At 43.5% G+C, this 72,089-nt stretch overlaps 2 protein-coding genes across 2 annotated transcripts; both read right to left on the bottom strand.

Annotated features, from left to right (window-relative positions):
* Positions 1–16,061: 16,061 nt before the first annotated feature.
* SLC25A46 (solute carrier family 25 member 46) lies at positions 16,062–31,527 on the bottom strand. Its single transcript, XM_068422849.1, has 8 exons — positions 31,180–31,527; positions 29,234–29,276; positions 26,642–26,699; positions 26,058–26,135; positions 25,240–25,340; positions 21,984–22,040; positions 21,442–21,499; positions 16,062–18,318 (listed from the first exon to the last, which is right to left on the bottom strand). The coding sequence occupies exons 1-8, from the start codon at positions 31,430–31,432 to the stop codon at positions 17,740–17,742; spliced, it is 1,227 nt and encodes a 408-aa protein (XP_068278950.1). The 5' UTR covers positions 31,433–31,527; the 3' UTR covers positions 16,062–17,739.
* Positions 31,528–34,731: 3,204 nt separating this feature from the next.
* Positions 34,732–59,306, bottom strand: LOC137676252 (heat shock factor protein 5-like). The gene is made up of 9 exons (XM_068422949.1): positions 59,135–59,306; positions 58,486–59,040; positions 51,673–51,767; positions 46,880–46,945; positions 46,533–46,658; positions 39,769–39,919; positions 39,267–39,280; positions 35,631–35,801; positions 34,732–34,737 (listed from the first exon to the last, which is right to left on the bottom strand). Exons 1-9 carry the CDS (start codon positions 59,304–59,306, stop codon positions 34,732–34,734), a joined length of 1,356 nt encoding a protein of 451 aa, XP_068279050.1.
* Between the last annotated feature and the right edge of the window lie 12,783 nt (positions 59,307–72,089).

Below are 72,089 nucleotides of genomic sequence, written 5' to 3'. Positions count from 1 at the left end.
CCAGTCCTGACATGCAGGAGAAGTCCAATTGTGCATAAGGGACCAAAAAGGAGGGACATGAGACGCAGTTTGAGCTGACAGGTAGATCTGAGTAATGTCCTTATAAATCAGCTGAGTACCCAGTTCATCAGTGGCCATTTTGAAGAGTATGAATACTGAAATACATCCTTCTCAGTATATTATTGAGGGGCAATGCAAAAGGATTAACCAGAAAAACCTTCAATGGACTTACTCACTTCACACCTCATAGCCTATGGTCTCAACTCACTCTTTTATCTGTTAAAGAAAGCTCAAGGTAGCAGCATCAACAACAGCACCATCTCTAGGAATCAAACAGAGATCATAAGAGTAGACCACAATTTCCTAATGCTGTCAGGATTTCCCCAGAAAAAGTTTTTTCTTCTCTCAATCTGAGTCACTGTCAGATAGCTCTCACCTCAATTTCAGCATGTCTGGCAGGAAATGTGGGACCTGGTTCAAGTGGCAGCTTTTAAAGTGCCCTGTGGAGTACCATGCATGGACACATCAGCTGACTCTAAAATTGATCACCAAATATAGTTTGCATTTGCAAAGAAATTTTGGGCATAACCCTGGGTACAGGTAAGAACTCATATGAGAACACTGCCTCCTAGACATTGTGGTGAAAACCATGGTGACACAAGTTGTTCCTTTGGAGCCCATGGAGGACAACACTGGAGCATATATCCACAATGCAGCCTGTGGAGGACCACACACTGGAGTGGATGGAGATACTGTGAAGGAAGCTGTGACTCTGAGAAGAGTCCACACTGGAGCAGGCTCCTGGTAGGAGCTGTGGCCTGTGGAGAGGAGCCCATGCAGGAGTAGATTTTCTGGCAGGATCTGTGACCTCATGGGGGACCCACGCTGGAGCAGTCCATTCCTGAAGGACTGCCCACTGTGGAAAGGTCCCATGCTGGAGGAGCTGTTGAAGAACTGCAGCCCATGGGAAGGACCTACGTTGCAGTAGTTCATGAAGGACTGTCTCACACGAGAAGGACCCCATGCTAGAGCAGAGTAAAAGAGTGAGGAGGAAGAAGTGGCAGAGACAACATGTGATGAACTGACCACAACCCCCATTCCCCACTCCCTGTGCTGCTTGGGAGGGAGAAGGTAGAGAAATTGGGAGTGAAGTTGAGCCTGGGAAGAAGGCAGGTGTGGAGGGAAGGTGTTTTCAGATTTCTTTATTTCTCATTATTCTGCTCTGTTTAACTAGCAATAAATTAATTTCCCCAAGTTGAGTCTGTTTTGCCTGTGACAGTAATTGGTGAGCGATCTCCCTGTCCTTATCTTGACCCATGAGCTTTTTGTTGCATTTTTCTCCCTCCATCCTGCTGAGAATGGGAAACAATAGAGCAGCTGGGTAGGCATCTGGCAGCCAGCCAAGGTCAACCCACCACAGAATGCTATGCTATCATACACACTTACAAGTTTTCCAGGCTTTTCTATTAAATCTGAAGTCTAAACAAGTCTTGCCAGATCTTGATATAATGGTTTAGCTACTTCGTTATGAAACACAGAGGCTCACAAGAGTAACAAATACTATTTCCAAATCTTCATGACATGCACATACGCACCATTCTTCAGTGGCGATCTTTTTTCTTTTTTCAATGTGACCATTCTAGTTCTGGGGATTTCCCAAAATCCACTAATTCTTTGAGATATGAAAAGAACAGTAGAATGCCTGGCTTCCATTTAGATTTTTAGCAATCTGCCCCCACCTCCAAAAGAAAGCAAGCCCTTATTGGGATTCTGCATATAAATAAGTCTGGAGAGGACACATGACTTGAAATAGGTTTTCACTTGCACAAACACACACACACCAACCTTTGATGTTTCCTGAGCTTCAAGATGCATGCTCAAAGACAATAAAGACCTTTATTGTAAAAAAACCCTATTCTTTTCAGCATTGATAATTTGTTATGTAATCAATCACCAGGGCTACATTACTTTTAAATCTAATTACTACCAGCCATTTAATAATTAACTAGAAACAGGGTTGCCCCAGAATTATCAGTGTAGCAGCATTATGATATTGCTCTGCTTGGACTGGTTAGTGGACTTAATCTTACTATTATAGCCCTTCTGGTAAATCTCCAGCAGTGATTAAGCCTGAACAAAATGCTTCGTTAATGGTGAGATATTGCTTCTGGTACTTGAAGAGCAGCCAGCTGCAAGGTGCTAAGCTAGAACTCCAGAGGACAGAAAACACTGCCTCAGCAAAGCCAAGAACACAAGCCACCTGTGACCACACCACAAGCAGCAGTAAGCCAAAAGAGACTGTGCTAAATACAGTCATTAACAAAGATGCCCCTGCAAAAAAGTTACACAGACCTCAAAAAGCAACTGGGGATCAAAAAAATACTTAGTGTTCTAGCTCCTCTCAACCACATGCTTGTTTTTCACAGGTGCAGTCACACAAAAAGTAACTGTTCATCCTTCTGTTATCTTAAGAGTAAAATCTAAGTGCAACAACTTCTGGCAAACAATAACTTTTGTTTTCATCACTGAGGGCACAGCAAATATTTCTACACCACAGCCAGATTTTTATAATCTCAGGCGGGAATCTGTTTCTATGATGGCTATATGCCAGTTCTTGGAACACTAATTCCCTTCCTAATGAGCTGTTCTTTTGCTTCAGCTATTAAAGAAAAATCATTGCAGACAAACATTGTAAATACAGGAAGTTAGGCACCTTTGAGAAAATTGCCTCAAGAACTACAAAGAATGAGAAACAAACTTTTTACTTTTCAACATCTACACACCTGTCCCTACGCAGTTACTGTATTTCTACTTATTTTCTATTATAGTTCTAGCATATTGTCACGGTTTAAAGCTGGGCTGGCTATTAACCAGGTGGCAGATGCTCTCTGTTACCCCCCACCCCCCCCCCCCCCTCCCAAGGGAAAGGGAAAAGGGAGAGAGACTTATGGGTTGGAAAGTTAAAACAGTTTTAATAAACTATAATAATGAAAAAGAGTATAATAACAATAATAATAGGAATAATCAAATATATACAAATATATACAAATATATACAAAGCCAAGACTGAGAGCTTGGAAATCCTCCTCAGGCATAGTTGCTCCCCCCAGCACGGGCAGAGGGGAAAATGCAATAGCTCCCCCTGCCATCACACCTGCAGGCTTTTAACTGGAAAATTGGCAAAGCTGGTACCAATCAGTGGGAGACAGGAGGGCCCCTCCCTCCTGGGCCCCACCTCCAGGAGGCAGTGGGTTAGTGATAAATAAGAAAGTGAGAATGACATGTATGGGATGGAATACCTCGTTGGTCAATCTTGGGTCACCTGCCCTGTCTGCTCTCCCCTGCAGCTGCGACCCCCCTTTGGCTCTTCACTCGTAAGCAGTGAGGAATTTAGCAGTGACCTTGGTTTCTCTAAGACTAATTGGCCTGGTTTGGGCCAAACCAGGACATTCCACCCCTTATTCCATACCATTCACGTCATACTCAGATCACCACTACCTTTTCATTTTCAATTATATATACACATATCACTAGTTTATGATTCATCTCTATACAAAAAGTTCATTAAGTTCATTTGGTTCAGGATTGTGGGTTTCCATCTGGCTAGCAGTCTCTCAGCAGTCTCTCTGGCTAGCAGTCTCTCTTTTGTCATGGTTCGTGCCCATGGGTTGCAGGTTAAAGATGTCAGACTCGAGGAGGTTACTGGACGCCACTTGAAGAAGCTAGCTCCGGTCTCATCAACACTGCCTTAACCTGAAAGACACTTATGCAGCAACAACATACAGTTCAGACTTAAGTAGTCTCACCCAGAATCAGATCACCTTCAGGGACACATTGGACTTCACCATCTTGCAACATCACCCACCAAGTACATCCAGGTCCTTGAGCAAAAGCAATCCCACGAATGGGTTTACCTTTGCCCGTTACAGGAAGAATCCAGACAGTTTTTCCCAATAGATTCCTTTCATGCACCACAGGGACTTTATCTCCTTCTACTGTATGTAGAAGGTCTGACTGAGCAGGGCCAGCTCGATTGATAGATCCCCTGGTGTTAACTAACCAGGTAGCTTGTGCCAGATGTTTATCCCAGTTTTTAAAGGTTCCACCCCCCATTGCTTTCAAGGTAGTTTTTAACAGCCCATTATACCATTCAATTTTCCCAGAGGCTGGTGCATGATAGGGGATGTGATATACCCATTCGATGCCATGCTCTTTGGCCCAGTTGTCTATGAGACTGTTTTTGAAATGAGTCCCATTGTCCGACTCAGTTCTCTCTGGTGTGCCGTGTCGCCACAAGATTTGCTTTTCAAGGCCCAGAATAGTGTTCCGGGCAGTGGCATGGGGCACAGAGTACGTTTCCAACCATCCAGTGGTCGCCTCCACCATGGTAAGCACATAGCGTTTACCCTGGCGGGTTTGAGGGAGTGTGATATAGTCAATTTGCCAGGCCTCCCCATATTTATATTTCAACCACCGCCCCCCATACCACAAAGGTTTTAACCGTTTGGCTTGCTTAATTGCGGCGCATGCTTCACAATCATGGATAACCTGTGCAATAGAGTCCATGGTTAAGTCCACCCCTCGGTCACGAGCCCATCTGTATGTTGCATCTCTTCCTTGATGACCTGAAGTGTCATGAGCCCACCGAGCTAAAAATAGTTCACCTTTGTGTTCCCAGTCCAAATCTATTTGGAACACTTTAGCAGCTTGATCCGCTTGTTGGTTGTTTCGATGTTCCTCAGTTGCCCGACTTTTAGGTACGTGAGCATCTACATGACGTACCTTCACAACTAGTTTCTCTAGCCGAGCAGCAATATCTTGCCACAATTTAGCAGCCCAAATAGGTTTACCTTTGCGCTGCCAGTTGCTTCGCTTCCACTGCTTTAACCACCCCCACAAGGCATTTGCTACCATCCATGAGTCAGTATAAAGATACAGCCTTGGCCACTTTTCTCGTTCAGCAATGTCTAAAGCCAGCTGGATGGCTTTTACTCTGCGAATTGACTTGATTCACCTTGTCCTTCTGTGGCTTCTGTGACTCGTCGTATAGGACTCCATACAGCAGCTTTCCACTTCCGATGCTTTCCTACAAGACGGCAGGATCCATCGGTGAACAGGGCATACTGCTTCTCATCCTCTGGTAGTTCATTATATGGTGGGGCTTCTTCAGCACGTGTCACCTCCTTTTCTGGTGGCATTCCGAAGTCTTTGCCTTCTGGCCAGTCCATGATCACTTCTAAGATTCCTGGGCGATTAGGGTTTCCTATTCGAGCCCTCTGTGTAATTAATGCAATCCATTTACTCCATGTAGCATCAGTTGCATGATGGGTAGTGGGAACCTTACCCTTGAACATCCAGCCTAGTACTGGTAATCGAGGTGCCAGGAGAAGTTGTGCTTCAGTACCAATTACCTCTGAAGCAGCTCTAACTCCTTCATATGCTGCCAGTATCTCTTTTTCAGTTGGAGTGTAATTGGCCTCGGAGCCCTTGTATCCTCGACTCCAAAATCCTAGGGGTCGACCTCGAGTCTCCCCTGGTACTTTCTGCCAGAGGCTCCAGGTAGGACCATTGTCCCCAGCTGAGGTGTAGAGCACATTTTTAACATCTTGTCCCGTACGGACTGGTCCAAGGGCTACTGCATGCACAATCTCTTGTTTAATCTGTTCAAAAGCCTGTCGTTGTTCAGGGCCCCACTGAAAATCATTCTTCTTTCTGGTCACTTGATAAAGAGGGCGTACAATCTGGCTGTAATCTGGAATATGCATTCTCCAGAAACCCACAACACCTAAGAAGGCTTGTGTTTCCTTTTTGTTAGTTGGTGGGGACATAGCTGTTATTTTCTTGATCTCCTCTATCGGGATCTGGCGACGCCCATCTTGCCATTTAATCCCTAAAAACTGGATCTCCCGGGCAGGTCCCTTGACCTTGCCTCTTTTTATGGCAAAACCAGCTTTCAGAAGAATTTGGATGATTTTCTCCCCTTTGTCAAAAACTTCTGCTGCTGTATCACCCCACACAATGATGTCATCAATGTATTGCAAATGTTCTGGAGCTCCACCCTTTTCTAGTGCAGTCTGGATCAGCCCATGGCAAATAGTAGGACTGTGTTTCCACCCCTGGGGCAGTCGATTCCAGGTGTACTGGATACCTCTCCAGGTAAAAGCAAACTGTGGCCTGCACTTTGGTGACAAAGGAATAGAGAAAAATGCATTAGCAATGTCTATGGTGGCGTACCACTTGGCTGCCTTTGACTCCAGTTCGTATTGAAGTTCTAGCATGTCTGGCACAGCAGCACTCAGCGGTGGTGTAACTTCATTTAGGCCACGATAGTCCACAGTTAATCTCCATTCTCCATCAGACTTTCGCACTGGCCATATAGGACTATTAAAGGGTGAGCGAGTCTTGCCAATCACTCCTTGATTTTCTAATTGTCTAATCAGTTTATGAATGGGGATCAGGGAGTCTCGATTGGTGCGATATTGTCATCGGTGCACCGTGGTAGTAGCAATTGGTACCTGTTGTTCTTCAACTTTCAGCAACCCCACAACAGAAGGATCTTCTGAGAGGCCAGGCAAGGTAGACAGCTGTTTAATATCCTCAGTCTCTACAGCTGCTATACCAAAGGCCCATCTATACCCTTTTGGGTCCTTGAAATACCCGCTTTTGAGGTAGTCTATGCCAAGGATGCACGGAGCATCTGGGCCAATCACAATGGGGTGCTTTTTCCATTCATTTTTAGTTAGGCTCACTTCAGCCTCCAATACAGATACTCTAGATATCTGTATACAGACACTTGAGATCCTCCTGTTACTCCTGAAATGCTGATAGATTCTACCCCTTTATGATCCGATGGCATTAGGGTGCACTGTGCACCAGTGTCTACCAGGGCTCGATACCTTTGTGGTTTTAATGTGCCAGGCCATCGAATCCACACAGTCCAATAAACTCGGTTGTCCCTCTCCTCCACCTGGCTGGAGGCAGGGCCCCCCTAATTAAGAAATGGATTCGTGCTGCTCACAGGGACTGGACCTTCATTTCTCCTATTCACACTTGGGAAAAAGTGATTTGAGGCCCATCTCCCCTGACTGGGGTCCTGCTCACTGGTAACTGGAGCAGCCATCCTCCTAGAAAAATTCTCTCTGGTATTTCTTTTAGCTTGCAACTCACGTACTCGTGCCTGTAGGGTACTGGTAGGTTGTCCATGCCATCTGCTCATGTCCTCCCCATAACCACGCAGGGCAAACCACAGGATACCTCGTGATGTGTTCCGTTTCCTTTGAGCTGGTCCTGTAGGAGAGCGTTTTCTCTTAACAGCTGCAACACGCGCCTGTGTAGGTAGAGAGTCAAGTTTATTCTCGATCCTGGACAGTTTGTCTGACAGTTGTTTAAATGAGTCCTTGTTCTCCTTAGTCAGTTTTTCCACAGCCGAGATGCGTGCCTGCAGTGGGGAAGAAATACTATCTTCATACTGTCGCATACAGTTAGCCATTTCGCCCACAGTAGAACGTGCCATATCATCTTCTCCCCATACTAATATTGACAATGTATGGGTATATGTCAGTGGAGCATTCTTCACAACCTTCCGGAACATGGATTGGTTGCATTCCACTTCATCAGGATCTACAGGATCTACAACTTCCCGTGGGTGTCTATAAATGATCTCTTGCACAGCTAGTTCTCTAAGGTAGTTAATACCTTTTTCTATAGTGGTCCATTTGCTTAGGTGACTCATAACATCATCTTTATAGGGATACCTGCTCTTTACAGCTGACAAGAGTCGCCTCCAGAGACTGACAGTGTTTGACTTTCTTGCGAGCGCCTTATCAATACCACCATCTCTGGACAGGGATCCCAACTGTCTGGCTTCTCTGCCATCCAATTGCATGCTGTCTGCCCCATTATCCCAGCATCGGAGCAGCCAGGTAATAATAGGTTCACCGTCATAACGGCTGAAGTCTTTCCTTATATTTCTCAGGTCCTTCAGGGATAAGGAGTGGTAGGTTATCTCTACGTCCGAGTCCTCTTGTGATAGTTCTGCTTTAGAAGGACCTTTCTTCTGTGATGGGTCTGCTTTAAAAGGACGATTGAGGAAACCCCCATCTGTGTCAGGCCCTAACTCTGCCTGAGAAGGGCCCTCACCTGGGTCATATGATGGCTCTGCCTTAGAAAGCTCCGAGTCATCATCTTTCTCTTCACGAGCTGATTTCTTTTGGTATTTCTTCCTGGTTACAGGAGCAATTGGTACAGATTCGATAGATGCTGGGGTCTGAGTAGATGCAGTGGCTGTCGTGGGAGTGCTGAGAGTCTGAGTAGCTGCAGTGGCCATCTTGGGGGGTGTAGCAGCTGTGGTGCAGGCTGCCGAGGCTTCAGTGGGTTTAGTGGCTGTAGTGGCAGTACACACTGTAGGATCTGAGGCTGTAGCGGCAGTACACACTGTAGGATCTGAGGTGGCTGCATAACACCTACAACTGTCCCTGCACCGATATTTAATCTTATCCCACATCAGAAACACATTCAGGACAACCAAAAATGAAAACATGCCACCTAGACAGCACCATCCTAATTTCGCAAAATCTAGTGGAATCAGCTTGGCAGAAAAGGAGAAGGTACTATTTCCCAAAGTAAAACTGGAAGTGTAATCATTAACAGAATCAGCTAAAGGACGCCCGGAGCGTGCAAATGAAGTCGCTGCTACTGATTCGCGATTAAAGCTGCCCATCATTGTGTCATAGAGATAAGAGATCGGAATATTAACTGCCCAGTTTATCACAGCATAAATCAGTATCAAACCCAATACCAAAACAATACATTTCGACCAGCGCCCACTGCTAAACTGCATGTAAACATTCATAAGAAGCAAACAATAACACAGTGCCCACGGCAGGTAAGGCATCATTGCAATACTCAATTGTGAAAGAAACTCCATAAAAAGATGAGATAACACAGCATTCAAAAATGACATCACCATCTTCACTATCTGTTTTAACTTTCCAACCCCTCGTAAATCTCAAAGGAAGAAATCTGATATTCTCTCAGCTGAGCTCTCCGGGTCTCCTCCCACCAGAGCCAGGATTCAACTTATCAGAGTAACCTGTTGGAGCTTCTCTCGAGCCCCACGTTGGGCACCAATAAATCTGTCATGGTTTAAAGCTGGGCTGGCTATTAACCAGGTGGCAGATGCTCTCTGTTACCCCCCCCCCCTCCACCCCCTAAGGGAAAGGGAAAGGGAAAAGGGAGAGAGACTTATGGGTTGGAAAGTTAAAACAGTTTTAATAAACTATAATAATGAAAAAGAGTATAATAACAATAATAATAGAAATAATCAAATATATACAAATATATACAAATATATACAAAGCCAAGACTGAGAGCTTGGAAATCCTCCTCAGGCAGAGTTGCTCCCCCCAGCACGGGCAGAGGGGAAAATGCAGTAGCTCCCCCCAGCACGGGCAGAGGGCAAAATGCAATAGCTCTCCCTGCCATCACACCTGCAGGCTTTTAACTGGAAAATTGGCAAAGCTGGTACCAATCAGTGGGAGACAGGAGGGCCCCTCCCTCCTGGGCCCCACCTCCAGGAGGCAGTGGGTTAGTGATAAATAGGAAAGTGAGAATGACATGTATGGGATGGAATACCTCGTTGGTCAATCTTGGGTCACCTGCCCTGTCTGCTCTCCCCTGCAGCTGCGACCCCCCTTTGGCTCTTCACTCGTAAGCAGTGAGGAATTTAGCAGTGACCTTGGTTTCTCTAAGACTAATTGGCCTGGTTTGGGCCAAACCAGGACACATATGTATAAAAGTATGTAAAAATATAACAAGAACTGCCAACAGAACAACACTCCAGACTGACTGAGCTACAGGACTTTCAATCTCATCCATCTATCTGAAGTGTTAAGGGAAGATTCACCAACCTGTGAATTCACCAATGCAGAGTATAAATTACAGTCTCAATGTAAAGTTCAATCTGTATCCTCTGATGACAAATTTTGGCAAATACTCTATAAAATGCAATGGGCAGCACTACGTACAGTGCTGAGTACCCAGAGTGACCTTCAGATAAGGAAACACAGAAGAGAAGATAACAGGGGCTGGGAACTTCACTGGAGACACATAAGCAACAAAGACAGAAAAGGCAGATATAAAAAACATGGAGAAAGAAAAGACAGACGAGAAGAAGGCGGAACAACTAAAGAGAGGGCAGTCAAGCTATTATGTAAAAAGCCACAGAAATGGTCTATAAAGCCAGGCAGAACATAAAGGAGCAACCCTAGAAAAAAGTGGAGAAACTCTACTTTGTGGAAAGTGTCTCGTGTCAAGTAGAAAATACTCCCTTTAAAAGAAGAAAGACTTGAAGTCAGGAGTAGTTGGATAAATCTGAGGCTTACTATACAGACATTTTCCTGGGATCTTAATTATAAGGATCAAAACTTAAGCTTCAATTTTTTCCCTAAAAATTCAAGCTGTCGACAACATACTATACCAAGCCATGGCACACAGAAGCCCCATACCAAGCCATCCTGTACACATCCATGAAGAAAGGAAACAAAGGTGACTCCCGTGGAAAAGAACAGGTATCACATCACTAATGGTGAATGACTGCGTCCGTGCCGTATGGAGAACACAGGCCCAAAATACCTGGTTATGGAGAGTGTGCAGCAGGGACAAGGGACAAAACGTAGGGTTTGTACAAACTCTAGCAAAGGTATATTCTCATTCCTTTAGTAGTTCTGCCTCACTGGGAGACTAGTGTTAGCGCATCCCACCTCATCCTCCACATCACGTTGCTCTGCAAGATTACCAGGAAATCATGCCCAACGTCATTCTCCTGATGATTATTAAACCTGGAATAATCCTGACCTGATAACCCTCTGCACAGTTTGAAGATTTGAGAAGTAGTTATTGGCATTTTATTTGATAGAGGGGGAAAAAAAACCTGATGAATGACTGAAAACTTGTGGCTACAGAGAAGACAGAGGAAGGCATGTGTCATTGCCTCCAGGTATGAGAGGATTGCAATGCTTATGGCTGTCCTACTGTGGAAGCAGAAGCATTAGTTTCTCGAGCAGTGCCAGTTACAGAGCTCCCCAGTAAGCCTCTAAGTATGATTCCAGCTTTTTATATTGCACTCTGTAAGGTTTTCCTACTACCGTATTTATTAATAGAACAAGCTCACACAGATTGTTTTAGGAAGTTCAAAAATTTTTGACTTATTACATGTCAGCAGTATGTTTCCTTTGTGACCTCAAATATCTGTTCAGCATTTCCATTGAGAAAAAATGTTGAAACCCTATTTAAATACACAATTGTTTTCCCTTTTATGGAGCAATTTGAACCATTTTTCAACAGCAGTCTGTTTATCAAGATTGAATGGCATTATGCTGAGGAAACACCATTACTAGAGAGCACTTGTCAGACACAAAAGTATTGGAGGGAAAAACACACAAGTTAGTCTCTACAGGATACATTATGTTGGCAAATCAGTGAAATTAAATGGCCAAAGAGGACAGGACACATTCATTTTCTCGGTAAAAGCAAACTTTATAAAGGTGATAAGTAGCTGCTTTTTATTAAAAAAAAAAAATGTATTAGCCAAACTGAACGTAATTCAGTACATTTCAAAGCATGTAAGAATGGTTATGTAAGTTACTTGCATCACAGCAGCTTTTTGCCAGTTTTTTTTGCTTGTAATGGAAAGAAAAAAAAAACCCTTCCCTTGAAAGAAAACACTGTAGGCTTTTTTGAGATCCTGAAACACACGTAGCTACATGAGAAGTTATCTCCTTCCCTCCATGGTGCTCATATAGCTGTTGAAGTGACACGTACCTTCTTGTCAGGGTGCTCACATTGGTGAGCATGCACTTAAGTTTCAAGAATACTCTTTCCCATTGCTTTCATTTATTTTTTTCTTCTGCCTCATTTTGCATACATAAAGTTAGGCTATGGGTAGGAATCTCTCAAAATCCTGCCTGTGCTTGTGTTTTTCAACAGGTTTAGACAGATACCTGTACCTGTAGAGACCATAAAACACACCAGTGATCTGTATGGACATCAAAGGTGTCACACCCATTCCGAATACTTACTGAACTGATACCAGCCAGGAGCTGGGAATCATGGCAGCTGTGCATATTGGTGCTTCTTCCTACACAACGAGCTTGAAGGCTCATATATTACATACATAAGTTCAAGATGCCATTTCAGGGATCAAAAACTTCAGTGAGTTACACTCACTGTCACAATAAAAGCAAATCTGCTGTTTTTCTTTTCTGGAGGTTCCCTAAAACCAAGAATCAGGAACACCAATTTATAAGCCTGTTGGCTCTATAAATTCAGTTTAGGCAAAGACATGAATCACCTATACAGAACATAGTCAAGTCCTGTCCAACAAGACTTTTTGTTCTGGAGTTGTCATAGTGCGAAGCTTAAGGCTGTGAAATAAGAGCAAGACTCAGAATTTCAGCAACAGCTAAACCATCCCTTCTGATTTTACTACTTTGGTGGGTGCAAGTCACGTTCTGTCCCTACACTTTGAAAACAAGAGCGATAAAATATCTCACCCAGATCAAGTTGCCACAGGCAATGTATACTGCAGCTGTCATTAGCAGGTTGAACAATAATAAAAAAATAATCTATAACTGCAGTATTAGACTGCTGTATGATGGTACTTACGTATATTGAAAGGGTGCCTTGGTTTAAAGGGAAGATGTAGATGGCTTTTTTTTTCCTATTGAAAAAGCTGAAAGCATAACTGCCTTTTTAGTTGAGTTCGTTTCCAAGTATCAGGTGAAAAAAAGGGTATGTTGTGCTTAAAACGTTTTGTGATTTTAACGTATCTTTACAAACACCTTTTGAAAGACAAACTGCCAAATAAAACCCTCCATAAATACTAACATTTGGAGATTTCTAATTTATTAAACTGTTGCAATTGAGAACATTAATTGTCAACTTTTGTTTATCTGCATTTTTTGGCAATTTCCACATTCCATTTTCAATATTGCTTCTTTCCCACCCTCAAATTTTGTTCATAATTTGCCAAACTGTTTATGGAGAGGCTCAAGCAAATTACCTTTATTCCATCAACAAAAATTTGAAAATACAGTTTTATCCAACTCCTTAAAATCAGATTTGCTTTTAAACCACAGATGCCACCAGTTCTTGACTAAATCACAGAATCACAGAATGTTAGGGATTGGAAGGGACCTCGAAAGATCATCTAGTCCAATCCCCCTGCCGGAGCAGGATTACCTAGATCATGTCACACAGGAACGTGTCCAGGCGGGTTTTGAAAGTCTCCAGAGAAGGAGACTCCACAACCTCTCTGGGCAGCCTGTTCCAGTGTTCAGTCACCCTCACCGTAAAGAAGTTTTTCCTCATATTTATGTGGAACCTCCTGTGTTCCAGCTTGCACCCGTTGCCCCTTGTCCTGTCAAGGGATGTCACTGAGAAGAGCCTGGCTCCATCCTCATGACACTTGCCCTTTACATATTTATAAACATTAATGAGGTCACCCCTCAGTCTCCTCCAAGCTAAAGAGACCCAGCTCCCTCAGCCTCTCCTCATAAGGGAGATGTTCCACTCCCTTAATCATCTTCGTGGCTCTGCGCTGGACTCTCTCTAGCAGTTCCCTGTCCTTCTTGAACTGAGGGGCCCAGAACTGGACACAATATTCCAGATGCGGCCTCACCAGGGCAGAGTAGAGGGGGAGGAGAACCTTTCTTGACCTGCTAACCACACCCCTTCTAATACACCCCAGGATACCATTGGCCTTCTTGGCCACAAGGGCACATTGCTGGCTCATAGTCATCCTGCTGTCCACTAGGACCCCCAGGTCCCTTTCCCCTGCGCTGCTCTCCAACAGGTCTGTCCCCAACTTGTACTCATACATGGGGTTGTTCTTGCCCAGATGCAGGACTCTACACTTGCCCTTGTTGTATTTCATTAAATTTCTCCCCACCCAACTCTCCAGCCTGTCTAGGTCTCTCTGAATGGCAGCACAGCCTTCTGGGGCATCAGCCACTCCTCCCAGTTTGGTGTCATCAGCGAACTTGCTGACAGTGTACTCTATTCCCTCATCCAAGTCATTAATGAATATATTGAATAGTACTGGTCCCAGTACCGACCCCTGAGGGAAAAATCAAGATCTTACCTTCTTCTGCCTCTGCTGGAGATAGGTATTATGTCTTTTAAAACAAAACTAGACAAATGATTTACTCACATTTTGCTACCACCTCTCTTCCAATACAGGTGAGGGAACGCTGCCATTATATGCTGCTCTCAAATCTCTTAGCACCAGCCACTTAGCCAAAAAATTTAGTGTGTGACCTCTTCTCCTCGGATATCATTGAAAGCGTAAATGGTTTGAAAGTGACCACTGCTAGCCTTGAATTATACCAACAAAAATCTTAGAGCACAGTAAGAACTTGTATATTAATGCAGAGAGAGGCCTCATTTACATCATGTGCACTGATTATGTTTGTAGTTAAAGGCGTGCATCCAGATGAATGACCTTCTCAGATGGAACAAGCAGCAAGAAGGACACTAGCTTACATACTTGCTTTGAACTTGCTGCTAAATTCAGAAGAGCTAAGAAAAGCATATAATTTGACATTGAGTCTTACAAATCCTGCATAAATCTGTAAAACATACTACACATCTCAAGTATTACAGACAGGACCTAGGGCTAGATCAGCTCATGCATGCCCCTAAGTAGATCTGCTAAAAAGAATGAACATAGCTGGAAGCTTTTTGGAGAATGCAGCACTCGCACCTACACTAGATCTGGAAGCTCTATTCTAACACAACCAAGAATGAAGTCTGATCTGTAAGGCAGTCTGTGAAACAACGCAGATAATTGCAATGGTTTCCAGCAGGCCTCGTGCCTCAAAGTTTTCTGCCTGGTCTATTGTCAGTTATCGCACATCAAGGCTTGCCTTTTAAGAGGCATGGGTAAGAAGCCAAGTAATTCGTCACTGGGTGGGAACACTACACTGAGTCTGTCTTTCTTCAGTAACATTTATCTTCTTGAAATCAAGTCTCTTCTTTAAAAATGAAAAAAAAAAAAGTCAGAAAAACAATATACAAAAAAGTAACTAAGTTTATATCAGGAAGAATAAAGTGCATAAGAATTTTTCACATTCCAGAAAATTAAAAACTAACTTTCTACAGCAATTCAGTATTTTGTAGCTTTCAGTGGTGCTTCCTGCTAAAGCCACCTATTGATCTCTTACTTGAGCTAAAAATTGCATACCTAAAGATCCAAACGAAAAACAGAAATACATTAACAGTATACTTATGATTAAAAAGGTTAAAAAAAGATATTTTTCACCCCACATTCACTTACATTTTTGCATGTGCAAAAACCACAACTCTGGACAAAGCAGAGTATTACTTCTTTTGAAAGGTAAAGCAAGTACAGATGAAGAATCAAAACATGTTTGTTCTAACTGATGGGAAGAGGACCAAAAAAGAATAGCCCAAAGCAATTGGCTTTTGTACCACAGAACAGTTGCTGTAAGTTGACAGCATTCTTTCTCACCCTGCTTAATACAGATCTGAGACTCTGGCATAGACTAGAGCTGTAAAACTCTCAGCAACAAAGGCAAGAGTGTTTGACACAAGCTAATACTCTAGCACAGTATCTAGTGCTGTTCTGAGAACTCACTGTCTTCCCTCTTGCAGAATATATAAAGGCATGTCCTTTGTTTCATATGACAAAATGCCTCCTCTAAAACTTTATTCCTAGAAAAATATTATTGCTCAATTTCACCGATACATCTGCAAGTGTTGGTCTCCAACATGCACTTGGTTACTGTTTCAAGGCAACTGTGATTAAACAGTTGGCTTCCATTGATTTAAACATCTTTGAAAAAGCCAGTTTTCTGTATTAAAAGTTGGAATTAAAAACTTGACTGGACAAGGGCCTGCGTAATCTGGTCTGAAGTCAATGTTGTCCTTGCTTAGAGCAGGAATTTGGCCTAGATGACCTGCCAAGATCCTTTCCAATCTGGATGATTCTCTGATATGGCTCTCTTCGTACCCATAGAAACTTTAAAAATATAAACCAGGAATAGAGTATTTTACCCAAGTTCTTGGGCGTAGTTTAATTTGACATGGTCTTGCACTTAGGAAAGCTGAGGAACTTGAAAAAGCCACTCTGAATTCTATACAATAAAATATAGCACACAAATCTGGATTCCTTTACATGCCTCTTCAGTAAATTACTTCAAAATACTTACAGTGAATTCTTATTTTATTTCATTGCTTCCATTCTATACACTAAATTTGCAATTAACAATATTTCAAAATAAGACCAGTTCCAAAGTTCACTATACTTTCCAACACTTACATATTTAAAATACATTAAAGTTAGATTAATAATAGCAAAGTAGACCTGCAAATGATTTAAAGTCAGAACTTATGAACAGCAACCTTTTCATTATTTTGCCATGACTACTTTCTGTAAGTGATAACTACTGTACAACGATCAATGATTAAAATGCACATCAATTTACAGTATTCACAAAGATAGACTTGCCACATGAAAAAGTGCGAAAAAGGCAGCAGCCTCTCATATAATTTAAGTGACTCTTCTCATGCTTGTTTTATTTGCTAAAAACCATCCCCCCGCTTTCACATTTACTGATGAAACCAAGAAGGACTAAGTTACTTAGAATGATCAGAACTCATTTTCAGACTGAAAGTCTTAATTTAGTAGGGGAAGAGGGCAAAAATGGTACATTTCAGTAGTTTGTTTGCACACAGACTTAATTCTGCTCCACAAAATATCTAATCCAGCAGAGACTTTAAATGAAGGACATCAGTGCTAAACAGTAAGTAGGTAAGTGTGTACATACCTCACTGATCTAACAAAAGAGAAACTCTAGAAATAGCCAACTAATTTTTTACACTTATTATACTCTTTGAACACTGATACTACATATATTTGTAAGATTATTTTACTCTTATACGAAGTAGCAGAGTAAAAATAAACATGAGTGGAAAGTAGACTAAAAATGGCACTTACACATGCACACATCAGTTTCTAATCTGCTTTATTCACACACTTCGGTTACTGTAAGCCTTGCAAACAAACTGCAAGACAGCCAAATTTGCATTCTGTGCAACTTTGCCCAAACCTAAGTTTCTGTCATTTCGTACAAAGCAAAAGATTCCTCATCATCGTCTTCTGTCATGCTGCAGCAAAGTAAGAAGTCTTCTATGTACCTGTAAATTATGACATTTATGTCTACTTAAGTTACTTTTACAGTTTCTATTTTGCTCACAGCTCCATTAACAGTGAAGTTGAAAAGATTTTTAAAAGATCAGTAAACCCATCGTCTCCCACTTACAAGTTCTTACAACATAAATTGCTTTGAACTGGCTAGCAGTCCAAGCTAAATATCAGATGTGATGTTTATAAAGCTGATATTAAGAATTCATATCCATTCCTTACATCAGTTAACTGGTAAGAGGAAGGTAAACCCTCACTCCAACTACACTTGAAATGTGATCCCATTCTGTATGACTGCACATTATATATTCAGTGTGTCTATAATTTTAATTTTAAACAGTACTTTTTTAATTACACTTATAAATCTATATCCCCATTTTTAAAACAAGTTCTTTTACAGTGTAAGGAGAATCCACAGAGTGGATTCTTCAAGCTTCATTGTCTAAGCCATTTTAAACAATAATTAGGTTAGTAAGTCAATCATGTCCACTGTGCTAAATCCACACCTGCACAGATTAAGAGACATTTTGAAGCAGTGTTGAGTAAATAATTTTGGTAAGCTGTAAAACTGCCACATGCAAGGTGTACTGTACTACAACAGCTCCAAATCCTTTATAAAAACCTAGCATTCCTTCTTCCCTTTTTATAGTATTTATGCAGTCTCTCATTCCTTCATACTGAGTATTGATCGGAAGCACTTCGTAGCCAAGGTCTGTATTGTCAATTATTGTGCGTGTCCCTTGAACATGAAGGCGGTGTAAAACTGTCTCCAGTGGGTAAAGCATGACATCAGCACAAAGGCTAGCAGCAAAGCTAGCAATAAGCTCTGGAAAATATGCATCCAGCATGCTCTGCACAGAAGTAGAGCTCTCAGTTGGAAGGTTGTGGGAATTATGCCTTTTCAGAACAAACATAACAAGCTTCTGGATGATGGAACTGATGACGTAGTGAAGAACTCCATGTAGAGCAGTTGGAAAAGTCAAGACCATCAGAGGAAGCAGACGCTTGCTATGAGGTACTCCCATGCCTACAACTCTGCCAATTCCTTCTTTCACGCAGTCCAGGATGCCAGGATTATCTCGAATTATTTCGCTCTACAAGCACAAAGGAATAGTTACAACCTGTGCTGCTTATTTCATAACCATGCTGACATCCATTTCAACACTTTATCACTGCTGAACTTTATAAGAGTTAAACATTTGCATGCTATCGTATCTACACAGCTATATTGATATAAATTCTTTGCTCTAACACTCTTGATAGCATGCAAATAAACTTGCTTTTAAAAAATGAATCCCTCTTAAAGAGTCTTTAATGTACAATCCAGTTATTTGTGTTATTACCTAAGAAATTCAACTTTCAGCCTACTGCTGAAAGTATCAGTTTGCAAAACAGTCATGTACTGAAAATGCCTACTTCTGGAGCAAATGCCAGCAAGTATGTATCTACTTTAAAAGTCCTTTTCTTTAAGGAATATAACTCTATAGCCTTTGAACTTGAATGTGCATAATAAAGGCTTCATAACTAAAGCTGAGTTGAAAGATCATTTTTAATTTGATTTAATAGGTTCAGCTCTGAACGTTTCCATTCCATTATTTGCATGTAAAATAGCACTCTACCCATGCTGCCTCTTAGAAAAGAGATAATTATTTTGTTCATGTAGTGAAAATAAAGAATTAACTTAGTAATTACTTACTCTCTTATATTCCACCTATGACTGCAGGATTAAGCTAAAGACACTGTTTGCCCTTCTAACGCTTACACAAACTCAGCGTTTTATCATCTCTGTTACATCCCAAATTCATGATTTGGGAGCTCTCCTCAATGCCCAAGTTTCTGAGTCTATGCTGGTTGTGTCCTGACCTCATGCCAGGATAAACCACCAGAACATTCCTCAGTACTATGAGGAAAGACTAACAGCCTGCAAAGCCTTCATGGTCAGTCTATGCAGAAGAGAAACTAGTTCAAATATTTGAGAATAACCCCTACTGAATCCTCTTCTTTCCCATATCATTATAGTCACTGGACTTCAAAACTGCTTGTTTTTGTCAAACATGCCACCATGTGGTTTGAAATGTTAAAGACAAAAAGAGTAATGTGACAGCTACAGACTCCTACCATTTACAATTATTTTAATGAAAAATATTTACTTGGAGAAGTGTGTCAAACTAATACTGCTGAACAGTATGCTTTATCAGAATTAAGACAATCAAAGGTAATATAAAACTGTTAGTAACAAATCCCACAATCTTTAACTTTTATAGTTTATTATTGGTTATTGTCCTCTTGCAGCACAGGAACATAATGTAAACCTGATAAGCTAAGTTGCCTCCATGCACTGATTAATACAGCATAAATAAAATCTTCACAAATGCTATGATTACCTCTATTGTGTTTCTAATAAGAAAGGTCATGATGATGTTCCCAGGAGCTGAAGAATACATTTCATACAGCATATATACACCTATTCAGCAAAATACTTGCAGACAGCTGAACCTACTAAGCCTAAAACCCTCAGATCTCAGTGGAATTATTTTCATAAGCAATGCTTTCAAGAGATGATCACCTGTCTAAAAGGCTGGGGGAGATGTTGTTTTCTTTTTTTGACTGTTTTCCTATTAAGCTGCTTTCTAGCAAAGAAACTTTATTACTTATTTTGCAAACAGAAGACAGGCTCTAAATAATTTCCTCTTTTATCATTTATTGTTAAATATGTTCCCATATCCAACAACACAGATAACATCCTTTCAGACAAAAATACAAGCAGTAAGATGTCTGAATAAAACATTCCATTCTGTTGCCTGCTATGAAAGCAAGACATATGAACAGCGCTCTACCACTGTTTCTAGTTCCAGGATTACAGCATGCTCTGGGTAAAGCCATTCCCCAGGACATAAAAGAATTCCCTAAGTCAGCTTCCCAGAATGAGACCAGTTAAACATTCCTAAGGCTTCCACAAACTCAAAGAGATTCACTCAGGTTGGATTTATGGAACATTATTTTCAAAATAATTCAACAGGAGAAAGGAAGAGGGTTTCTTAAATACAGAGTAACCATAGAGAATATGAGTTTGCTCCTGGTAGTCGATCTACACATCCCCATGCATAGACGTTTAATCTCACCTGTCCTGTTAGTCCATAATACAGCCAGCTCAGACAGAACAGCCCTCCTACTGCCTTCTGTCTCCTTTAAGTTTGGATCCTCTGCAGAGAGCAGAATCCTGTCCCTTAAGAGTACCTGCCTCTAAAGTATATCCTGAAACTAAGAAACTGCAGAAGTCAGCCTTGTTTGCCTCTTCTCCAGAGAAAAAGCACCATTTTGTAGACATGTACCAGCAGTTGAACTCTAGGTTTAAACAGCTGGATCTAAATCAGTCTTGACAGTACTTATAACTTGTCTATGCTATCAATTAAAATTTTTATTTTTATGATTGAATGACATGAGTGACTACCCTGCACCACCCTCCACACAAGAGCTCACTTTACAGTAAGCGTTCCATTAGTTGCACAGATAACTGTCATGTTAATTAAGAGCAACTCAGTATATAGAGACAGCTAGAAGAATTGCCCTGGACCACTTCCGCATAGCTAAACTGTCTCTTTCTCTAGAAAGAGATGCAACAACTCACTGAAAGACAATCTGCAATACAGTGCTATGGGTTACTCTGTACAGTTATAGAACAAGTTAAGCTGTACCCTAAGTGACAGGTCCAGATATTTATTTTCATGGCTAATGAAGAACTAGATGAAAATTTAAAAGCAAAAAGCTGACTGAAAGTAGTCCTGAAATAGCAGAGACCAGTATTTTAGCAAAACAAAGCTGAATTACATAAAAGCTTTATAGTTGTTATAGGGGAAGTGGTCACTGCAACAACTTGCCTAGCAAGCCTCTTAAAACTTTTACACAAGAAAAACTTATTATGGTTTATCTGCTAGAACATATAGATGTAACTTGTCCTTATTTCATAGGCAATATATTCCAACTATCTATATTAAATGTCCTTTCTAATTCTAGATTTAGACTTAAGATAGTACAATACACCCATCACAGTAAATACTTTTTATCTCAGTTAACAAGTCATACAGCCTCAAGCAAAACAAATGCAACTACTGCAACACAAACCTGAATCCAAAGCCAAAGATTCACTTATCCACATAATCTAATCTATAAAGAGAATAACAGTATCTTTTCAAATGTTGTAAATACATGTAAGTTACCTGTACAGTTTCAATCAGGCTTGCAGAATAAAAAGGCATTGCTATCACATGTGTTAAACTGTAGAAATTAACAAGATAAGAATTAAGGTCATGACAGTACTATAACTTTAGCCAAATAATGCACCTGAAAGTTGATAGTTATCTACTAAGTCATGCCTGAGAGAAATTTAACAAACCACAACTCAATTATTAAAATGCACATCAACAAGTTCAGATAATCTTCAGTCTGAAGTTCTGTTAAATTCTATTTCCATGTGACCCGACTGATTCAGGTCTCCCAGATACCATAATTTAATTACTAAAAGAATCTAGTCTTTTTAAATTAGTCAGGTTCCATACAGACACAGGGATCTAGTAAGAGAAAATAATCTGTGAAAGTGGTGTATGCAATCAAGATTGTCCAAAAAAAAAAATCAAAATTTGAAAATTACTATTAGCACCCTGTCAAGCAACCATAGCTGCAGATTAAACTAATGTGCATTTAGTAGTTTTACTAATGTTTAGATAATATGACATAAGGTAATAACACATTCTATACTTACCCTTTGAGTAGAAGGTGTCCACCTATCTGCTTGAGGTTCCATTTATGTGAAAGCTCCCTAAAAAGAAAAGTATTTACCTTAATTTGGATATGAACATGTTATTATCAAGCATTTCTTGCATAGGTGTCAACATCCAGTTTTCATATTGGTATTCTACTATCAGTTTACGCTGCAGGATTTCCCATAGTGGAAAGACACATAAGCTACACATTTAATAAATCATGCTTAACTTTTAGAAGTTATTTGGGCCTGTTAGATATTCTATCAAAAAAAGCTTTCAACTATTAATAAGGTGTCTATAGCTCTCACAGGTACTGGCTTTAGTGTTCTGCATTTATTTCGCATCCTTATGTACTAACTCTTAAAGCCATTTTCAGGGAATATTGGATTATTTTAAAATCTCCATAGTTTTCCTTTATTAACATTTTTTGTTATTATGTTTTCGTTTGGTTATGCTTTTTCTGTTCTTTGACGTTATGTTTACCCAGTTGTTGCTTTTTTCCTGAAAACCTAAATCACATTCTGACACAGTCAGACAAGACCAAATCAAGTACAACAGGTCAGACTAGAAGCTGCATAGTAATTCTGTACAGACTTAACTCAAGTCTTTTGGTTTATGACCAGTCTGTAGCATATCCTGATAAAACAAAAGAAAACCGACGCATTTAACACAAACGTGACTTTAAAAAAAATCTCCTTAAAGTAGTATTTTCTAATTACACACTTCAAAATACGAAGAGTAAACGTTAACTACACTCCACTTGACAGAAAACGTAATCCCACCCAGCTCAAGATTAACATTAAAATACCAAATGTATTTACCATACATTTGGTAAATAGCTATGAGGTAAAGATATTTCTGCCTGAAATATTGGACACCCTAGACTATGCATTTTCCGTAATGCTTTCAATAACAACCTATAAAGTATTCAGATTCAATTCTTGTCCAGGAATCACACTCATCCACTGCCTATAGTTACAATGACTCTAATCCAAGAAAGAAAACACTTTACTCTTTCTGAAGAATTGTGTGTTACTAGTAGCTGTCACTTTCCTAAATAGATAGGTCAGTCGTTAAAGATGAAGGGAAGATCATTTACCATTATGTATTTCAGACACTTGGATCACATCCACCGAGCCACAGTACTTAAAAGATGTGGAAAATGAAACCAGTCAGACTTAATGTGTGAAAGCCTAACCTGCCAATCCACTAGGTATAATTATTCCTGCAGTGAAAGAACAATTATGGAATGAGTTTGTCTAGTACAGAACCACATTCAACTTGCCACAAAAATGTTAACACCCATTTCTGGGCCCCTCTCCTAAAACAGGGGGATTCTTTTATGATATTATGATACAGAATTAGAATTGACATATCACTTCCTTGTGTCCTCTGGAGCTTGATAACACAGTTAAATAACGCTTTAAATCAGATTTGCTTGCACTGCTGCTATAAGCAATAACCTTCACCTCCCTCTGACAGCCCAAACATGCACACCACCATTAAAAAGAAAGGGAGAGCATCCAGTAGAAAACTGCATGGGGTGGTGCATGTATAAGACAACCATTTTAGCCAGATCACTTCCCCAATCCGGTTTATTTCATGATTGTTCACACACTGTGTTGCCACAAGGATGGGGGTAGCACCGAGGAAGGAATGAGCAGGCACTAGCAGAAAGGACTGCTTCTCTTGGCAGCAGCACCACCTTACTTTTCAAACTACTGAACAACTACTGGCCCACAAGAAGAAAATCCTTACTCACATTGGACAGAAATCAGAACTATGAAAATATAAACATCACATCTCATGAACTTAAGCATCCCCTACATCAGTGTTTAAAAACAAGAACAACAAGTTACACTCGGAGGGAAGTGTATGCCTGGGAATTTCAGCTACATATGAGACAGACCTGACCATCAAAGCTTAAATACACACACCACACAATTTAAGTATGAGATACTTTTGCTAATGTTTTTGATGAATGACAGAACCTGCAAAGACTAACTTTTATTAGTATGCATGCATGCATCATAACAGTAGTTTGATTCAGCCTGCCTACATTTCTTATCTTTAAAACCAGGTCAGCTTCCACATCCTTTAAGTACTTGATCTCTCTGTCCACACATTAAAAACAGGCACTTGTCTCTTCAGAAAGCTAACATGATTCTCAAGCCCACTGGTCCATTCAAACTTAACCTGCCTTAAATCCAACTACTTGCCTGCCGCCTTAATACATTTTCCAAGACAGGTCTTTATCATTTTACTGGCTTCAATGTGTGCTCCGCAACTGTTATGTATCTTTTCCTAACTTTTGATTATCTCCCAGTCTCCTTGCATTTCACTAGAAGTTTTAGTTACTTTATATAATAAACGCTCTCACACAACCTGCTTACTCTTAAAATACCTGTAACAAAACTGACAAAATGTATTATTACAGTTGTTAACCCTTACTGTTAGCTTTGGACCATTATAAAAAAAACATTGATAAAAAGTCTTCAGACAAAAATGTTTAATCAGACCTGTGTCTCAAAGCAGAAAGACACCACAATGTTTTACCATAATCATGGAGTTATAGCTCAGCATAAAAAGTAGGCAGAGTCACAAATCAAAATAAAAAATTATTACTAAACTACTATAGCCGAAGATGGACACAGTGGAGTAGAACGGTGAATATCTCTTTAAATGAAGTCACTCATTTTTAGTTGTAACCCCTTTGTTATGAGAATACTGAGCAATGTGCAAATAGTTGTTGGTAAAGGAGGACAGAGGACAAAGCTGACAGCCACATAGACTCTTATTTACCATGTCTTCTCATTTATTAATGCAGGCCATTCTGTTCTCTCACCTACCAAAGACAGTGAAAAATATTCAGCAAGATGTCAGTGCTGGCTCATTAGCCATCTAAGTTTTCTGTATAGACTAATGAAACCAGTAGTTTTTACTCTAGACATGGTTATTTGTGAATTCTTTTATTGGCATTATACTGAAGACCAATTTGCTACGTTATTTCTACACTCAGACCAGTAGGCAGACATACCAAACATACAAAGCCCCCAGAAAGACTCTCTCACTATTGATTAATTACAAGGTTGTCTTTGCCAAGACAACCACACTGTACTGAAAACACCTATTTAATGTCTGACTGTTCTAATCAAGTAAAATTTTTCAAACAGCCTTACATTGCTAACACTCTGAATATAAGTCATCAACGGATGATCGATTTGTTAGGTGCAGTAAAAAAAAAACATGCAATACCTTGGCAAAGGTGTAAATTCACTGATGATGCCTTCTGTTCCCAGGGTTATGCCCTGAACAATGAAAGTGCTGCCCATTCCTTTCCAGAGAGCTCTCGGACCCTGTGTATTGAAATATGTAACATATTTTGATTAATGCAACATAAAACTAAAAAATCTTTTCAACTTACTAATTTTTATAAAATTTCAGCAAATTCAGACCGCACAGGGCTACAATTCTACCATTAAACTTCACTATCATCAAATTCAGGAGACAACTGATTTTTAAACTCTGAAGAAACTTTTGTTCTTCAATAATTTCAAACTGTTGTCAACAATTTTGGAAGCATAGCTCTCATTGTTAACACTGCGTACTATAAACTTAACACCATTTTCTATGGACAAAATGAGCTCGAGATGTTAAACCATATCTGTAAGAAGTCCAGAGAGTCTTTTCTTACTGTCTTCAGGATTGTTTCAGGATTGCCATTTCCAAGCAGAACTGGAAATCCATGCAATACTATCTTTGGAAGTGGTCACTTGGATAATCTCTTTATCCACATAAAGATTAATTATTTTTTGGAATCCTAATGAAAAAAAATTAGTTTCAGTGATCTTCTGTTTTCTAAAATCTGCATATCTTCCCCACTAAATACTAAGCTTCTTAAAAAAAATAATTTACAGTGATCTTCTTGAAACATTTCTGCAACCATAAAAAATGGCCATTGTAAGGGTTTGTTATTGTTAACCACCAGTTACATAAAGAGTTAAAGATGTCAACATACATACGAGCTATAGTAACCTTCACTGTTCAGATACAGCCTGACACCAAATACCTACCTGTGTCTTATTGATGCTGTACATAATATTGACAATAGTAAATGGAGTGAGATGATAATTCCGAGCATGATAGTTAACCTGTTAAAAATATAAATAACAGCAGTTTTATAAACACACTTGTAGATGTTACAACTCTAAAGGAAAAAGCACTTCCAAAATAAGGACTTCATCTCTGTAAAGGTCAGCTAAAGTGACCAAAATATGAATAAATTCTCACTGAAATTTAGGGAAACAGGCAGAACTTGTAAGTATTTGTGTGCTGAAAATGTAAAGAATAAAGCATAAACCAGAAAATATTGGAAACAAATTATCCTGCTTGCAAGTAGGGATCTGGAAGTTGCTCTGCAGACTCATACACTTAGTTGCTGTAATTCATTTTCCACTGCCCAAACAAAAATGAATAAGAATGTCCAAGTTAAATATCAGAATGGAAAACATGTATGCTACAAATAAAAACACGTTAATGTAGCAGTGTCTCCCTAAGAGACATTGTAAAGCTTCCTTATACTCTACAGAGTATGAAAACAGAGAAATATCACAGTACACAGGAGCTCTGACTAGAAGAAGTAATATAAAAGACATACCTGACACTGACGACGTAGAACAATGCAAGGATGTGCCAACACGTTTTCTGTAAACAGGCTTTAAAAGAAAAGTGTATTTGAAGCATGGGAAGCCATGGTAAATGTATTAGAAAAGGCTTGTTATCTTTCTCTAACAACATTAGATCAGTATTTGGAAAAACTATACATTATCTACTGAATTACCAATGCATTTTGGATGGCCACGTGATAGCCTGCCAACACTATAAAGGAGCAAGTAGCAAAAAACCTGACACATACATTCACTATGAAAAAGCCTACATATATATACAGTATGTATGTATTTTTATATGCAAAATAACGTACCAAATTCTTAAACTTTCCCTCTGCAAAATATGAGGGAACAAAACAGGCCAGAGCCAGAATTATGGAAGGATTAGTTTCCAGTTTTACATTAATTCTGCCTACCACATTATTAATCAAGACTATCCTTATCAGGGCCAGAGGACTGGTACTAATAGCTGACTTTCTTTTTCATCAGAAAACGCTACTGCCCAAAACCAACTCTCCCTCCATCCCCAGAAATGGTATTTCAATCCGACCTTCACAGGAAAGGTCTCTCAGCTCTAAGGTAGGATTCCTGGTCACAGTCATGCAGCGAAACTTTTCATTTCACCTCAAAGTGCCTGAGCGATCAGAGTACTTCAAACCTGGGATATGGATTGGAAAAGCAAAACCTCCAGGCTTTGTCTAAGCATCCCAAGTACCAGCTCTGACCACCAGTCTACAGGATCATCTGGGGTAGGTCTCTTATGGGGATTTTACTTTGGATAAACAAGTACTAATTGGCACAGAAAAGTACTGAGCCTGCAGTTTCATAACTATTAAGCTAATTAGTATTTTGCTACTACCAAAAGAGGTGAAACTTTACTCATGCTCCAGCTGCTATCCCAGTAGCCAACTCAACTAACCTCACAAAAACTAATCTTTTATTTTGGGTGTTTTCTACCCAAGATTTCTGACTTGAACCATGCGTGTCTGACAGGTGATCTGGCACAAATGCAAAAGCAGAAGCATGGAGAACTGCTTGCAGCAATGATACCATGTTGATCAGCTCTCTTTCCCAAAACCACACGCTCACTTTAGCCCTAGTGGCCATGGTGCTCAGGTATGGAAAACTTTGTCATGCTTGATTAAATCAAAGCATATAGTTCTAAAGGACAACTGAGCCACACTAATATCTCTCTCCTCCTGAAGGAGATCAACACATTCCTGCCCTATGGCTCCACTCCTTTGCTGGTACTCTGCTGAGCTCATTCAGCCTGATAAGGTTAGAAAGAAATCAAACAATTCTTTACACATTTGGGGTGGGGGTGTGTGTGTGTTTGTGTGTGTGTGCAGTTTTTCCCCCTTCCCCTCAGAAACTCTATTTTAACAAACTAAACAAGCTCATCAAGGGGTCTGAATGAGCAAGGTGAGCCACTTCAAGGGAAGCAGTGGAAGAATAGGGCCAAGCAGTTTCATGAGACGGGATGATCTAATTTAAGCAACTCAATACTTCCCAAAAATTGTCATTCCTAGTCCTTCTTTATCCCTTCCCTCTCTGGTCCAGTTAGCTGGTGCCTGCTGGCTTTCACAACTAGTCAGCTCCCAGGTAAATCAACCTAACTGAAACAGCAAAAAACAATCCAGCTCTTTTATTGACTTTGTCTTCTGGTTCAGTGAGTTAAACTGGTTACAAGAGATTCTGATGGGCATCAAGGGTGATAACAATGGGTAAGGAGCAGGACAGGCTGGTGGTCAAGTCAAAGATCCTCCTCTTTAACTAGAAGAACACTAGAAGAACCTCAACTGACACAGCTTCTCATGTTGGTCTAACTGGGTAAGTGACACAAGTACTCTCATGCTCTGAAGAAAGATGTATTTTTCTCTGGGAAGTCTCACATCCAGGTCAACAAGGAGTAAAACTTTTTTTTAGTCCTAATTTTGTCAAGACAAAACCACCCACCTCTCACCCTTTCACAAGTTGCATCAGTACATTGACCAAGAAAAACCTGTTCAGGTGATTGTGATTGAGCAGGCATCCTACAAAAAATCCTAAGCTTATCATGATCCTTACACTTAACAGTTTAAGCTCTGAAAATGTTATTAAACATGTTAAAGTCCACCACTTTCTCGAAAATACTATCAATAATCAGTGTCACCATAATAAAGTGGTTATCGGAACTTTTGGCTAGATCAACATTACTATTCCACATACTTTGATAATATACTTGAAGATATTTTCACCTTATTAGGAAACATTTGCATTACCTAAAAACAGTAACAAATGTGGCAAATGCGAACCGAGTTTTCCAGTGTTATTTTCAGATTGCTCTGACAGGGTATACATATCGTGCATGTACTGTACAAAAAACTGTTTCTTATATTCACTGCTGATGAAGTAATTTTGAGAAACACTTCAGTTAAAGAGAACAGAAACCTACATGGATTTCAGGTAGCAGGTTTCCAAAGGCAATTTAACTGCTTAAGTCTACTGGCATAAAAACACAACAAAAAAGTGTACATAGGGATCGTCTGACAACTACAGCTTTACTACTTCATTATCACTGAAAATTATTACACAAGTCTTACCTTGCAAGGCCAATACCAAAGCCTGCAAATCTGTTCAACTGATCTAAAAAAAAATGAAAAGATTATATAGCAGTGAGAATCACAACATGGGAGAAAATGCCATGTAGACGATCTGAAAAGCTAATTTTATACTGTACTTGCTTCAGAAAATTACAAGCACTAAACCACAACATTTATGTCAACTCGGCAAGAGAGGATAAAAAAATTGTTCCCCTAGGAATATTTGCACTTTGGACTCCATCTGACTTTGTACATACATTTATAAAAAAATTATTGTCTTAAAACAGCTACGCGGCGGGGGGGAGGGGGGGAGAGACAAAGTGAACAGTAAAACACAGAATATTTTAATATCTAAAAAAAAATCTAACTCCATCCACTGAAAAAGTTAGCATGCACAACAGTTTACAATTCTGAAACATATATTTAGATATCTGAGGTGAAACTAATTTTAAAAACAAAAACAGTAAAAAGAGAGAAACTTTGGGAAAAGTAATACAAAATGCCATTGATGATGTAACAAACATCAACATGATGCTAATTTTCAAGTCAGTTGTTTATCTCCACAGTTACTAGAGAATTGTCAAAATTGCAACAAAAGTAATGGGTTGAATTCTCTGTTGTCTGCTACCAGACATTTACACATTGAGAATTATCAGAAGAGATTTTAAGAAGAGTATCAGAACTGTCAACGCAACTGAAAATTAATACTCAGCCCTACAACCTACAGGGTGCAAGCAGGCTGTAAGCATGTGTAATACCAGTAACTTCAGTGGAGCTCCACACAGATGTGGCAGCCCTCCTAAGAGGAATGATAAGACCCTCTCCACTTGCAGAAGCTGGACTCAGTGATACAGCAACTCCTTATCAGTCCTCCAAAATGCAGAATCAACATACCCTCCATGAGTAGACAGGACCAAAAAAAAAAAAAAAAAAAAGGCAGAGTCCAAGTATCTAACAATATTTAAGCAGTGCTTCGAGCAGTGCTTGCATGGATGAAAGTCCAGCTAAGGACTGTACTGACTATAATACCTGAACAAAAACATTGCACCGCAGGTTAAGAAAGACTCACTCATTAATACAACTCAATTTTAAATAAGTCTTTCATAAAACTTTGATACTTAAGTGTTTACAAACTGCTCCAGATCATGCTTTTAATTAAAGGAGACAATGTTCAGTAGCCTAGATTTACCAAGTTTCTCTTAATTCACCTCAATTTCACAAAGACTTGATACTGTCCTTCTGAGTGTTTCTGCTCAGTTTCTCAACAGCTACTGGAAAAGACCTGAACACGGTTGCTTCCTCAAATTCTACCAGTTCCACAGTTCCTTTATTATTATGCATGAAGGGAGGTTTTATTTCAACAGCTCATGCTGTACTCCGTGTACTTTTTCAACATAAAGCAGCCAGAAGACACAAAGTCTTAAACGTCAACACTGACTAAACAACAAAATATAGAGTAAGACCCAAGGGCACTTCCCGCCCTTAGAGAAGACGGAGCATTTCTGCAGGATGTCGTTTACATGGGCAATGGGGAGCTAACCACACGCTGCTTAACTAGAAGCTGCAGGGTGCGTTCTGGCACTCTCAATCGTATTGGCGTGTAACTACGAGCTGCTACACAGCGACGCGGGTGCTGGAGCGGAACAGGCGACGGAGCGGGCTCTCTTTCTTCTAAAGGGCTTTTTTTCCTGCTGCTTCCGCACCGCCAGGCCGCGGCTGCAACGCGTCTCCGGGCCCGACGCGGTCGAGCTCAGCGCCAGCAAACCCGGGCGCCGCTCGAACGGGCGCGGCCAGGCCGCGGCACAGCCCACTGCCGCCGCGCGCTCGCCCCGGCGGGTCACCCGCTAACGGGCGGCGCGGCACCGCCCGGGGAGTGCGGGAGACAAGCGAGGGACAGGCGGAAGGGCGAGAAGCCGGCTACCCCGCCAGGCCGGGCCCTCCCTTACCGGCACCGGGGCCGCCCGCCCCGAGGCTGAGGTCCTCGTTGAGGCCGGCGCCCCCGAGGGGGGTCCCCGCCCCGTACGGCGGCGTCTTCTCCCCCCAGTGGAGGTTGCGGCTGCCGGGGATGTCGGGCGGGCTGGTCACCCAGTGGCCCAGCTCCGAGGCGCTGCCGAAGGGCCTGGGGCCGGGGCCTGGCTCCTCCCGGCCGCCCCCGCGGTAGCCCAGGCCGTCGAAGCCGTCGGGGCGCCGCGGGTACATGGTGGGAGGCGGACGGGGTGGGGGGAAGGAAGGGCGGGGTCCGCGCCCAGGCCGGCACCGGTGGCAGCGCAGCCCGCACTCAGCGGCCCCGATCGCCACTTCCGGCCGCGAGGCGGAAGCGGCGCGCCCTCGTAAAGCCAAGAAGGAGGTCAGGTGACTGGGAAAAAGGCGGGGCCGGCAGCCGGCTGGGCCAATAGTGTCCCTCCTCCTGCCCGGCTCAGGGAGGAGGGAGGCGGGCGGTGGGTTCAGCGGGGAAGGACGCCGCTCTGGGCCGGCGGCGGAGGGCGGGAGACGCCGCCCCCTGGCGTTCCGGAGGGCCGGCCTGTGCGAGCGGGGCCGGTCGGGGAGGGGAGAGGAGAAGGAGGAGGAGCAGCAAGAGAAGGAGCCGCAGCTCTGCGTGGCCCTCGTTCGGGCTTGGCCTTTGTGGACGGGACTAACGAGAGCCGCGGAACCCTGCTGGATGCTGAGATGTCTGCCCGCACAGCTTCCAGCCCTTTTCCCTGGTGCACTCCCACCGCAGCCGAAATCAGTGAGACCCAAGCGCGGGGGCCGCCCAGCTCCCTGCCTGCAACCCGGGTGGCGGCACTGAGAGCCGGGGCTGTTAATTGTGCTAATGAGCAAACCCCACGGAGAGACGGAGCAGGAGGTGTCAGAGAGCAGTGTCTGCCTGGCGTAACCCCATCACTCCTGTCCCTGTGCTTCCCCTCCTCTCTGTCTCCTTCCCCCTAAAATGCCGTTTGCTGCGCAGCCTCCTGGCTGAGGAGAAATGGGCAGGATCACCGGTGGGACTGCGGGTGGTTCCCCTCTGCCAGCCAGAGAGGTTTCTGAGGTGAGGCAATTCGTGTCTGACACTGGCTGAGCACCTACCCTGAGGGCTTGATGCTCTCCCAGCTCCTCCTGCCCTGAAAAACTCATCAAGGTCTCCCACAACTAGCTCTTGGTCTGACCCACAACTTCTCCTCCTTTTATACACAAGGTTAAGCCAGCATTAGTCTGTTCACGTCTAAGTATAGCACAGGCAGCAGAAACCATCCAGCGCTTCACGTGTTCCCACTGTTACAGCGCCATCCGGCTCCTCACAGTCTGCTTGGGGATGGTTTCTTCCTTTTCTTCCATTAAATGCTAGTTTCATTTTACCAGTAGAGCTTCAAGTGTTTTCCAGTGGCCAGGTAAAGAGCTCGCATCTGTGTTTGAGATGGGAAGAGCAGAGCCCCAGACAGCAACAGCACTTTTGTCCCCCAGTAAGACAAAGCCCATATGGAGCCTCCCTCTCTCTGCCACCATATTTATCAGGCCATGACATTTCCCTTGTTAACTGAAAGTCCACTGGCAATATGTTTTAATGTTGTAATCTCAAAAATATGGGCAGAAGAACCAACTGCCTCTGGAAGCAGGGGCCAAACCACTGCAGCTCTTTTTTTTGGGTAAAGATAATTATCCATATTAAAACTGATATCAGATGGTTTAGTAAAAGTAGGCCTCACAGCAGGCCCTAAAAGGCCTACTCTGTGTAACCTTTAGACAGAATCAACTTTCCTTTCAGTAATTTTCCTTTCAGCTAAAATAACTGCACTTTCTGAAACTACCTGCATGTTTTGCAGGGAGTGTCTGCTTCTGGGACTGATAACGCTTAAAGTTATATCTATCACTGACTCTTGCCTGCGCTTATTCTTAGAGAATCCAAGGACTCTCTTAAATTCCTCACTAATTACAAAGAAGGGCCAAAGATAAACAAGACTGTGAACAACATCTTTGTAGTGTCTAAATTAACTTGATTCACAAGCTCTGGTGCCCGAAGAGATAAATCCAGTAAGAACCAGAACAACATCTTCTCCTCGGAGCCACCTGCATGTGTCAACAAAAAGGCCTCAACCACGCTTGCACGGAAGCGGGGTCATACAGCAGACAGCATAACTATGGGGGGATTATGACCCCCAGAGGCCACCGGCGACCCCTTCCCCAATTTAGTATGCATGTGCAAAGACATTACATAATGTATTAGCATATGCATAAGGTTTCTTGGAGTAGGCAGGCTTTTCTCGGAATTATATGAATATTCATTTTTCTATAATGTATATAATGAGTGTGCTTTTGTGCCTTGGTGGACATGTTAGGTGGAGCGATCCCCCATGCCCCTTGGCCGAATAAAGTAATGCCTGCTCGTTAATGCTAAAACCTGGCGTTAAGGAGTTTTATTCCTGATTTCGGTGACAAAACCAACCAGGTTACTTCTGTTTCTAACACAAGTGCAGCCTGGATCAGGACAATAAATATTGGAATATACATGTCTTTAAGGATATGTGGTGATCTGATTATGCAGCCTTACACATGAAGGAGGTGGCTCTAGATGTTACAAGAATAATGGATTTGAGAGAAATTGCTGCCCATTAAAGAGCAGAGCGGTGTGTTATTGGTAACACAGCCTGCAGTAAGAAGGTGACAGCATGAACTATGAAAATGTCTTACACGTGGAAATAAAGGTATAATATAGCTGTACGCTTGTTTGTTACATGCTTTTAGTCCCCTATAAAGCTGTGGAAATCATAGAATCATAGAATGGTTTGGGTTGAAAGGGACCTTTAAAGGTCATCTAGTCCAACCCTCCTGCAATAAGCAGTGACATCTTCAACTAGATCAGGTTGCTCAGAGTCCCATCCAACCCGACCTTGAATGTTCCAGGGATGAGGCACCTACCACCTATCTGTGTACACAAACGCATCGGATTAGATTAGTGTTTCCCCAACCCTCTCTGTTTTGAGTATGATTTTTAAAGGATGAAGCCCGTTTGTAAATCTGACACTATTACGGACTGGTGTTCCAAACGCCTCATTGGTGCTGCCGCGACGGCAGGCGACACAAAAATCCCCACTTTGTATCACTGCGTTTGGTTAAAAACGTCCATGCATTACACGACAGAGGTTATCGTCTTCTCATTTCGAAAAGGTCTACGCTCTATACTTTGTGCTCGGTTGCAACACTGCTGTAGTTTTTGTAAGGAATAAATATTGACTTTCCTGGACATTGCCTCCTGACAGAACAGGACCTTGAGTACATTTGTCTAAGATATTTTTTGAGCCTGGTAATATAATTTTATAGCACAGCTTTCTTTTGGAGCAGTTCAAAAGGTGTGGAAAAACTGGCTTTATAAATGTCACAAATCGCCCATTTTCCTTTTCAGACAGGTGACCATGTTCTAAGGCTGGCTCAACTGTATTTCTCTTCTTATAAGACTACACAAAATGCATTACTTGAATTTAAATTTCCAAGCTACAAATTCACAACATACCACATTTGGAAAGTCAAGACTGGAAAAAGCCACGCAAAAATTAAGATTTAATATTAGTGCAGGCTGTTTTGTCATTTTTTGTTCTAAAGAATAAAGCACATGACAGCCAAGAAAATTACCAACTGAAACGAGACAGCACACACCAAGTCTCAAGAAACCGAGCTCAAAACTCAGCATAGGTAGGAGACGGGTCTGTTCAGCAAATAGCTCACCTCTGTCTCTCAGCAGCTTCTGCACCTCATGGCGAGATGTTCAGGTGCTCTCTCGTTAGTAAAAGTCAGAGACCAGCATTAATTTCACTTATAAAAATACATGGTGGTGACACCACAGGAACCACGGTATGGGTAAAATTCACCTCTCAGGTACAGGCAACACACAGCAGAACAACTCACAGGGCCAGCAACGCTGGTGGGCAAGGTCTGGGTGTGTATTTTAGCTGTAACAGGACACCAGCTATCAGCAGAAGCGGGTAGAAAACCTTATGGATTTCATAAAAAAAAACAACCCCAAACCTCATGTTTCCTGTCAGATGTTTAGCGTCCTAACATGTAACTTGACACATTCAGCTTTACAACATCAATTAAGATATGCAACAACCTTCATGGGATCAACTGACTACATCCAAAATTCAGCTTTACCACAAGCACAGCTACCGAATGAAGAATCAACTACTTGCACGATCCCTCCTGCCTCAAAACAGCACGCAGGGCTGGGGGGCAGGAACACAAAGGAACAAAACACACAGGTGGACAGCTCACATAAAAAATCCCTCGTTGCTTTGGTTATAAATCCACGGTCGGGAAATAAAATCAAATGCATTGCACCGGGAGCTGAAGCAGCAAGGAGAGAAAAGGGGGAAGAGGAGTGGGCAGGTATGGCAGATGGGGTTGGATAAAATAAAGCTGCTCTTACCTGAAGCAGTTTTCCTTTGGCTGGAGTCACCCCAGCGACGTTTGCAAACTCCTCTTCTAGTATGATGGACTCCACTTTCAGGGGGACCACCCTGATGACGGCTTTCTGCGCCACCGCATGCTCTGACTCGCCTGCCGCTGCCAGCGCCAGCCCTGCATGGCTGAGGCCTGCCTGCAGGGTCGCCATGAGCAGCCAAGGCCAGAGGACAGCCAGCACTCATGCTACCAGCTGGAGCAGTGCGCTCCGGCCACACATACTGCTCAGGAACATGTCCTCATCCTGCGGCAGGCTCCGGCCCTCAGCAAAGCTCGTCGGGTTTCCGAGCGTGCGGTCCCAGTGACGGGGAGGCAGGAGAGAGAGGTGAGAGGGGCTCAGTCACCGCCAGCACTGCTCACCAGACAACTTTGCCGCTATCTGGATGAGGGTATCGAGTGCACCCTCAGTAAATTCGTGGATGACACTAAGTTGTGTGGGAGTGTTCATATGCCTGAGGGTAGGAAGGCTCCACAGAGGGATCTGGGCAGGTTAGATAGATGGGCCGAGACCAATGGTATGAAGTTCAACAAGGCCAAGTGCCAGGTCCTACACTTTGGCCACAAGAACCCCATACAGTGCTACAGGCTGGGGGAAAAGTGGCTGGAAAGCTGCCCGGCAGAAAAGGACCTGGGGGTATTGGTGGACAGCCGGCTGAACATGAGCCAGTGGTGTGCCCAGGTGGCCAAGAAGGCAAAGAGCATCCTGGCTTGTATCAGAAATAGTGTGGCCAGCAGGACTAGGGAAGTAATTGTCCCTCTGTACTCAGCACTGGTGAGGCTGCATCTCGAGTACTGTGTCCAGTTCTGGGCCCCTCACTACAAGAAAGACATTGAGGTGCTGGTGCAAGTCCAGAGGAGGGCAACAAAGCTGGTGAAGGGTCTGGAGGGTATGTCCTGTGAGGAGCAGCTGGGAGAACTGGGATTGTTTAGCCTGGAGAAAAGGAGGCTGAGGGGAGACCCTATCGCTCTCTACAACTACCTGAAAGGAGGTTGTAGTGGGGTGTGGGTCGGCCTCTTCTCCCAGGCAACCTGCAATGGGACTAGAGGGCATAGCCTCAAGCTGCACCAGGGGAGGTTCAGGTTAGACATTAGGAAAAATTTCCTCACAGAAAGGGTTATCAGATATTGGAATGACCTACCCAGGGAGGTGGTGGAGTCACCATCCCTGGAGGTGTTTAAGAAAAGACTAGATGTGGCACTTAGTGCCATGGTCTAGTCGATACAGTGGTGTCAGGTCAAAGGTTGGACTCGATCCCAGAGGTCTCTTCCAACCTAGTTGATTCTGTGATTCTCGCCATCACCGTTTCTCTTCCTCCATGCCATGTGCTCAAAGGCCACTGGGAGCTCAAAGGCGTATTTTAAACAAACAAACTGAAAAAAAGATCCTAAATTATGGGTCCCCTCCTCCAGCAGCTAAATCCAGAAAGATCGTCAGAACAGGCTGCAAGCAAGAAATCAATTCAGATACACAGGAATTCCAGGGAGCATTAGGAACTCGTCAGTCCCACGGAAAGGAGGCACGGGGAGATCTCCCCATGGACGTGGTGTCCTCGTGTCCCCTGCCCAAGAGTTAGGAAGATCCACGGGTTCAAAACATTCATCTCAAATCCCCTTGACAGACACCTCACCTTCTTGCCAGTGTTTCCCACAACATAAGCTCAAGCTCTTCACCTTGAACATTACCTGCAATTATTGGTATCCTTCTCAGAAGTCACGCAGGAGGGATTTCTTGAATTTATGGTGACAAGAAAGTTTGCTTCTGCACCTTGCTCTTCCAAATCAAGTCGATCCCTTCCATCCTTCTTGTGCCAGAAGTGCTTCATTCACATTTGGAGATCAACTTTGCTATTCTCCCAGCAATCCACGTTCAGAGTCTGACTCCATGTGCAGTTCTCGAGGATAATTAATAAAGCATGGAACTTCTCTTCATAGTTTCGAGTTTCCAGGAAATAAAAAGTCCCCGAAACACTTTCAAAGTTTAGATACCGAGCCAAACAGGTATCAAGCAAAAGGTTGCAGTGTATCTGCTTTCTCTCACACTATTTCTGTGCGCACCTGAGTTCCGGTATGACCTCTTCCAAGCACACATCCAGAAGATCCCGACTGAAGGCCCCACAAAATAAAATATAAAGTTCCATGATCTGCCCAAAGGTCACACGAAACGTATCGAGGAGTCTTCGTAACTGGGAGAATTCAGACAGAGGGTATTTTCAATTAAAACCAGAGTTACAGTGATCACACAGGTATGAAGAGAAAAAGTGATTTAAAAAAAATAAATAGGAAAGGGAGCTGCAAACTTGTGAGGCAGTGTGCCTGCTGGAGCCTGCAGGGGCTGGGACGGGTGGAAATATCGCTGTAAATCCCAGGCAAAAGTTATTTCCAGCAGCTTAAGAAAACTGCATGGGTCTGATGATGTTTGGTTTTGGTCTTTTAAAAAAAAAATAATTAAAAATTGCTCCTTATAATAAAAAAAAAAGTTCAAAAAAGAGAAAGTACTCTTTCTGGCATACATGCAGCAGGCAGGTTGGTGCGAGTGGAGCTTCACAGCCCGAAAGAGAATCCAGCCAGATCACAGGGAGAAAATTACTGCACACAGAAAGCTCCTGGGGCAGGCACGCCTGCAAGTGAAGTGTCCGCATGTGATCTACAGACCTGAGCAAGGACCCAAAAACACTTCGGAAAACCTCCTTTAAAATCACCAAAGTCTCTCCTCTCGCTACAGCCACCGCAGTTACCGGCTCTAGAGGCAGAAGCACGAAGGAAAATAATCCCGGGACCTTTAGCAGCGCCCCGGCAGCGGAGCCCGGCAGCTGCCTGAGCATCACCAGGGAGGCGATCCCCTCCCGCCGGCGCAGGGGCTGCCGGCCGCCGGACAGCCCCGAGAGCTGCCGCGGAAACGCCCTTGCGCCCGGGAAAAGGGGAAAGAAACCCTAAAGCCTCTCGGTGCAGCCGGAGCCGCGGAGCAGGCAGCTGCGGCGGGCCGTCCCCTCCCCCGGGGCGGCCGGCTCTCTCCTCCCTGCGGCCACACAGTGAGGAGGGAGCGGGCGGAGCCACCGCCCCCCCCCCCCGCCGTGGGGCCGCGACTGCGGGCTGCGCCTCCCGCCCTCCCGCCCCGCCTGCAGCCGCTGCCCGGGCCCGGCCGGGGCGCCGGGGGGGGCAGCGGGGCGGGGCGGGGGGACAGCGGGGCACCGATCGCTGGCGGAGCAGCGGGGCACCGAGGGACACCGAGCACCGCGGGGTACCGATCGCCGTGATGGCAGCGGGGCACCGATCGCCCGGGGGGCAGCGGGGCACTGAGGCACACCGAGCACCGGGGGGCAGCAGCCCGGCAGCCCGCTCCCCGCTGGATGGCAGCCTTGTGCCTGCGGGCGTAGGAAGGGCTGTGGCCGTTCCTTTCTTCGTCCCTGGCTCATTTAGATTCGGTATTTCTCTAACACCGCAAATACAGAGGCTACCCCCTTTATCCTTCAAACAATACTTTAATAGAAATACAAATACATAGCTATTAAAATCTTAGGATCTACTATCAATATGAACTTGTCACCCTCTTCTCTCTTCTTTCTTCCTCTGCAAAGCACCCCTGCTTGCAGGGTATCTCTACCTGGATATGGAGATCTAAGAAGAAAAGGGAATACTGAGTAAATATCAGTCTTTTGTGTGTGCTTCACTTGGCAGCATAAACAGCAATTGTACTTCTATCTGGTACTATAAAATACAGCCTGAAAGGCAGACTATAACTTGAGAATTCAGGGCCTGCTGTTTAAAGAATAAGAATTATTCTAATTTTGCAAAACTTTAAATATAAACCAACAACAAAACCAATTATAAGTGCTCCCATTCTTCAAGATATATTATTTATACGTGCACTTCCTACCACGGCTACCAACAGCCAAACGTTCATTACCATCAAACCCTGGCAGGCTTTACAGAAATGCCCATCCTGCTTGTGACAGACACCTTCCTTTAACTGAAGGCACAATGAAGTACTTTCACTGCAGACAGTAACTAAACTATTCTGATCTCCCCTTTCTGTAACAGTTTCAGAGTAGCTGTCTCAGTAATCTCTAAAAAAATGTAGAATCTCTTCTTCCCAGGGGACTCACCGTTGTCTGAACTGCGTTTTCTTTTCCGGCACTGAGGTTTTACAGATGAATCTGTCGCTTCTACAGATTCCTTCAGAGGCTCCGTTGCTGAAGGGAATTCTCTCTCTCCTGCCTGTAACGTGGTGGATTCATATAGAGCACTAGTAATCTCCTTAAAAACAAACAATCAAAAAAAGAAATAAAACTGAATATCACTCGACATTTTCTTGTAATCACTTTAGGAACAAAATAACAACTATTCTTCTCCACTCCAAAAGGGCATCTAACAAGTGGTGAACACTGCCTAGACAGTTTACATAACAAGTGTTTTTACCTCAGAATTAAGGTTGCCAAATTGAAACCCACACTCTTACAAAATGTCCTATTAAGCAAAACATGAAATCCGAAAACTAGAATAGACAAAGTTAGGGTACATGTCTTCACAGTCTGAGCTTTGCCCTCAGTTATCAAACTAGCCAGAAGAACTAAGCTACAAGAAATCCAGGTGCAGTCAGTGTTACCAACACGTGTATTAGTAAGGACAGACCTAGCTCAAACAACTTGACGGAGCTGTGTGATGCAAAACCACACCTGCGAGCCGCATGTTTCTTCTTGGACATCTCACCCCACCCAATTGTTAAGACATTAAATTATAATGTGTTGCTTGCCTTTTGGAGCCCTCTGCTGCTGCTCCATATGTATCTTGCAGGCAACCATTGACTGAACTGGGATATTTCCATGGTCATGTGGCAAAAATCTGTAGGTTAAAAAAAAAAAAGCCAGCCAAGTTGTGTTTCTACTCCACTGCAGAAGTAAAGGCCCAAAGTTATGCACTTGGAGTTTACCTTTGGACAGAAAGATGTTCTATCACCTGTTCTAGAATATTCATCTCTTCTGCAAATATCACAGAATCACAGAATCACAGAATGGTTAAGGGTTGGAAGGGACCTCTGGAGATCATCTAAGTCCAACCCCCTGCCAAAGCAGGTTCACCTAGAGCATGTTCCACAGGGTCGCGTCCAGGCGGGTTTTGAATATCGCCAGAGGAGAGACTCCACAACCTCCCTGGACAGCCTGTTCCAGTGCTCTGTCACCCTCAAGGTAAAGAAGTTCCTCCTCATATTCAGATGGAACTTCCCATGTTTCAGCTTGTGCCCTTGTATCCTAGCAATCAATACCCTAAAGATGAATGATTGTCCAGAGACTGCAACGTTTCCTTCTATTAAGGAAAAAACAGCTTTTGAAAACTGGTATGTGTGAGTTTACGGAAGACAAAAGGACATCATGCTTGGTAATAAGATATTAGTAAATCAAAAAATCACACTCTCCACCTTTAGTCTGTTGTTAGTCAATGTTAATTATATAAAAGGCAATGTGTATGCATATTAACAGAAATACATATACATTATTTGACAAAGTTATCTAATAATATTCAAAAAGGCCTGTGCGAATACAGTAACTGAATACTCCAGGGAGAGCTAGTTCCCTCCAACACGCCTCCTGCACTTGCTAGACGCCCACTTTACTGTAGTAGTTGTTCTTTCAAGTGTGTTGTCTGTCTGTATTGCATTAGTACTATCAACAAGGCGATGTGAAACCCTTTTGGCTAGCAATGCCTTTTGTCTAACACCTGAACCAAACCCCTTCCTCAGCATAACAAAGAGAAGGAAGGAGGGCTGTAGTTCACTACTTTCACCAGCTAGCATCCAAATTTCATGCATGATGATCTAAACCTCCCCGTTCCTGGTATTATTTACATAATAATAATCTCTAGAAAAATGAGTAAGCAGCCTTAACCAACTAGTGAGAGAAGGGAAGATTTTTCAAGTAAGCATCCTAATATGGATACTCCAAAGGACAATTGTTCTTGGAACAATTCCACACTATTACCCACTGCTGCTGTTTCATGTGGGTACCAGTGATACAGCTAAGAGCAGCCCGAGATGTATCAAGGAGGACTACAGAACCCTGGGAGCAGTGGTAAAGGACTCTGGGGCCCAGGTAGTTTTCTCATCGATCCTTCCAGTCAAAGGGAAGGGGACTAAAAGGGACAGTCATATTAGGCAAATCAACGCATGGCTACAGGACTGGTGCCACAGCCAGGGGTTTGGCTACTTAGACCAGGGGACTTGTTTTGAGAAACCCAGTCTGGCAGCCGACGGGGTCCATCTATCAGAGAAGGGGAAGACCATCTTGGGTCATAGGCTAGCCAAGCTGGTAAAGAGGACTTTAAACTAGATTTGCTGGGGGAGGGGAACCTCAGTACATCCCAATTCAGCCAGTCTGATGCCAGGGCCAGCAATAGGTGCCCAGAGACTGGAGAAGAATGGCAGGTGAGCAGGAGAGAGCCGGAAGAGCCATAGATAGGAATTTCAGGCAGCAAGGCAGCTTTGTGGGGGGCCCAACTGAAATGCCTCTATGCAAACGCATGGAGCATGGGGAACAAACAAGAGGAGCTAGAGATGTGCGTATACCTGCAGGGCTATGACCTTATTGGCATCACGGAGACGTGGTGGGATGACTCTGATGACTGGAGTGTTGGAATGGAGGGATACAGGCTTTTTAGGAAGGACAGGCAGGGGAGACGAGGAGGGGGTGTTGCACTCTATGTCAATGATCAGTTTGAGTTCATGGAGCTGTGTCTGGGGATGGAGGAGGAGCTGACGGAAAGGTTATGGGTCAGGATTAAAGGGCAGGCAGGGACAGGAGACATTATAGTGGGTTTCTGCTACAGGCCACCTGACCAGGAAGACCAAGCAGATGAGGCCCTCTACAGACAGATAGATGTAGCCTCACGTTCACAGGCTCTGGTCCTCATTGGGGACTTCAACCACCCTGACATCTGTTGGAAGGACAACACAGCTGGGCACAAGCAATCCAAGAGGTTCCTGGAGGGCATGGATGACAACTTTCTTCTCCAAGTGATAGAGGAGCCGACAAGGAGAGGTGCCATGCTGGACCTTGTTCTCACCAACAAGGAGGGGCTGGTGGGGGACATGAAGCTCAAGGGCAGCCTTGGCTGCAGCGACCATGAAATGGTGGAGTTCAAGATCCATAGGGCAGCAAGGAGGGCGTGCAGCCAGTTCACCACCCTGGCTTTCAGGAGAGCAGACTTTGGCCTCTTCAGGGACCTGATTGGTAGAGTCCCTTGGGATAAAGCCCTGGAGGGAAGAGGGGCCCAAGAAAGCTGGTTAGTATTCAAGGACCACCTCCTCCAGGCTCAGGAGCAATGCATCCTGACAAAGAAGAAGGCAGGCAAAAACGCCAGGAGGCCTGCATGGATGAACAAGGAGGTTCTGGATAAACTCAGGCACAAGAAGGAAGCCTACAGAGGGTGGAAGCAAGGGCAGGTAGCCTGGGAGGAATACAGGGAAATTGTCCGTGTAGCCAGGGACAAAGTTAGGAAAGCCAAAGCCCTGATAGAATTAAATCTGGCCAGGGATGTCAAGGACGACAAGAAATGGTTCTATAGGTATGTCAGTTATAAAAGGAAGATCAGGGAAAATGTGGGCCCTCTCCAGAATGAAACGTGAGACCTGGTTACTCGGGATATGGAGAAGGCTGAGGTACTCAACGACTTTTTTGCCTCAGTCTTCACTGACAAGTGCTCTAGACTCACCACCCAAGTTGCAGAAGGCAGAGGCAGACTCTGGAAGGATGAAGAACCGCCCACTGTAGGTGAAGATCAGGTTCAAGACCATCTAAGGAACCTGAAGGTGCACAAGTCCATGGGACCTGATGAGGTGCGTCTACGGGTCCTGAGGGAACTGGCGGACAAAGTTGCTAAGCCACTGTCCATAATTTTTGAGAAGTCGTGGCAGTCTGGTGAAGTTCCCACTGACTGGAAAAGGGGAAACATAGCCCCCCTTTTCAAGAAGGGGAAAAAGGAAGACCGGGGGAACTACAGGCCAGTCAGTCTCACCTCTGTGCCTGGCAAGATCATGGAGCAGATCCTCTTGAAAACTATACTGAGGCACACGGAAATCAAGGAGGTGATTGGTGACAGCCAACATGGCTTCACCAAGGGCAAATCATGCCTGACAAATTTGGTGGCCTTCTACGACAGGGTTACAGCACTGGTGGATAGGGGAAGAACAACTGATGTTATCTACCTGGACTTGTGCAAAGCATTTGACACTGTCCCGCTCAGCATCCTTGTCTCTAAATTGGAGAGACATGGACTTGACAGATGGGCCACTCGGTGGATAAAGAATTGGCTGGATGGTCGCACTTAAAGAGTTACGGTCAACGGCTCGATGTCCAAGTGGACACCAGTGATGAGTGGCGTTCCTCAGGGGTTGGTATTGGGACCGGTCCTGTTTAATATCTTTGTTGGTGACATGGACAGTGGGATTGAGTGCGCCCTCAGCAAGTTTGCTGATGACACCAAGCTGTGTGGTACGGTCGACATGCTGGAGGGAAGGGATGCCATCCAGAGGGACCTTGACAGGCTTGAGAGCTGGGCCTGTGCAAACTGCATAAAGTTCAACAAGGCCAAGTGCAAGGTCCTGCATGTGGGTCGGGGCAATCCCAAGCACAGATACAGGCTGGGTGGAGAATGGATTGAGAGCAGCCCTGAGGAGAAGGACTTGGGGGTGATGGTTGACGAGAAGCTCCACACGAGCCCGACAGTGCGTGCTTGCAGCCCAGAAGGCCAACCGTACCGTGGGCTGCATCAAAAGAAGCATGACCAGCAGGTTGAGGGAGGTGATTCTGCCCCTTTACTCTGCTCTCGTGAGACCCCACCTGGAATACTACGTTCAGCTCTGGGGCCTCCAACATAAGAAGGACATGGAGCTGTTAGAGCGAGTCCAGAGAAGGGCCATGAAGATGATCAGAGGGCTGGAGCACCTCTCCTATGAAGACAGGCTGAGAGAGTTGGGGCTCTTCAGCCTGGAGAAGAGAAGGCTCTGGGGAGACCTCATAGCAGCCTTCCAGTACCTGAAGGGTCCTACAGGAAAGCAGGAGAGGGACTTTTTACAAGGGCATGTAGTGACAGGACGGGGGGGGAACGGTTTTAAACTGAGAGAGGGTAGATTTAGATTAGATATTAGGAAGAAATTCTTTACTGTGAGGGTGGTGAGACAGGTTAACAGGTTGCCCAGAGGCTGCCCCCTCCCTGGCAATGTTTAAGGCCAGGCTGGATGAGGCTTTGAGCAACCTGGTCTAGAGGAAAGGTGTCCCTGCCCATGGCAGGGGGGTTGGAACTAGATGATCTTTAAGGTCCCTTCCAACCCAAACCGTTCTACGATTCTATGATTTCATTCTTTAAAAAAAATAAAAGAGAAAAATGGATACACTATGAACTGAAGAGCAGTGTCAGACAGGGGATGCAGAAATCAAACTGCATTGTTTGATAAACAAAAAACAAACACATATTAGGATAACCATTATTAAGAAATTATTACTAGCCTACATGCTGAAAGAAGTCTAGAAACTCTGACTAGCAGTTCTTCTAGAAAGGACCTGGGCATGCTGCAGTGCCCAGTAAGGCTAGTGACACCTTGGGCTGCACAGGGACCTGCATGGCCAGCAAACTGAGGGAATTTCATTTCCCCCTCACTGGGGAGCCTGTACTTGCAATGCTGTGTTCAATTTTAAGCCTTACAGTTGTGTGTGTGGAAACTGAAGAGCGACAATACTGGATGGGACCGCTTTCAGATTCCTTTTTATCACTGTGTTTATAGGATCTTACACACCAACTCTTTAGTAATCTAATATAAAAAATGCAATAATAAGATTTTCATCCCAATAGCATCAGGCTAGCCCCCACAAATCTGGTTCCCAAGTTATCTCTTTCTTTTAATTGTTTTCTTAAGTGAACATGCTTCTGACCATGGATTTATCACATATGTGGACACACTCTGCACTCAGGCCTAGTACTCCTGCCAGTTCAGAGTCCCAAACGTTGTTTGGTGGAGAATCAACCAAAGCTACCAAAGCTGAGGGATGTGAAAGTTTTGCCTTTTCACTTGAGTTATTGAAAAATGCCAAATCTTCTCTATCTCACTGGTTACATGACTTACAGGACAGCAACTGGACTATACCTATATCCATCTGGAATCGTAATGAGAAGATAAGGTACTAAAATTAACAGCTCACAGGAATGGGGTTTGCTGGATTAACCTTTGCCAAAGAAAGCAAGAGTTTCAACCTTCACATCAGTATACTGCCAAGGAGACTGAACAAAATAGGAGGCAAATTCCTCTTGATCAAGCATGACAGAAATGTTGTATTTCCACTTCAAGAAGAAAAGAAAATACTTCTTAGGAGTAGGAGTGGAATAAAATACGCCCATTAAAGGCCAAAACCTGTAAAAGTCTACAACAGGAATTCACTGAAGGTAAGAGGACAATGCTGGATCTGAACTATTGAATGTACTAACTCTTTTCATGTAAAGAATTGCTCTTTACTTTGCTATCTTTTAGGAAATCAGGAAAGCAGAATAAAGCAGAATAAAGCTAGAACCTAAACCATCTTCCACTTCATCACCATGAATACATCAGCACTATATATTTTTCCCATGCAAATGAGCACCCTAACTTGGCCAATGCAGGCTAACGCATCTCATGCTCATTAACGTGGGATACTTTTTCATTCACTCTTCTTTTTTAAATCTTGCTTTATCAAGCAAACTCTTCGCTGTCCATTAAAAGCTTAATTAAAGCAGCCTTTAGTTCTTAAGCAGGCAAGAATATTAAAAAGCTATCACTCCAGACCCTAGCATTACTATCCAATACAGTTATCTCAAAAGAGATGATGTTTTCTCTCCCTTTACCCCTTACCTGGCTCTCCACAGGTTCCACTTTCACTGCTTCAGATTTGGGTGGTGGATTCATCTCATCAGTGAGCTGAAATACAGCTTCAAGATTTACTTGGGTGTTGTTGTCTCGATCAGATGTATTACACAGCTAGTTGGAGGGCAGAAATTCATCTGGGTAAGGTGACTGCACGTGAAGACTCAGGGGGAAACAAAATACAGTAAACTTTTATATCAAAAAATTACAGTGACAGGATGTGTATTGGTTCTGTAAGGCATCAACTGAAGTGTTTGTTCATCCAAAAGCCTGAAAGATTGTTACTTTCAGTCAAAACAGCAGGTTTAATTAAAAAAAAAAAAGGCTACTACTACTTTGTCTTGTTTTTCATTAACCACCTTACTCTTGGCACACTTGCTTTCTTCTGTCCACTGGTTATCCTGGAGAGAAAGGAAGGTTACTTATCAGTAGCTGTGTACTCCCTAAGATGCATTGGCTGCATAGCCTTTGCATTGCAGGTAGAAGTACACCCAAGCATTCAAACCAGAGACTTCTAGCCTTAGAAGGACCTGTGGCGGTACATTAGAGCCACCCCCTTCACATGCCACATATGTGATAGAAAATGATAGAGCAAATCTACCTGCCTTCCGTTCTTCTAAAACTCAAGCATTCCTGTTGTGTATAAAACCAACACAAACTGCAAGATTTTTAAGCAAGAGAAAAAGGTACATACGCTGTGAATGTGCATATGGACAACACAATTTGAGGAACTCAGTTACTTACCAGTAACATCTTTTTCCTCTTCAAGTAATTGTCCCTGTACACATCCACACAATGGGTGATTCCTAGGGATGCTCCAGTGCCAAAATGAACAGGAGTTCAGACACCTATGAAAACAAATACTGTACAACTGCCCTGTCTGCCACAGCCTCACATCTAGACGCTCCTGTCACAACAGTGTCCCAGAAATGCACGACTCAAAGTCTACAGAAATCTGTCTAAAAGCCCTCTAGATCTTCAGGTCAGAAACACTTATTGAAGAATCTCTAGAGGCTGCCTTTGCCATCATCCAAAGCAGGTCTGAACGCTACTGAAATATTTCTTTGTAATGACATCACAAGATGACAAGATACAGTCAGCAATCCAACGATAATGTTTTCAGTAGAATTCATCTAAATCAAAGAACGTTTAAAGCAGAAAGAAGACAATGCAGAGTTTTTCAAAAGCAGCAAGTCCTACCCAAGGGAAATGATAAATCCCATTTTAACAGTCGGTGTCTGTATGGCTATTTCTTCTGGAGATGAGTCAGAGTTAAAGGATACAGAAGGGTAATTTCTTCTGACAAATCCAAGCCATATAATGAAGTTGAACAGAAAGTCACATATATTTAAAATACAATCTTCTTTTGGAAGAGATCTGGTATGAAGGTTTAGTCCTTAGCACGTGAATATCCTCAGACCTTCTAGCTGAGGTAATGCGTAACAAAAGGCTACTTCCACAGATGAATAAATTAGAGAACAGGAAGCCACAGGATCACCTACTAGGAAAGCCATATCAGTTCAAATGCCAGGGAAGGACTTGGTCACTCAGCAGCATGAGCATCAGAAGGGCCTGAAAAGAGATGAGATCTCTTCCTCTGGGTGTATGAAGTCAAGTCCTCTTGCAGATTCATGTAGATGTGCCAGTCTGCAGATAGTCATAAACTGTGGAGGGTGGTGGGGAAGAGAAAACCTGGCATTTCAGAAATGTAGGTTAAGCCAAGTCTTTTCATTAAAGGCAAGCCACCTTTATTTTTTTATGATATAGGTTTAAAAATAGTTCCTTGCATTTAATATTTTTTTCGGTTGTATTTTTTAAAATATTAACAAGGTGTTTCACTTTTGTTGCATTGCCTGTTTGTCGTCTTGTCACCAAAATCGGGAATAAAACTTCTTAACACCAATGTAGCATTAAGAAGCAGGCATACCTTTATTGCAGTGCTGGGCGGCACGGGGGTAACCCTCCAAAATCGTGCGCGCCCCCCTTGATAATTCATCTTGAATTTATGTAGTAAAATGTTACATATTCATCATGATTTCAAGAATGTCTATACATATTCATAATTTTTCCCCGAAAAGGCGGTCTTTATTATAATGAGTTCCGAGAAATCATTTCCATAGCCTCCGCCTTTAACTCCTCCTGGTTGCGCACGCGCAGTTTCTTCTGGTCGTCGTGGGCCGGGGTCTCAGGGATGAAGGCTGTATGTCTTCCTCGCTGTGCACTTTTCACCTCTCCTCCTTGGCAGGTGTACTAGTCCCTTGGCTCTTGGTCAAACCTCCGTACCAGTTCTCGCTGGGTTTTGCACAACCGTAATGTTCTGTACTATTCTAAGGATATGCTTAGGTAGTTAATGTAGCTTTAGGTTGATAAGATAAAGAATTTAAAGAATTTCTCAATCCCCACGGCAGTTTACAGGCAAATCAAATAGCAAGTAAAAGAGAAGAAAAAAAATAGAATACAGCATCCCTTCCCCATTATACCTAACCTACTAAACCTATCATTTTGTGATTAAACTGAATTCCATTTAATTTCAAATATTTGTAACAGTCTCAAGTAGCCAGGATTTTAAGTCAGATCTGGGTTACCAAGTCAACTGTCCAGGGAAGAAATGATCCCCATCAAAAACAGCAAACAAAAAACCCACACTGCAACTTCTTCTGCCTCTTCTTAGGGGATCTCAGCTTGAAGCTGTTGTAACACGTATCATCTTCTTGGACGCACTATAGATTCTCGTACGCATTTCCAATACGAGAAAGTGCCCACACAAAGATGCAATTTAAATCCTTTTAGTTTATCTAGAGAAGATAGGACAGACAAGGATGGGAAGCGGGCAGCAATGAAACAATAAGAAGTGATGAAAGATGGAGAAGTCAGGACTCAAAAGACTAATAGGTTGCTGTTCATTTGAGCTCAAGAGGAAAAATGGTCTAATTTAGCAAAAGTGGTGAAAAGGAAGATGAGCACTGCACTTACAAGATTAGCACAGCATATACAGGTAGTAAAGCACAACCACAACTTTTCAGGGGCTGCTAGGACCAAACCAGTCTGGCTTGAGTGCTTGGGCAATCATTCAGAAGTCGTTCAGATTCTATTTCATTCTGAACTAATATGGCTGATTATCAGTCTTATTACAAATAAAAGCAAACCACTTAGAAGTGCTTTTAAAGTCAGGAAAGTTTCTCTTCTCCTTTCTTCTCCCACATTTATTTCTTCCATTTCCAGTTACCTCTTGCTTCAGTTCCACAAGGAAATACTGACAGCCTAATAACAATGCTAATAGCAACAATCAAATAGCAGGGCTGCTAGTTTAAAAAAAAAAAAAAAGAAAAAAAAAAAGAAAAAAAAAAATCACTAAAATCTAACATGTAGCCTTGGTTCACACCTGTGACAAAGCAGCAGGGAAACGCTGCAGTAATGGTTGTGAGTTGCCAGAACTGCTGTTGCAGAAGATAGCAGGAGTTTTCTCTCACAAGACTCATTCCTATCCAAGGATACTGGTTCATCACACTGATCCACATCCCACTTCCAGAGAACCCAAATGAAAAAGAGCAGGAAGCTGTACCTGAGATCCCAGTTCTGTAACCAGCTGCGATGAGAGTGTAATGCAAATCTCTGAAACCTTGACTTCAGAAGCTCTGACAAGAGATATACCCTAATCAGCCACTATGGCTGGGTATAACCATGTACATCCCTGTGCCGTTCCATGCGGTAATTCTCTGAGGCTTCTCCTGGAGAGCAAACCGCAGGCAGACACACATTTACTTACCCGCCTTGTCTGCCCATGTTCCAGTCAGGGTCACCTAAGTCCTTGAGCAGGTCAGGTGTGTACTGTACAAGCCCACCAGGACACTGTACTTGGTTTAATCTCTCCTAAACTTCAAGTGACGCTCTCTGCAAGACTCAGTAAGGACTAGCATGAGGTTTTGGCTTTCTTCTCCAACAGTGCCTGTTTTTCCTTCCGAGACCACAAAGCACTGTCTGGATCCAACGGAAACAGGGCTGATTGATAATCAGCTTGCTGATACCCAGTGTGCTGATATGACTTGCTGTCTTTTCGACTGGTCCAGTCACTTGCTATCCAGCACCAGCATTTTCATATAGACTTTGCCAGCAGTATCTAGTAGGCCACAGCATGATCAAACAGCCTAAAACGCACTGCAAACCACCCTTCAGCAGCATTGCATTGAACTCCTGCCATTGGTGGAAGATACTGAGTGGACAATACCAGGCAAAAGTCCTAATCTTTTGTGAAGAACGATAAAAATGCTTAGTCAGCCAGGGCTGACTAATTTCACTGCATTTGAGGATTTGTGCAAGTGGTTACTGATGATCAACACAGAGGCAGGACAGGATGATCAATGCTGTGGCTGGCTGCATCCCTCAGAAGAAGTCTGGGGAAGTATCCACTTACTACAGGTAAACATTATTCTCCACAGCTCAGCGAGAACCACACAGGAAAACCGTTGTCTTCTGTACCGTCTGCACAGTCCTTTTGCATTACAAGTTATGCATTACACTGTAGCAGAAAAGGAAGTCCTTGCATTTTTACTTCAGATCTTTCGACGTTTGATAATCCAGGCCCTTCAAATGAGGTGCAGTTTCCACCGGAATTATATAAAGCATTTACAGTAAGTACTGTAGTTATCTTTACTAAGACACCTCTGAGATGGGGCCAATTCCAAAAGTCAATTTAGTTTTTCTCATTCACCAAATGAAACTCAGGACTGCAGAAAGCTGTCTGGCACAACACAGTGGAGCTGTTTCCCAGTACTTTCAGAATATTAAAGAATCTCTTTTTGTCCAGGCAAGGACAGTCTTCAAAGATAAATGCAGACTCGTTAAATAAAATGAATTCTCGTGAAGTCAAGCAAAAAACCTATACAGAAAAAAACACTCCATGGAGGAGGACAGCCACTATGCTGCTATCCTGAAACCTAACTTGAATTACAAAAGCACCCGATTAATGTTCAGTACTTCTTTGAAATAGATATTTGTAAACCACATTACTTTCACTTTCTCAAGCAGATCACTTTTCAAATTTATATCCTTCACTCCAGAAGTCCATAAACCTACAGTTCATTCATAGAGTCTCCTCTGCTTTCACCTCATTTCAGTAGGCTACTCTCACCTGGAAAAAGCTGCAGTGGGTGTATGTCAAAGTTGTAGGACCAGCACAGCCATCTGGAAGATCTGTGTGAGCAGCTGGTGAATCCTGCAGTGCAGCTGCAAGAATTCAAACAGAGTGATCAGACTTCCAGAAGCTGTGTTTGGTATGCAGAGTTCTATCGCTTACTTTGATTAAACATTTCAATAATCACACAGTAAACTCAATTCCAGAAATGTATTATTACCTCCCAAGTGATTTTAAGACTGAGTTCTTCATCTTAAAAAATATTTATTCTATTCTATATGTACATATGTTAAAAATATATATTGTAAAATTGATATACACACACATAGAAACTTCATGAGCAGAGTCTTTTGTGTCTTAAAACACCTTTTTCATTTGTCTGCTTGACTTTCTCATCCCAACATACCACAGAAAGTGGATTCACACAGGGAGAGCCTAGATGTTCATACACACACTGAAATTAAATAGTGATTTTATTCTAAAAAGCAACTTTGTAGATGAGGCAGTATTCTGCAAGTATTATTTTTTTGGAGACACGCAGAGATAATTTAAAAGTAAAGGCACTATTTGCAGGACAGATAATCTTTAAAATCTGCAATAATTCCGAGAGACAGAGAAATCCTTGATGAAATCAAATTTAGTCCAGTGTTCCTAGTAAGTAAATGTAATAAGTATAATTTAAGATGGCAAATAGATCAGACCAATTTGTTTGCAATGCTTGATACTTACATGAGACAGTTGCTACACTAACCAATATGGTTTTTTAATCTTTATACCTATTGCCCTTTTTAATATGATGTTGCTGAATTTTTGTGCAGTTTGGAGCAACAAACACGGGAGCTAAACAACACAGAAAGAGCTAGTGCACACTCCGCTAAAGAAGCCTGAGTTATGTGTATGACTCATGTTACTTCAAAAGCTAATTCTGAGCAAATTTCTGATGAAATCTGGACATCTTTCAGAAGAACATTCTATGACCTGTGAACACGTTACAACTCTGGATATTGCCAGAAACCTAAACGATATCTGGGTTTCACTCACTGGAAACTCCAAAGTATGTTTACAAACCCAAGAAAATGACCAAAGGAAACTTTCGAAGGGCTATTGTAAAAACAATGCAAGAGAGCAAGGACAATGGAGAAATTTCTTGTAACCTGCTAGAGTGATTCTAAGGAAAAACAAACACATATTACACAAAGAACATATTTTCTAAGAAAAGGAAAGGAAGGACCTGAAGGGAAAAAGTGCTTGTGAAATAGTAGGTAAGTGTAAAACACGAAGTCCAGATCAGATGTTACAAAAAGCTACAAGTAAAATATAAATGACAATATTCTTACAGTTAGTTCAGCTTATAGCAAAAGCAACTCATCAAGCAAACAAATTGTTATGCTTGTAAATCAAAATGAGGAGAATCTACATATTCATGTCTAAATCTATGCTAGTCTCCCTCAGCTCCTATATGGTCAGTACTGCAAAATAGGCACTTCCAGGACATGAGCAATCTCACCCCAAGCCAAGCTCTAAACCAAGTGGTATGACTCGCACCCTAGAGGTGCCCATTTCCTTCCCTTGACTATAGAAGAGGTCTGGGGGACTAGCTGAGATCCAGATGTCTAGAATTCAATATGATGAATTGCAGCCTATACTCTGTAACTGACAGAAACATGAAGTGGGGACCATCTCCCACCTTAAGCAGGTATTCTGTATGGGGCTTTGAGCAACCTGATCTAGTGGAAGGTGTCCCTGCCCATGCCAGGGGGTTGGGACTAGATGATCTTTAAGGTCCCTGCCAACCCAAACCACTCTATGATTCTGTGATTCTCAGGTCACCGTGCTCCTGGGAGGAGACTTGATAGTTTGCAGCTGGTAATGCAGGCTCTAGCCACCCCAGTAATCTTTGTCAGTAGGTAATCCTTGTAAGCAGCACAAGGCAAGCAGCATATGGCAAAACGTGCCTGTCTCTTAAATGCTTAACAGTGTCCACAGGAAATGCCGAGCTCCTCAGAATCCTTCCTTGACAAAAATGATGTTATGGAAACTAGTGATGATTGTCTGAAACCTTCTCAGTAGAGGTCTCAGAAGACACTCACAGAAGACATGAAAGTTTCACTGGGTACTCAGAGAAAGACAGCAGCCACCAGGTATAGAATTTCTGAACAGAGATATCTCTCTTAGTGAAGGTGCAGCTGCCACGGGAGGAACAGGCAGAAGGAAAGAATAATAACTGAGCTTTAGTTTGTTCAAGGAAAGAGTCACTATGTTCTGAGTTTCAGAAGTTTTAGGAAAATTTAAAAAAAAACCCAAACACACCATCACCCCCCAAAAATATCCTATCACGTGATTTTTCCAGTTGAAGGTGAGGGCAAGGAAAAGAACAATAATTTACTTCAACTTCTCTTCTGAAGAATAAAAACATTTCAGTGACACTGAAAATTTTAGCAGAAACATTTTAGCCAAAAGAAAGGAGTCAAGACTTTTGTACTTTCTCATCTTCAGTACATAAAAACCCCACAACATAAAGAAGCTATGCAAGAAAAAAATTAAGATATGAAAATAGCATGAGCAGAATGAAATATTCTACACAATACTTTTGACTGATCTTTGACTTTAAAAACTTAACCTGGGAAAACATGAGACGAAGGACTAGTGTATTACTTTTCAACAAGTTCTCAGTGCTTTGGTATCATCGTCCTAGTTGTGCTTAATTAAAAAAAATATGAAAGTTACACTGACTAGTTGCGTACAAATGTTCTCCTCACACTTTAACCTCAACAGAGAGGCCGTCTGGAAAATCACCAAAGATGCTCAACATCTGGAGGAAGGACAGTGATACCAAGTAGAAAATCTTTTTGCTTTAAAGGTCTCTCTTCCTTTTAGACTTTGCACCTTCTAGCTCATTCTCACTTGAGGTATACACGTGACAGAGCATTGTAGAAAAATATTGCAAAGTATCACTTTTAAATATCTTTTTGAAAAGCAAGTGGAGAAATTTTTTTCATACGTGTTGGATAGTAGCCTTGCAAATACTGCACTGAAGATGAGTAGCTGATGTAATTTGGAGGGGAAGCGGCAATGGTTTGAGACCCTTGCTGACTCAGCAGAAGACGGGCAACAGGCTGGAGTGTGTACGTGACCTCTGTTGGAAACAGGGAAAATCATAAAGCAAGACTTTACCAAACTGCCAGGCTGACAGCTCATAGCCAGCTAAGGGAAGGGCAATGTCAAAATCCTCCAAGGGGCTTTGAAAGTTCTTTATGATGTCGTTCCATTTGTCAAGAAAAAAAAATGTAAAAGCCAACTTTTTTCCAGACAGCTCAACTAGTTCTGTTTAGACTAAAACATCCTAAACTTTGCCATTTTGTTATTTCCTAGATATTCCTTTTCTTCTTCTCTCAGTTTCCTCTCTCAGTCAGTTATTATTTTGTGAAATGGTATTTGCTTTTATACCGTGACAGCTCAATTTCTATTAGAGCCTGTGGTGACTTTGGTGAAACACTGACAGTAACATTGAGAACACCTACGCCCATGGAATTCCCAAAAGAACTACCGCATTTGTAACTTTTCCACAGTGTTGTATATAGCCATGCTAATTTTAAGTGTCAAGAGAGTTTACATCAATAGAGTTTATCTACAAGCCAGGCTTTCTCAGACCTGTAGTTTCCAATTCTCACTTTAAAGGACTTTTTGAAAAAAATAGCCTCACATTTACCTCTTTCATTCCTCTGATGGGAACTAATTCAAGAAATGGGTAACATGCAGTCATTATTCTGAAAGTTCATATTAAATCAGTAAGAATCACTAAAGAAATATCACCTGGCCCTGAAAATTTACTAAGAGTTAATGTATAGGACTGTTTATTTCCTGTTCAGACTTTTAACCATGTATAAACAAAGAACGAACAGAGGTATGAAAATTCCTTTGTTTATATTCTACCTTTGGATAGGGAAATTAAGATTCTCTAGTTTTAACACATCAACAGGACACCACAGGATGCCAAGTTACCAACAACCCATTGCTTTACAGGAATTGTTCCTGGATGTTTAACACAGAGTTACCTGTTGCGAGACATGTGTAACAGACTGATGCTTTGCAAATAAAAATAGCTTTTATCTATCGAATTACCTCCCGTTTACAGCAAAGACATGCCCCTACATACTCAGTACAGAGTGCACAGTAAGCTGCCAGCCTCTCAGAACTCGACTGCATGTAAAACCTGATGTTTTCCTTGGTCTTTCTCTCCTTCTAGAAACTGAGACTCCTAGAGCAAAGGCTGTCTAAAACTGCACCCATAAGAAAAGAGGCCAAAAAATTAAAAGCTTGTATCTTTCTTAGTATTTACTCTACCAATGGCCTGCATTAAATCAGTCACACCAGATTTCACTGAAGAAGTCTGTAACGACTCATCTTAGTCTTAACAATGTTGACACTTGTCCTGGTTTGGCCTAAACCAGGCCAATTTACAGAAATGTAAATGTCCTGGTTTGGCCTAAACCAGGCCAATTTACTGCAATCTACAACTACCTGAAGGGAGGTTGTAGTGAAGTGGGAGTTGGCCTCTTCTCCCGGGCAACTAGCGATAGGACAAGAGGGACACAGGCCTCAAGCTTCGCCAGGGGAGGTTCAGGTTGGACATCAGGAAGAATTTCTTTTCAGAAAGGGTTATTAGCCATTGGAATGGGCTGCCCAGGGAGGTGGTGGAGTCACCATCTCTGGGTGTGTTTAAGAAAAGACTGGACATGGCACTTAGTGCCATGGTCTAGATGACAGGGTGGTGTCAGGGCAACGGTTGGACTCGGTGATCCCAGAGGTCTCTTCCAACCTGATTGATTCTGTGATTCTGTGATTCTGTGAATTTTCCTTTCAGTGATTTTTACTTTCAGCTAAGTCTCCTCTAAGTAACTGCACTTTCTGAAACTAACTGCATGTTGGCAGACAGTGTCTGCTTCCAGGACTGATAACGCTCGAAGTTTGTAGTTATCACTGAGGCACCGGTAGGGATGTTATGCAGAAAGGCTCTTGCTGTACTTAGTCTTAGAGGAACCAAGGTCACTGCTGAGTTCCTCACTGCTTACGAGTGAAGAGCCGAAGGGGGGTTGCACCTGCAGGGAGAAGCGGACAGGGCAGGTGACCCAAAATTGACCAACGAGGTATTTCATCCCACACACGTCATTCTTGGTAGAAAGTGGGGGGATCACGAGGGTCTCGCTCTCTTTCTGCTATGGCCGGTGTCCGAAGAGGACTCTGTCTGTTTTCCTGCTGCCCCTGATCCAGATCCGTGCATCCCTGAATCCAGTTCCCGTCTGTCGCTGGGCCCAGCCTGGGCCTTCCCGGAGCCTGCCCTGCAGTGCCGGTGGGGACGTGGCTGACTTCAGGGGAGCTCAATCTTGGTTTTGTATATATATTTGTATATACTTGTATATATTTGATTATTTCTATTATTATTATTATTATACTCTTTTCCATTATTATAGTTTATTAAAACTGTTTTAGCTTTCCAACCCGGAAGTCTCTCTCCCTTTTCCCTTTCCCTTTCCCTTTGGCGGGGGGGGGGAGGGTTAACAGAGAGCATCAGCCACAGGTTTAATAGCCGGCCCAGTTTTAAACTGTGACAACACTAAATCTTTCAATTAAACACTTCCTAGCCTCGGGATTGAAATAAGTTCCTTCCCTTCTCAAATGCTTCATTTTGTTTTCTTGGCATTACAGGTGTAGTTCCACACACATCACAGAAAACACCACCTGAATTACGTGACAATTCCTCCTCGGAAACAGTAACCAAGAAGAAGCATCATGATACCCTACTCTGTTCTAAATGGGGGCTGCTGCTGCAGGAAGCAGCACCACCAACCCCTTCTCCCCTTCTCCTGGTTGCACAGTCCTGCCACTTCCCCCACACTGAGTCTTAGAGCTCTCCACCCACGTGGTGCACCACCCTGCTCCGAGAGCCAGCTGCAAAAAGGCTGCTCAAGTCTTCTCCTTGGGTCCTTGTGCTGAACCAACACAGCTGCTGTATCAGCTGCAAGGAAGATGATCGTTAACACGTGACCAAGGGCATGTGAAGCAGGATTGCTCTTCTGGTAGCAGCCCACAGTTTGATCACACTAAGAGCACTGCAACACAAGATATTCACATCTTCCTTACACAGCATCAACTGCAATGTTCTCAAGCATTGTGGAATTTGTGGAGTAATCCTCTGAGCCCAGACTTGTCTTGGAAAGCTCCAGTCCTCTCAAGGAGGGTTAGAAAGAAAGAAAACAAACATGTTCTGGGCTTTTCAACAATAGCATTTTCTATTTAGCTCTCACCTACTCATTCAATCCTCCTTAAAAACTATCTATCTAACTTGTAATTCTTTGTAAGGAGACAACCTGACAAAAGTCTTACCACCAGGTCTTTTCTCCTTTGCACAAAGCTGACATGGTGCTCTAGTTGTTACTTCACAAAACCCATCGTTTCACACAGATTTAAGGAGAGCTTATTAAGCATCCCTACTGATGGGCACGGAGGAGTAACGTTCATCTGTAGAGCTGTGGCAGCTCCACAGAGATTGGGAGAGGGTGTTCTTAGTGCAGTACACAGCGGGGACTGTATTGTAGACTACAGGCAGACTGAAATGGAGGTGAACCATGTTACCCGTGCTTACTGGCAGCAGATCTACCTGCATGAACCACCGTTTTTCTACACTGGGTGAACTGAGCAGCCACCAGCAAGGACAGGTAACCCTCCTCCCTCAGGGGAGTGCTGATTTTCAAACCCCATGCCACCCCTTCTCAAACCCACCGCAGCCCCACCTTGCCCACTCCCTCTCACCGGGGTTATTGGCCTCGCCGAACACTGAGGGTGGCAGCAGCAGGTTCCCGGGCAGCGATGTGCTGAGAAGCCGCTGGAAGCGGTTGGGTGGGCGGCTGGTCACCTCCAGGCCGGCTGCCAACTTCGCCTTGTTGGCACTTGTCAGGCGCTTCAGGTGGATGAGGTGGTCGGGGCGGTCATGGCAAAAGTGGGGGCTGAGGAAGTGGTAGAGGGGCCTGGCGGAGCTGCCGCCATCGCCATCATCGCCCCCTCCTGGTGGCCCTGTAGGGCCAGGCCCCACCACGCTGCCCACTGGCTCCAGCAGCACCTTGCGGAAGCCGTAGAGGTTGAGATGGTGGATTAAGCTGCTGAAGTTCTTGGTTTTGAACAGGTCTGTAGCTCCCACAGCCGCCCCTTCACCAGGTCCCGTCGCCCCTTCGCCGTCCGGCCCCGTGGTGCGGCCCAGCCCCGCGCCCAGCAGCTCGCACTCCAAGAGCGGCTGGTCGACGTACAACCCCTCGCCGTGGCTGTCCCAGTGCACGGAGCAGACGCTCGGGCTGTTCACCAGCTGCACATCTTGGCGGGGAAGGCGTTGGGGTTGATGCGGCAGAGGCAGCCGCAGCTCCCCATGGCACCAGGGGACACGGACAAGGTGCGGACACGGTGGAACCTTCACGCTCCCAACGGCCGCCGCACGAGGGCCGTTCCCCGGCCCCCGGCCCGGCCCACGCGCCGCCCGGCACGTGCCGCCTCACGATGCGCTGCTGCAGCCCCGCTGGGCCCTGCTGCACCGGTGCCAGCCCTGCATCCCTGCATCCCCTCAGCGCTGGTAGCACCGCCATCCCCGCCATCCCCCTCTGCTCCCACAGTCCCCCTGCTGCTGCAGCCCCACTGGGCCCCGTTGCGCTGGTGCCGGCCCTGCATCCCCTCAGAGCTGGTGGCACCGCCAGCCCTGCCATCCCCCTCTGCTCCCCCAGTCCCCCTCAGCTCCCCCAGCCACGCCATCCTCCTCTGCTACTCCAGTCCCCTCCGCCCAGCCGCCCCTCCAGCAGCTCCCCGGTCCCTTGGGACCTGCCGCCCCCCTCAGCCCTGGCAGCTCATCTCAGCCCCGTGATGAAGTGGGTAGCTGAGACCCGGTGCTCAGAGCAGCCCCGCCACCAGCCCAGAGGCATCCCTGGTGGAGGCTGGGGGTCCCCGGACCAAAGAGGGCGCGGATGCGCTGCCGCCAGCCCGGACTCGCAGTTACAAACACGGCAGAGCGGGGAAAGCGCATCCTGCTGGGGAGCCCGGCCTCACACACTGGGATGGAGGTGGCTGGGCTAGAGGGGGCTGCGTCCGGGACGGTCCCTGTGGTGGGAAACGAAGAGCGGGGCTGAAGGGCCGGGTTTCACAAAGGGAATTCAATTAAATCCCATAGAGTAATAACCTTGAGAAGGGGTTGGTGAACGAGGTAACGATTTCTGCTCATCATCCTCACCTCTTCGGGACAGCAGCACCGTGAAGGGTTGCAGATCTGCCTCCTGGTACTGACTGGGGAAAACATTGGGGAAATGCAGTGCTGATAAACATGATACACAGCCGTAACTTCATGTGCACTGTGATGATCTTTGAACTGATCATTACCACTCAGGAAAGAAATGACAAAGTTAGAGCAGATGTTCAAAAGTGTCAGCTTAAAGTTCACTGACAGTTCACGAAAGGGGAAAGAAAACGAGTTTAGAAGGGATTGGAAGGGGAATACAGAACAAATCAGGACTTGTGTGTGTCACATTTGCCCTAAAAAAAACCCGAAACGTGTGCAGTTCTGATCTCCGCCACTCCAGAATAGATTGGTTAGAGTTAAAATGGGATAAAGAGAATCAGCACCAAGGATATGAACTAGCTTCAACAGAAGGAAATAGCAAAAAGGAAATCTTCAGAGGTGTTTTTTTTATATCAAAAGGTAGGCAGTAAAATTGTAGGCAGCATAAAGGAGGTGAGCATGACTAACGGAGGACATCAAATAGAAAAAATCAAATCAGGTACAAATCAGGTGTTGGAATGACTGCAAGCAATGAGGGAGCCAGAAACTACATAATCCTGGCCCTTCCCTTCAGGCCATTAGTCCAAACTGCTTTTAGCTCTTGTGAGTTTCAGCGTCACAATGTGCTGGCCAAAACCTCTAAAATCAGTTGGATAGCATTGTGACAAACAAACTGTGCTGTACAGCTCAATACAGGTGAAATAAAATCTCTGTATTAGTGCTGCTGTGTTTGGAGCCGTTCTTAAGTTTGTGCTGAATTCTTTTTGCACAGTGTTTCCCAGGCTGCTGTTACTTGCTACCTTGTCCCTTGATTTAAGGTGTGTTAGGAGTTTAATATCCCCTCTCACAAATAAGAATCAAAGATAGGACATAAAGCTGTGTCTATGCTGTCGTCTCCTACTCTGAGGCCCTCTGCTCTTTCTGAAAAAAAACCAGCAGCTGCCCAGGACGTCAGCCCCTTTCAGCCTCTTCCCGTAACGACTCGGTAAAGAGTTTCTTTTCCAAGGAAGAGCTGTGAGGCAGCATTCACGAGCTCTTCACCAGCAGGTTTTTACCACTTTTTGCCTGGTAGGTGTATGGATGTGTTCCTCTATGCAGGGTGACGGGTGGGGACTGTTGTGCTCGTTCAGGCCAATGATGTGACAAGGGTGAGGCAGGTAAGCGACAGTTTGTGGTGGAGCTGGAGAGAATCTTTCAGAAAGCCTCTCCTGAGTTTAAAGCATCCAGGGATCTTAAAATTGAGCATATCCCTGGTAAACTACTCCCATCGTTCAGTGTTCACGTGAGACAGGTAGTACCTAAACAGGTATTTAAGCGTTTAGTTGTACCGCAGCAAAGAGACCACTGCCTTGTAAGATAAGCTCTGACACAACATATATTTTAACTAGCAGAGAAAAATGTTTGTGGTAGTTTTGAAACAACTGGAGCAAAGCTTTGAATAGTATCTTAGGACAAGTAAACGTAGTAGTTTTTGTGGGTTGTTTTTAAAGCAGAAAACGGGAATCATTCTGACAGACACTTTAGATGATGTGCCAGAAGCACATAGTAATGATTATATAGATTGCAAGGTTAAAAAAATTTCTAAATTCAAGCACACTATCCAGTATTCTCTTTTCAAAAATTCCTCTCAGATCCTAGTCTTCCGGATTAAAGTTGATATCATCCAATCAGTATAAAAAGAATTCAGAAGAAAACCTTAAAGGTAGACATTGTTGCTGCTGTAGTCATTATTGTCATTATTATCCTAAATAATAAAGCATTTCTTACAACCACAGACCATAAGGAGGGATGAGGCATTGTGTTGCTGGATCAGCTTAATAAGAACCTCAATGTTTCCCTTTGCTCTAAAGACAAAATATCAAAAAGATAAAACCAGACTCCTGAAAACAAACATATGGAAATTCACTGCACAGGGATGGATGGATAGACTACACGGCTGGGCTCTGCTTCCACAGCATTGTTTACATGAGGAAAGCACTAGCCAACTTACCAAAGTACCATAAATACCAAAGTAGCATAAGTCATCATGTACCATAAGTCATCACGTGAAACAGGGTTGTGTTTTGCGGGTGTTTATTCATTTTAACTGTACACAGACAGCAGCCTTTCTCAGCAGAAATAATGCCCTGATCTCAGCAGAAATCTCACCTTTCCCTTCTGCTTGTCTTTTTGGAGCCTCTTAAACAAGGAATTAGTTTTGACACCCCTCTGTCTTACTGTGAGTGCCACAAATTTTAGTCTGTTTGCTTTAATGCATCAGGTCTTGTGTTTATGGGATTACACTAGAAATCTCAGCTTTTATTTTAATTAAAATATCTTTAAAACACTCACGAAAACACAGTCTAGGGAAGTTCAAAAGTAGAAGATAGTTACAGATAAGTATTTTTATACTGAATTTTTCCTCCTGAGAACTACTCACAATCTTTGAACATCTGGGCTTGAGTCGTGTGTCAAATAGAAGAACTGCATTGCCCATGGAAGCTTATAAGCAGTGTCTTTAACATGAAGGCAAACACAAGGTGTGTCATCATGGTGGGCATACTGGCCATCATCACAGATGGCAGGGACAGCAGGAAACGTGTCTGCAAGGAAGCTGGCAAAAGCCCTGTCTGTTCACACAGCTTTTCCTGAAACGAGAGCTAAGTTTGGCTCTCCTGGTATCTCCCTGCTTCTCATGTGCTCTCAGAGCTTGGGCAGGTGCTCAGATTTTGATGCAGTGATTTAAAATATTACCATCATTATGCATTCATCTTCTTTTCTACAAGGCTTAGCAAAAACTGTGTATGTCCTGGTCCCAGCACATTCGAGTTTAAGACTAGTGAAGATGAATTGTTCATACAGGTGTCTGTGAAATTCCTCCCTTGTGCAGCATCTTAACAATATAACATGGTTGTCCAAAGGCTAGTCAAGTATTTTACAATAATCAAAGTCTGATGTGACAGAAAACTACTCCACACTCTGTGGATCAGTGTTATTCATAGTTTGCTTTAAATTAAGAAGTTTGCTGTTAAGAGCAGTGCTGAAAGAGCAGCTTATTACTGCCGAGTTCACAAGAAATTTTCTTTGGTCCTATAAAAAGTAACAGTATCACGTTATCAGAAGTGCTGTTGACTATAACTGTAATAACCTGTCTTCTATATGTAGACATTTCTCATTTTTAGGACAGTCTTACAACACACAACCAGTTAAAAAATAATTTGCTTTCTACTTATTGTATCGTTCAAAGTCTTCTCTGAAAAACACAGGGACATTTGCTTGCCAGAAGTGTGTCTTTCATTAACTGTGTGTCTCTGAGCTGTACCTGCAACACCAAGCTATGAATTACAACCTGAATAGAAGTGGCTTCTAAACTGAACAAAAATGTTAAGAAAAATGCCTGCAGGGATGTAGCAACTGCTGAGGAAAAGATTTAGCTATTGCTGTTCACGGTATTCTGCTGCATTGTAACCCAACTTCAAAACAGAGCAAATGAACAGAATTAAACAAGAGGGAGCAATAGGTCACATTAAAACACCATATTAAGACAGTTACAGTGGGGGAATTACAGAAACTAACAATGCGCTAGTCACCCGTAGGCATTTGCAGCAGAAAAATTGAGTTGCCATGGAAGATACTGATGGGGTTTAAAAACTGATTAAGTGAGAGTCTGACAGTGTTGGGGTATCTATGTTAGAGATATTGGTGGTCAAATGACACACCAGGGCTGAGGCAGGCCTGATCTAGCACCTCTTTGAATTACAAACCATCCTTTTGCTATCAGTGCTAATGAGGCCTGTATGACAGAACACATTTCTTGGACAGATGATGTTAAAGAATTCAGATTTACAGAGCTGAAAAATTATCAGGAGAAAAGTTACACTGTTAGGAGAAGAAAAACTCAAAAGACTTCTCTATACTGATGCTTGTATTTCAAGGCTGCATCAGTGGTGCTAACCATTAACAAACCAATGCAAAGGAAAGGGATTTGCAGGAAGTCTCTTTTCCGTATCTCTGGGTTTTTTTCCACTATTTTTCCACTCAGTAGGATGCTTTTGACTCATTCCCCTGAGTAGGACTAATCATCAAGCTGATTAAAGCATAAGACTTCTTCCCAAAAAATGACACTGCACAGCTTTTGTTCCTTTAGGTCTGAGATTCCAACATACCAGGTTTGCTCATCTAAAAATCAGGAGTGTTTCTTGTTTCGTCTTTTTACCACAGACACACACACTTGTGTTTTCAGTGGGAACACAAGCCATTTTGATTTATAAGCCCCTGCCAAAAGTAATTGGACCCCTTTCTCTAAGGGTCAGCCATACGGAGCTAGCGCCCGTGGGATACTGCCAAAGGTGCTCATCTTCGGATGCCCCACAAAGTTTAACTGAAAAAAATCAAGTTTCTTGGCAAAGAGAACTGCCATTACTAGTAGTTCTCCTCAAACACATGCAATACCATTCCCCAGGTGCCCCCCGGCACAACAGAAAAACAGAGCAGCTGGCTGAGGTGTAGCAAAGCAGGAGAGCTGCTCTGGGGAGGTGAGGGGAGAGATGCTGGGAATGGCTAGCAAACACCATTGCAGATCAAGAAGCCATTTCAGTACCACAAGGACACGTTAATTCCTGGACTCTATGATGCTCAAAATTACAGATGGATGTTCCTCCTTGCTACTTTAGCTATCCTGACAGCACTACGATGTTTTGTCCAACATGAAGCTAAAAGTCACCTTTGAAGCTGAGAGTAAGTTCACAGGTAGTGCAGCCAGAGGCTAGTTCAGAAGTTTTTTTTCTGCCACAAAGATTTATGTCATTGAATCATAGAATTATTTAGATTGGAAAAGACCTTTAAGATCATTGAGTCCAACCATAAACCTAACACTGCCAAGTCCACCACTAAACCCTGTCCCTAAGTGCCATGTCTACACGGCTTTTAAATATCACTCAACCTCTTCCCGGGGCAGCCTGTTGCAATGCTTGATAACCCCTTTCATGAAGAAATTTTTCCTAATATCCCAATCTAACCTCCCCTGGCACAACTTGAGGCCATTTCCCCTCGTCCTATCGCTTGTTACTTGGGGAAAGAGACCAACACCAATCTCGCTACAACCTTTCAGGTAGTTGTAGAGAGCGATAAGGTCTCCCCTGAGCCTCCCCTTTCTTCAGACTAAACACCCCCAGTTCCCTCAGCCGCTCTTCATAAGACTTGTGCTCTAGACCCTTCACCAGCTTCATTGCCCTTCTTTGGACTTGCTCCAGCATCTCAGTGTATTTCTTGTAGTGAGGGGCCCAAAACTGGACACAGTATTCAAGGTGCAGCCTCACCAGTATATGTCAGTATATGTCAGTATGTGTTCCTTACCATCATATGCAAGCACTTTCAGAAAGACAAATGAAAGCAATACTGTTAGTTCTCATAAAAATGTGGATCAACGAGACAGCATCCACCTCATTTTCTGGATTCAAATTGGTATATTTTCTTGCAGCCTCTGTTAGTCTTTCAAGGAAAGAAGAGGGATCCTCATTCTTTCCTTGAATGACCTGATATAATTTAGACCAATTCTTTGACTTTGGAATAGCATTGTAGACACCATGCAAAACCAATCGCTGGTATTTGGTTAATAATAATCTTTGATCAGGGACATTGGCGTCCCAATTAGTGCTATTGGGAGGAAAATGTTCATCTATCTGTCCTGCTTATGCAGCTTGAACATCTACTTGTTCCACCTCCTCTCTAGCCTTGGCCAAAATAAGTCATCTTTCCTCGTAAAACACTAAGTTATTTAAGATAATTTGCAGATCTTTTCAATCTGGATCATGATTTTCAACTATAGTTTCCATAACCTTTGCTACCAGTTCAGGGTCCTCCCTACATACCTCTACCATCTCCTTTCAGGACTTTAAAACTGATACCGAAAACAGCACCTTTACCCAAACTGGTCCCTCCGGTCCTACTTCTTGCCTGAGAGGGGCTTGTATATTTTGAGCATTTCTCTGCCTAGTCCTACCTGCTACTGGACTGAAACCTTCCTCGTTGAAACTATCTGAATCACTATTCCTTTGTTCTCTCTGCCCTTTGTTCACCCCCCTTTTGCCCTGCGCTGCCTTTTCTTGTTCACTTCTCCTTGCCCTATTGCCCCTTCTCGGTCCGACATGCATCTGATACTTCTTGCATCACCTGCCGATGCTGCATGCTGAACACCACCACTTAGGCACTTTCTTATTCCCTTCTTCTAAGGCTAATATATCACTTTCACTTGCCATCAAACCACATTCCTTATGTACGTCATAATCATCCTATAATGCAAAGAACAAATTCACATACGGCATCTCATCCCACTTTCTCCCTTGTCTACAGAACAACATTAATTGCAATATACTCCCATTCTTTGGACATTTCTCCTTATCATCTAGTATATACAAAGGCCACCATTGATTACAATATTCTACAAGCTGCCTCTGGGTGAGAGAGTCTCTTCCCGCACACCTTTGTCCAGTGTTCCAATATACATCCTAGAGGAGATTTTTCAGAATCCCCCTTCCACTGAGGGTTTATTACCCATTGCAAAATAATATCAGAACAGAAAAGCAGTGTTAAAGCACACAATGACACAAAAGCAATGACTTAACACAGACAGAAACCCAATGACTTAACTCAAGTAACAAGATGCTGGGGACTCGAACCCTGTATACCATTTTCAGTGGGAGTCTAACACACCCCTTCAGTTTCCCATTTTACAAAGTTTCAAAATTAACACGAATACCCAAACAAAGTTTCACAGTTATCACAACTACAAATAAATCTGTCACGGTTCAGAGCCAGACTGGCTATTAAACCGGTGGCAGACGGCAAACGGCAAACGCCGTTCGCCTCCCCACTGCCTTCCACCCTTCCCCCCTCTAAGAGGAAGGAACAGAGAAAAGGGAGAGAGACTCACAAGCTGGAAAGTTAAAACAGTTTCACTAAGCAACAATGAATATATGAACAAATACATACAAACCCAATATCCAACCAAAATCCGGACTCCGCGCACCCCCATAGTAGCATATGGATTACCATAATTGTGCACACAAAGTTCTGATACCAATAGCTTAACAACAAACTTAATTCAGATACGACTTATTTGTAAGCAATCAATATTTACGACCAAGTTCAAATACCGGTACCCTTACTTAGAACCGATGTTGTTAATCTCCCAGATAGCTGTGACGGAAACTCACCCAACCAGGGAATCAGAGGGCCTTCCTGAAAATACTCTGGTGCATGCTGGAGTCCTCATGATTCCTCTGGTCCGCTGAGACTCCAGAGAGATTGTCCCATCTGGGTCACCAAATTCTGTTACCGGAAAATAGTAACCAAGAAAACTCTCTAAACCAAAAGATAGTTTAGAAACCCGACACTGGTTTATTGCAGTGCTGGGTGCATGGGGGATCTCTCCTCCTAGCATGCACACCCAGGGACAAAAGCACACTCATTATATACATTATAGAAAAATGAATATTCATACAATTCCAAGTAAAGCCCACTTATTCCAAGAAAACTTATGCGTATGCTAATATATTTTGTAATTGTCTTTGCACATGCTTAGTAAATTGGGGAAGGGGTCTCGGGTGGTCTCTGGTGGTCTCTAGTGGTGGTAATCCCCCCATAGTTATGCTATCTGCTGTATGACCCCGCTTCTGCGCAAGCGTGGTCAAGGCCTTTCTGTTGACAAATGCAGGTGGCTCCGAGGAGAAGATACTCTTCTGATTCTTGCAGGATTTATCTCTACTCCTGGCACCAGAGCTATGAATCAAGTCATTTAAGACACTACAAAGATGTTGTTCACAGTCTTGCTTATCTCTGGCCCTTCTTTGTAACTAGTGAGGAATTTAAGAGAGTCCTTGGATTCTCTAAGACTAAGCACAAGCAAGAATCAGTGATGACTATAACTCTAAGTGTTATAGGTCCCAGAAGCAGACCCTGTCTTCAAAACATGCAGTTATCTTCAGAATGTACTGTTATTATAGCTGAAAGGAAAATTGCTGAAAGTTGATTTTGTCTAAAGGTTACACAGAGTAGGCCTTTTAGGGCCTACTTTGAGGCTTACTTTTACTAAACCGTCTGGTATCATCTTGAACACTAACATCCTGTTTCAAGTATTTGATGGGCATTTTTCATCATAACTTATTTGCTTAGTTTCTCCACGATGTTTAAGAATTTGAGTTTCCTGCTATGTGTTTTGGAAAAAAAATCTGACTCTTTTATTAGTTTTTCCTTATGACTCTCCATATGACTTAACCCAAAGTACCACTCTCCTTCATCAGGCACAACTTCAAGGGGTCCATAAACCTCCAAAGACCAAGAAAGTTCAAGAGAAAAGGCCAAATGAATTTTAAGGGCCAGCTTGCAGCTAGGGAAATGCCCTTGCAGAAGCTGTAACTTCAAAGCATAATAACGACTTCCCTTGCTTATTTATACTCTGGTATCCACACCAACATCATCGTCCCAACCCTCCATATTTCATTGGGTTCAGAATGAATGAAAAAAGGATGACAGCAACAACAGAACAATGTCATGAAACAAATATCACTAGCCTTTTCAGCTGTGGACAAGGCAAAAGAAGACAATTTGGTTTCTACAGAGCCATTCCTAAAGGGTCTTTATGTGTGAATTTGTTTTCCTTTGGGAAGAAGAGGTGTTGAGTCTAGATCCATGACATATCTACCTCCTGGTGGTGGTTGGATAAGTAAACTTCAGGTAAGTGAGATGATGATCAAAATTGTAAAGTGTATCTGAATGTTTTCAATTTTACTGTGAAAGTACTGGGCTTCTGTCTGCTCCTGGTGTCAACTAGTAGTGGAGGTGGAGTCTGGGCTTTCAGGTTGCCTATGATTTTTAGCTCCGTTAACCAAGAGATCACCCACCGACCACAGCCCATGCGTGTCTTAGAAAGACCCAGAACTGATGTCAATGAAGAGGTTCTCCTCAAGAGATTTCAGATCTGACATGAGACAGTATCAAACTTCACTGAAACGAGAGGAAACTCGATCTCTAAGCTGAAGTGTTTGATGAAGTTTGTTCAGAAATCTTCTACAAGAAGCAAGGGTTTGGTGACTTTTCCTTCCTCATGTGAGAATTCAGAGCCAAAAAAATTTTTTTCCTATTTTTCATTATCAAGTAAAAAATATGTTGACTAGTGAGCTAAAAACATCTTTAATATATGTTTTTTAATCACTTATTAGGACTACAGCTTCCAGTGGGAAATTAAAGTATGTTAGCTTTTTTCTGTAATCAAACGAGCCCATGTTATTGCTCGCAGTTATAAAGTTCTTAGTAGACATTGTATTTTAGAATGCTAGTAATTCTTCTCCAAGCAACCCTAAAGGAGTTTTCGTGGATCAATTAATTTACTATCTTATGGTTATGTAAATGTGTAGTTAGCTGCTGTATGTTTTACTGGGGACATTCAACGTCCTTAAACAATAATGATATTCAACTAGATCCAATTATATTGCTCTGACATTAAGATGTAACTTTAATACCAGACTCTTTTGAGATAAAGTGAATGTTTTGCAGCTGTTACAGCTTGAAAAGCTGAGCTGAGGTGCTGTGAACATGCACTGTGCTCATTGCAATGTCATCTGAGATGGCTTTAAACTCACTTCTCATTGCCTGAACAGCTAGATTTATACCAGTAACAACCTACATCATTTAGCCAGTGTCTTCATTTAAACACATAGTAGTATTTGTTTTGTATTAATCTCTAAAGGACAGGTCTAATTGAAATGCCTATATATGGTAGTGTGACATGGCCAGAGTTCTACACATTCATTGAACAAAGTTAGCAGTGGGGATAGCTGCGGCCGCGGCTGAGGAGAGCGGGGCTGGGCCTGGCCCCGCGGTGGCCAAGCCACCCTTGCCCCGCTGAAAGAAGCCGCTAACAAAGAAGTGTTTAGGTGCTTCTCTCCAAGTGTGCTCTGGAATTGTCCTGACATGATATTATCATGCTGACAGCAGTGTGTGTTGCTTTCCTGCTGACAGAAAAGAAAAATAAATCATTGGGAAAATTCCAGGCTTGTTCCGTGTTTGGTTTTGAATTTACAGTTTACAACAGCACACACTCACGTGCTCTCCCTCCCAGCTGTAAAGAACAAGCTTTCCCTGAGGGATGAGCTAACCCCATGACACCTGTAATGGTAGGCCCTGCCTATCGATCACAAATGAGCCCTCAGAGTTTGAAATTTAAACCTACACTTTTACTCTCACTTTTCCCTGCTACCCATTGCAGAATGGGCTTTTCTTGACCTGAGCATTAAGGATAGGACCACTCATTTAAAGTCAGACCATGAGGTCTGAGTTAATGGATTTATGGCTGCAGACAAATAACTCGGTTGCAGACGGGTCCATTGCTGAACACCAGAAATCGCTGCACATGGTGGTGCAAGCAGCCAGTAAAAGTTTCAGACAGCGCTGTGAGGAATGGCTGGATTTCACACTTGGTGAAGGGGAGTTGCGCGAGAGATGGCCAGAACGCACAGATAAACTGGAGGGCAGCACTCGAGGCATTGCGAAGGGGAGTCTTGCCAGGAGAAGAGCACCAGCGTAACAACACCTGTAACATCATTTAGGTTTGAAATTGCCTAAATGATGCTGTCCAAAAGAGCCGAAGTGGGACCAGATGTATCCAAGCTGGGACCAACAGGCAAAAAGTAATTGAGGCTGAGTTGTTTATTTTGGTAGGAGGCTGCACTGGAGAATGTGAAGTCCAAGGGAATGTGAGGGGGCTGAAGAGAAGACACAGCCAAGGCCTTGCTGACTGGCATGAAACACCGATGGTGAGCAGAAGACACGGGTGAGGAGAGGGAGTGGAAAGTGGTGCTGCAGTAGCCCCAGATGTGTCTGTGGAGGCAGGAGTGCCGCGGGGGGCAGATGTCCCATTGTGACATCACCTGACAGTGGATGGTGATGTCAGCGAGCGATGGACTGTGACCTCACATCCCTTGCTGCTCATATTCGGATGCCAGCAGAGCATGGGCCAGTCTGGCTCGTGCCTGGACTCGTGCTGAGCGTGCCTGTGAGGTGTGGAGGGTCGAGCCAGGCTGCTCCTGGTGCTGGGTGGTGCTTTGGGGGCTGCCATTGGCAGCTCTTGGTGCCCGTCCCGGAGCCGTCGCCTGTGTTTCCCCGGCCCTGCCTGCTTCAGGCAGCTGGGCACCACAGGGCATCTTGCAGCAGCAGAGGTGAGCTGTGCGGGGAAATGTCCCCCCGGGGCAGGCATGGGGCGGGTGATGGGGCTCAGGGAGCTGGGATGGTGTCCTTCTTGGGGGGCCTGGGCATTTCTTCCTCCCCAGGACAGTGAATGACCATGGTGCCTCTCCATTTTGCAGTGTCAGTGCCAGTGAGGGGGAACAGCTCCTTGTCCTCAGCTCTCCCCAGCCTGCTGCAAGAAGCAAACATGGCTGCAGAGACAGAGTGGAACTGCCCCATCTGCTGCGACGCTCAACGTGACATCGCTTATGCAATGCCCTGTGTCCACCAGTTCTGCCTGGGCTGCATCCTGCGTTGGGTACAGATGAAAGTAGACTGCCCCCTCTGCAGAAGACCGATAGAGATGGTCAAGTTTTCTGACCAGGGAGAAGATGACTGTCTACAATTGGTCGTCATAAGCCTCACAGAGTTGACAGATGCCAGCACCCAGGCAGGCACAGCTCCTGGCCACCTGGCCGACAACAGCCCCCATGGCTCCGTGGTGTCCCCTCTGTCCTCTCAGCAGAGGATGCCATCCCCAGCTGAGCAGGGGGCTGTGGGGACTGATGCCAGGGCTACTGTGGGTGGCCTCCTGCCCGAGGTCTGGGCAGAACTTTTCCAAGCACAGAAGCATCTCCTCGACCCTGTGCTGCCCTGGCTGCGCGGGGAGCTGGAGGCAATATATGGGGCTCAGTGGTGGCTGGCAAAGAGTGCAGAGATCATGATCCTGCACACCCTGTGCATCTGTGGTCCGGACACGGGGGCCATGGTCCAGTTGCTGCAGGACCACCTCAAGGAATATACAGCAGCGCTGGTCCATGGTGTCATCAATATTATTGTGTGCCAGTGCAGCCAGGAGGCTCAGAGGCTGCTGAGCTCCCGCGTTGCCGGCGAGGAGGACGAC

Source organism: Nyctibius grandis, chromosome Z (genome assembly GCF_013368605.1).
Source record: "Nyctibius grandis isolate bNycGra1 chromosome Z, bNycGra1.pri, whole genome shotgun sequence".
In the NCBI taxonomy this organism is placed as follows: Eukaryota; Metazoa; Chordata; class Aves; order Nyctibiiformes; family Nyctibiidae; genus Nyctibius; species Nyctibius grandis.
This window is presented reverse-complemented; position numbering and strand designations above follow the sequence as displayed.

Coding starts and splice junctions, on each gene's coding strand:
- SLC25A46 (XM_068422849.1), bottom strand. CDS start 31,432: ATGTACCCGCGGCGCCCCGACGGCTTCGACGGCCTGGGCTACCGCGGG. Junction 26,700..29,233: donor TTTGGTATTGGCCTTGCAAG/GTAAGACTTGTG, acceptor TTTCTTTTAAAG/CCTGTTTACAGAAAACGTGT. Junction 22,041..25,239: donor GAATTTACACCTTTGCCAAG/GTATTGCATGTT, acceptor TTTTCTTTTTAG/GGAGCTTTCACATAAATGGA.
- LOC137676252 (XM_068422949.1), bottom strand. CDS start 59,306: ATGGCGGTGCTACCAGCGCTGAGGGGATGCAGGGATGCAGGGCTGGCA. Junction 59,041..59,134: donor CGGCCGTTGGGAGCGTGAAG/GTTCCACCGTGT, acceptor TTCCCCGCCAAG/ATGTGCAGCTGGTGAACAGC. Junction 39,920..46,532: donor TGGAACCTGTGGAGAGCCAG/GTAAGGGGTAAA, acceptor TTTGTTTTTAAG/GAGATTACTAGTGCTCTATA.